Source organism: Nothobranchius furzeri, chromosome 10 (genome assembly GCF_043380555.1).
Source record: "Nothobranchius furzeri strain GRZ-AD chromosome 10, NfurGRZ-RIMD1, whole genome shotgun sequence".
In the NCBI taxonomy this organism is placed as follows: Eukaryota; Metazoa; Chordata; class Actinopteri; order Cyprinodontiformes; family Nothobranchiidae; genus Nothobranchius; species Nothobranchius furzeri.
The window spans coordinates 798,540-867,243 of record NC_091750.1 but is presented as its reverse complement, the minus strand read 5'-3'; positions in this window follow the sequence as shown (position 1 = coordinate 867,243).

Sequence of the window (68,704 nt, the reverse complement as noted above, 5' to 3'; positions counted from 1 at the left end):
CGTCTTGCTGGGGCTTCTCTCATGGAGGCACTCAGTCAGACCCAGTGTTGACATGTGGCAAGACGCTCCTCGGGGCTCATCTTGCTTGGGCCTCTCTCCTGGAGGCGCTCAGACATACCCAGTGTTGACATGTGACAAGACGCTCCTCGGGGCACGTCTTGCTTGGGCCTCTCTCCTGGAGGAGCTCAGTCAGACCGAGTGCTGACATAAGGCAAGACGCTCCTCGGGGCGCGTCTTGCTGGGGACTCTCTCCTGGAGGCGCTCAATCAGACCCAGTGCTGACATGTGGCAAGACGCTCCTCGGGGCGCGTCTTGCTTGGGCCTCTCTCCTGGAGGCGCTCAGTCAGACCCAGTGTTGACATGTGGCAAGACGCTCCTCGGGGCGCGTCTTGCTTGGGCTTCTCTCCTGGAGGCCCTCAGTCAGACCCATTGTTGACATGTGGCAAGACGCTCCTCGGGGTGTGTCTTGCTTGGGCCTGTCTCCTGGAGGCGCTCAGTCAGACCGAGTAGTGACATGTGGCAAGATGCTCCTCGGGGCGCCTCTTGCTGGGGCTTCTCTCAAGGAGGCACTCAGTCAGACCCAGTGTTGACATGTGGCAAGACGCTCCTCGGGGCTCGTCTTGCTTGGGCCTCTCTCCTGGAGGCGCTCAGTCAGACCCGGTGGTGACACGTGGCAAGACGCTCCTCGGGGCGCGTCTTGCTTGGGCCTCTCTCCTGGAGGCGCTCAGTCAGACCCAGTGGTGACATGTGGCAAGACGCTCCTCTTTGGCACGTCTTGCTTGGGCCTCTCTCCTGGAGGCGCTCAGTCAGACGCAGTGTTGACACGTGGCAAGACACTCCTCGGGGTGCGTCTTGCTTGGACCTCTCTCCTGGAGGCGCTCAATCAGACCCAGTGTTGACATGTGGAGAGACGCTCCTCGGGGCGCGTCTTGCTTGGGCCTCTCTCATGGAGGCCCTCTGTCAGACCCAGTGTTGACATGTGTCAAGACGCTCCTCGGGGCGCGTCTTGCTTTGGCCTCTCTCCTGGAGGCCCTCAGTAAGACCCATTGTTGACATGTGGCAAGACGCTCCTCGGGGCGCGTCTTGCTTGGGCTTCTCTCCTGGAGGCCCTCAGTCAGACCCATTGTTGACATGTGGCAAGACGCTCCTCGGGGCGCGTCTTGCTTGGGCCTCTCTCCAGAAGGCCCTCAATCAGACCCGGTGTTGACACGTGGCAAGACGCTCCTCGGGGCGCGTCTTGCTTGGGCCTCTCTCCTGGAGGCGCTCAGTCAGACTGAGTAGTGACATGTGGCCTGACGCTCCTCAGGGCACGTCTTGCTTGGGCCTCTCTCCTGGAGGCGCTCAGTCAGACCCAGTGGTGACATGTGGCAAGACACTCCTCGGGGCGCGTCTTGCTTGGGCCTCTCTCCTGGAGGCCCTCAGTCAGACCCATTGTTGACATGTGTCAAGACGCTCCTCGGGGCGCGTCTTGCTTGGGCTTCTCTCCTGGAGGCCCTCAGTAAGACCCATTGTTGACATGTGTCAAGACGCTCCTTGGGGCGCGTCTTGCTTGGGCCTCTCTCCTGGAGGCGCTCAGACAGACCCAGTGTTGACATGTGACAAGACTTTCCTCAGGGCGCGTCTTGCTTGGGCCTCTCTCCTGGAGGCGCTCAGTCAGAACCAGAGGTGACATGTGGCAAGACGCTCCTCGGGGCGCGTCTTGCTTGGGCCTCTCTCCTGGAGGCCCTCTTTCAGACCCAGTGTTAACATGTGGCAAGACTTTCCTCCGAGCGCATCTTGCTTTGGCCTCTCTCCTGGAGGCGCTCAGTCAGACCGAGTGCTGACATGTGGCAAGAAGCTCCTTGGGGTGCGTCTTGCTTGGGCTTCTCTCCTGGAGGCCCTCAGTAAGACCCATTGTTGACATGTGGCAAGACGCTCCTCGGGGCGCGTCTTGCTTGGACTTCTCTCCTCGAGGCCCTCAGTCAGACCCATTGTTGACATGTGGCAAGACGCTCCTCGGGGCGCGTCTTAATTGGGCCTCTCTCCAGAAGGCCCTCCATCAGACCCAGTGTTTACACGTGACAAGACGCTCCTCGGGGCACGTCTTGCTTGGGCCTATCTCCTGGAGGCGCTCAGTCAGACCGAGTGCTGACATAAAGCAAGACGCTCCTTGGGGCGCGTCTTGCTGGGGACTCTCTTCTGGAGGCGCTCAGTCAGAACCAGTGCTGACATGTGGCAAGACGCTCCTCGGGGCGCGTCTTGCTTGGGCATCTCTCCTGGAGGCGCTCAGTCAGACCCAGTGTTGACATGTGGCAAGACGCTCCTCGGGGCGCGTCTTGCTTGGGCCTCTCTCCTGGAGGCGCTCAGTCAGACCCATTGTTGACATGTGTCAAGACGCTCCTCGGGGTGCGTCTTGCTTGGGCCTCTCTCCTGGAGGCGCTCAGTCAGACCGAGTAGTGACATGTGGCAAGATGCTCCTCGGGGCGCGTCTTGCTTGGGCCTCTCTCCTGGAGGTGCTCAGTCAGACCAAGTGCTGACATGTGGCAAGACGGTCCTCGGGGCGCGTCTTGCTGGGGCTTCTCTCATGGAGGCACTCAGTCAGACCCAGTGTTGACATGTGGCAAGACGCTCCTCGGGGCTCGTCTTGCTTGGGCCTCTCTCCTGGAGGCGCTCAGTCAGACCCAGTGGTGACATGTGGCAAGACGCTCCTCGGGGCGCGTCTTGCTTGGGCCTCTCACCTTGAGGCCCTCAGTAAGACCCATTGTTGACATGTGGCAAGACGCTCCTCGGGGCGCATCTTGCTTGGGCTTCTCTCCTGGAGGCCCTCAGTCAGACCCATTGTTGACATGTGGCAAGACGCTCCTCGGGGCGCATCTTGCTTGGGCCTCTCTCCAGAAGGCCCTCAATCAGACCCAGTGTTGACACGTGGCAAGACACTCCTCGGGGCGCGTCTTGCTTGGGCCTCTCTCCTGGAGGCGCCCAGTCAGACTGAGTAGTGACATGTGGCCTGACGCTCCTCGGGGCGCGTCTTGCTTGGGCCTCTCTCCTGGAGGCCCTCTGTCAGACCCAGTGTTGACATGTGTCAAGACGCTCCTCGGGGCGCGTCTTGCTTAGGCTTCTCTCCTGGAGGCCCTCAGTCAGACCCATTGTTGACATGTGTCAAGACGCTCCTCGGGGCGCGTCTTGCTTGGGCTTCTCTCCTGGAGGCCCTCAGTAAGACCCATTGTTGACATGTGACAAGACGCTCCTCGGGGCGCGTCTTGCTTGGGCCTCTCTCCTGGAGGCGCTCAGACAGACCCAGTGTTGACATGTGACAAGACTTTCCTCAGGGCGCGTCTTGCTTGGGCCTCTCTCCTGGAGGCGCTCAGTCAGAACCAGAGGTGACATGTGGCAAGACGCTCCTCGGGGCGCGTCTTGCTTGGGCCTCTCTCCTGGAGGCCCTCTTTCAGACCCAGTGTTAACATGTGGCAAGACTTTCCTCCGAGCGCATCTTGCTTTGGCCTCTCTCCTGGAGGCGCTCAGTCAGACCGAGTGCTGACATGTGGCAAGAAGCTCCTTGGGGTGCGTCTTGCTTGGGCTTCTCTCCTGGAGGCCCTCAGTAAGACCCATTGTTGACATGTGGCAAGACGCTCCTCGGGGCGCGTCTTGCTTGGACTTCTCTCCTCGAGGCCCTCAGTCAGACCCATTGTTGACATGTGGCAAGACGCTCCTCGGGGCGCGTCTTAATTGGGCCTCTCTCCAGAAGGCCCTCCATCAGACCCAGTGTTTACACGTGACAAGACGCTCCTCGGGGCACGTCTTGCTTGGGCCTATCTCCTGGAGGCGCTCAGTCAGACCGAGTGCTGACATAAGGCAAGACGCTCCTTGGGGCGCGTCTTGCTGGGGACTCTCTTCTGGAGGCGCTCAGTCAGACCCAGTGCTGACATGTGGCAAGACGCTCCTCGGGGCGCGTCTTGCTTGGGCATCTCTCCTGGAGGCGCTCAGTCAGACCCAGTGTTGACATGTGGCAAGACGCTCCTCGGGGCGCGTCTTGCTTGGGCCTCTCTCCTGGAGGCGCTCAGTCAGACCCATTGTTGACATGTGTCAAGACGCTCCTCGGGGTGCGTCTTGCTTGGGCCTCTCTCCTGGAGGTGCTCAGTCAGACCGAGTAGTGACATGTGGCAAGATGCTCCTCGGGGCGCGTCTTGCTTGGGCCTCTCTCCTGGAGGTGCTCAGTCAGACCAAGTGCTGACATGTGGCAAGACGGTCCTCGGGGCGCGTCTTGCTCGGGCTTCTCTCATGGAGGCGCTCAGTCAGACCCAGTGTTGACATGTGGCAAGACGCTCCTCGGGGCTCGTCTTGCTTGGGCCTCTCTCCTGGAGGCGCTCAGTCAGACCCAGTGGTGACATGTGGCAAGACGCTCCTCGGGGCGCGTCTTGCTTGGGCCTCTCTCCTGGAGGCCCTCAGTAAGACCCATTGTTGACATGTGGCAAGACGCTCCTCGGGGCGCATCTTGCTTGGGCTTCTCTCCTGGAGGCCCTCAGTCAGACCCATTGTTGACATGTGGCAAGACGCTCCTCGGGGCGCATCTTGCTTGGGCCTCTCTCCAGAAGGCCCTCAATCAGACCCAGTGTTGACACGTGGCAAGACGCTCCTCGGGGCGCGTCTTGCCTGGGCCTCTCTCCTGGAGGCGCTCAGTCAGACCCAGTGGTGACACGTGGCAAGACGCTCCTCGGGGCGTGTCTTGCTTGGGCCTCTCTCCTGGAGGCGCTCAGTCAGACCGAGTGCTGACAAGTGTCAATACGCTCCTCGGGGCGCGTCTTGCTTGGGCCTCTCTCCTGGAGGCCCTCAATCAGACCCAGTGTTGACACGTGGCAAGATGCTCCTCGGGGCGCGTCTTGCTCTGGCCTCTCTCCTGGAGACGCTCAGTCAGACCCAGTGTTGACATGTGGCAAGACGCTCCTCGGGGCGCATCTTGCTTGGGCCTCTCTCCTGGAGGCGCTCAGTCAGACCCAGTGTTGACATGTGGCAAGACGCTCCTCGGGGCGCGTCTTTCTTGGGCTTCTCTCCTGGAGGCCCTCAGTCAGACCGAGTAGTGACATGTGGCATGATGCTCCTCGGGGCGAGTCTTGTTTTGGCCTCTCTCCTGGAGGCGCTCAGTCAGACCCAGTGGTGACATGTGGCAAGACGCTCCTCGGGGCGCGTCTTGCTTGGGCCTCTCTCCTGGAGGCGCTCAGTCAGACCCAGTGGTGACATATGGCAAGACGCTCCTCGGGGCGCGTATTGCTTGGGCCTCTCTCCTGGAGGCCCTCTGTCAGACCCAGTGTTGACATGTGCCAAGACACTCCTCGGGGCGCGTCTTGCTTGGGCTTCTCTCATGGAGGCCCTCAGTCAGTCCCAGTGTTGACAAGTGTCAGGACGCTCCTCGGGGCGCGTCTTGCTTGGGCCTCTCTCCTGGAGGCGCTCAGTCAGACCCATTGTTGACATGTGTCAAGACGCTCCTCGGGGTGCGTCTTGCTTGGGCCTCTCTCCTGGAGGCGCTCAGTCAGACCGAGTAGTGACATGTGGCAAGATGCTCCTCGGGGCGCGTCTTGCTTGGGCCTCTCTCCTGGAGGTGCTCAGTCAGACCAAGTGCTGACATGTGGCAAGACGGTCCTCGGGGCGCGTCTTGCTGGGGCTTCTCTCATGGAGGCACTCAGTCAGACCCAGTGTTGACATGTGGCAAGACGCTCCTCGGGGCTCGTCTTGCTTGGGCCTCTCTCCTGGAGGCGCTCAGTCAGACCCAGTGGTGACATGTGGCAAGACGCTCCTCGGGGCGCGTCTTGCTTGGGCCTCTCTCCTGGAGGCCCTCAGTAAGACCCATTGTTGACATGTGGCAAGACGCTCCTCGGGGCGCATCTTGCTTGGGCCTCTCTCCAGAAGGCCCTCAATCAGACCCAGTGTTGACACGTGGCAAGACGCTCCTCGGGGCGCGTCTTGCTTGGGCCTCTCTCCTGGAGGCGCCCAGTCAGACTGAGTAGTGACTTGTGGCCTGACGCTCCTCGGGGCGCGTCTTGCTTGGGCCTCTCTCCTGGAGGCGCTCAGTCAGACCCAGTGGTGACATGTGGCAAGACGCTGCTCGGGGCGCGTCTTGCCTGGGCCTCTCTCCTGGAGGCGCTCAGTCAGACCCAGTGGTGACACGTGGCAAGACGCTCCTCGGGGCGTGTCTTGCTTGGGCCTCTCTCCTGGAGGCGCTCAGTCAGACCGAGTGCTGACAAGTGTCAATACGCTCCTCGGGGCGCGTCTTGCTTGGGCCTCTCTCCTGGAGGCCCTCAATCAGACCCAGTGTTGACACGTGGCAAGATGCTCCTCGGGGCGCGTCTTGCTCTGGCCTCTCTCCTGGAGGCGCTCAGTCAGACCCAGTGTTGACATGTGGCAAGACGCTCCTCGGGGCGCGTCTTTCTTGGGCTTCTCTCCTGGAGGCCCTCAGTCAGACCGAGTAGTGACATGTGGCATGATGCTCCTCGGGGCGAGTCTTGTTTGGGCCTCTCTCCTGGAGGCGCTCAGTCAGACCCAGTGGTGACATGTGGCAAGACGCTCCTCGGGGCGCGTCTTGCTTGGGCCTCTCTCCTGGAGGCGCTCAGTCAGACCCAGTGGTGACATATGGCAAGACGCTCCTCGGGGCGCGTATTGCTTGGGCCTCTCTCCTGGAGGCCCTCTGTCAGACCCAGTGTTGACATGTGCCAAGACACTCCTCGGGGCGCGTCTTGCTTGGGCTTCTCTCATGGAGGCCCTCAGTCAGTCCCAGTGTTGACAAGTGTCAGGACGCTCCTCGGGGCGCGTCTTGCTTGGGCCTCTCTCCTGGAGGCGCTCAGTCAGACCCATTGTTGACATGTGGCAAGACGCTCCTCGGGGCGCTCTTGCTTGGGCTTCTCTCCTGGAGGCCCTCAGTCAGATTCATTGTTGACATGTGGCAAGACGCTCCTCGGGGCACGTCTTGCTTGGGCCTCTCTCCTGGAGGCGCTCAGTCAGACCCAGTGGTGACATGTGGCAAGACGCTCCTCGGGGCGCGTCTTGCTTGGGCCTCTCTCCTGGAGGCGCTCAGTCAGACCCAGTGTTGACATGTTGCAAGACGCTCCTCGGGGCACGTCTTGCTTGGGCCTCTCTCCTGAAGGCGCTCAGTCAGACCCAGTGGTGACGTGTGGCAAGACGCTCCTCGGGGCGCGTATTGCTTGGGCCTCTCTCCTGGAGGCCCTCTGTCAGACCCAGTGTTGACAAGTTGCAAGACGCTCCTCGGGGCGCGTCTTGCTTGGGCTTCTCTTATGGAGGCCCTCAGTCAGACCCAGTGTTGAAATGAGTCAAGACGCTCCTCGGGGCGCGTCTTGCTTGGGCCTCTCTCCTGGAGGCGCTCAGTCAGACCCAGTGTTGACATGTGGCAAGACGCTCCTCGTGGCGCGTCTTGCTTGGGCTTCTCTCCTGGAGGCCCTCAGTCAGACCCATTGTTGACATGTGGCAAGACGCTCCTCGGGGTGTGTCTTGCTTGGGCCTGTCTCCTTGAGGCGCTCAGTCAGACCGAGTAGTGACATGTGGCAAGATGCTCCTCGGGGCGCCTCTTGCTGGGGCTTCTCTCAAGGAGGCACTCAGTCAGACCCAGTGTTGACATGTGGCAAGACGCTCCTCGGGGCTCGTCTTGCTTGGGCCTCTCTCCTGGAGGCGCTCAGTCAGACCCAGTGGTGACATGTGGCCTGACGCTCCTCGGGGCGCGTCTTGCTTGGGCCTCTCTCCTGGAGGCGCTCAGTCAGACCCAGTGGTGACATGTGGCAAGACACCGCTCGGGGCGCGTCTTGCTTGGGCTTCTCTCCTGGAGGCGCTCAGTCAGAGCAAGTGCTGACATGTGGCAAGACGCTCCTCGGGGCGCGTCTTGCTGGGGCTTCTCTCATGGAGGCACTCAGTCAGACCCAGTGTTGACATGTGGCAAGACGCTCCTCGGGGCTCATCTTGCTTGGGCCTCTCTCCTGGAGGCGCTCAGACATACCCAGTGTTGACATGTGACAAGACGCTCCTCGGGGCACGTCTTGCTTGGGCCTCTCTCCTGGAGGAGCTCAGTCAGACCGAGTGCTGACATAAGGCAAGACGCTCCTCGGGGCGCGTCTTGCTGGGGACTCTCTCCTGGAGGCGCTCAATCAGACCCAGTGCTGACATGTGGCAAGACGCTCCTCGGGGCGCGTCTTGCTTGGGCCTCTCTCCTGGAGGCGCTCAGTCAGACCCAGTGTTGACATGTGGCAAGACGCTCCTCGGGGCGCGTCTTGCTTGGGCTTCTCTCCTGGAGGCCCTCAGTCAGACCCATTGTTGACATGTGGCAAGACGCTCCTCGGGGTGTGTCTTGCTTGGGCCTGTCTCCTGGAGGCGCTCAGTCAGACCGAGTAGTGACATGTGGCAAGACGCTCCTCGGGGCTCGTCTTGCTTGGGCCTCTCTCCTGGAGGCGCTCAGTCAGACCCGGTGGTGACACGTGGCAAGACGCTCCTCGGGGCGCGTCTTGCTTGGGCCTCTCTCCTGGAGGCGCTCAGTCAGACCCAGTGGTGACATGTGGCAAGACGTTCCTCTTTGGCACGTCTTGCTTGGGCCTCTCTCCTGGAGGCGCTCAGTCAGACGCAGTGTTGACACGTGGCAAGACACTCCTCGGGGCGCGTCTTGCTTGGACCTCTCTCCTGGAGGCGCTCAATCAGACCCAGTGTTGACATGTGGAGAGACGCTCCTCGGGGCGCGTCTTGCTTGGGCCTCTCTCATGGAGGCCCTCTGTCAGACCCAGTGTTGACATGTGTCAAGACGCTCCTCGGGGCGCGTCTTGCTTTGGCCTCTCTCCTGGAGGCCCTCAGTAAGACCCATTGTTGACATGTGGCAAGACGCTCCTCGGGGCGCGTCTTGCTTGGGCTTCTCTCCTGGAGGCCCTCAGTCAGACCCATTGTTGACATGTGGCAAGACGCTCCTCGGGGCGCGTCTTGCTTGGGCCTCTCTCCAGAAGGCCCTCAATCAGACCCGGTGTTGACACGTGGCAAGACGCTCCTCGGGGCGCGTCTTGCTTGGGCCTCTCTCCTGGAGGCGCTCAGTCAGACTGAGTAGTGACATGTGGCAAGACGCTCCTCAGGGCACGTCTTGCTTGGGCCTCTCTCCTGGAGGCGCTCAGTCAGACCCAGTGGTGAGATGTGGCAAGACACTCCTCGGGGCGCGTCTTGCTTGGGCCTCTCTCCTGGAGGCCCTCTGTCAGACCCAGTGTTGACATGTGTCAAGACGCTCCTCGGGGCGCGTCTTGCTTGGGCTTCTCTCCTGGAGGCCCTCAGTCAGACCCATTGTTGACATGTGTCAAGACGCTCCTCGGGGCGCGTCTTGCTTGGGCTTCTCTCCTGGAGGCCCTCAGTAAGACCCATTGTTGACATGTGACAAGACGCTCCTCGGGGCGCGTCTTGCTTGGGCCTCTCTCCTGGAGGCGCTCAGACAGACCCAGTGTTGACATGTGACAAGACTTTCCTCAGGGCGCGTCTTGCTTGGGCCTCTCTCCTGGAGGCGCTCAGTCAGAACCAGAGGTGACATGTGGCAAGACGCTCCTCGGGGCGCGTCTTGCTTGGGCCTCTCTCCTGGAGGCCCTCTTTCAGACCCAGTGTTAACATGTGGCAAGACATTCCTCCGAGCGCATCTTGCTTTGGCCTCTCTCCTGGAGGCGCTCAGTCAGACCGAGTGCTGACATGTGGCAAGAAGCTCCTTGGGGTGCGTCTTGCTTGGGCTTCTCTCCTGGAGGCCCTCAGTAAGACCCATTGTTGACATGTGGCAAGACGCTCCTCGGGGCGCGTCTTGCTTGGACTTCTCTCCTCGAGGCCCTCAGTCAGACCCATTGTTGACATGTGGCAAGACGCTCCTCGGGGCGCGTCTTAATTGGGCCTCTCTCCAGAAGGCCCTCCATCAGACCCAGTGTTGACACGTGACAAGACGCTCCTCGGGGCACGTCTTGCTTGGGCCTATCTCCTGGAGGCGCTCAGTCAGACCGAGTGCTGACATAAGGCAAGACGCTCCTTGGGGCGCGTCTTGCTGGGGACTCTCTTCTGGAGGCGCTCAGTCAGACCCAGTGCTGACATGTGGCAAGACGCTCCTCGGGGCGCGTCTTGCTTGGGCATCTCTCCAGGAGGCGCTCAGTCAGACCCAGTGTTGACATGTGGCAAGACGCTCCTCGGGGCGCGTCTTGCTTGGGCCTCTCTCCTGGAGGCGCTCAGTCTGACCCAGTGTTGACATGTGGCAAGACGCTCCTCGGGGCGCGTCTTGCTTGGGCTTCTCTCCTGGAGGCCCTCAGTCAGACCCATTGTTGACATGTGTCAAGACGCTCCTCGGGGTGCGTCTTGCTTGGGCCTCTCTCCTGGAGGCGCTCAGTCAGACCGAGTAGTGACATGTGGCAAGATGCTCCTCGGGGCGCGTCTTGCTTGGGCCTCTCTCCTGGAGGTGCTCAGTCAGACCAAGTGCTGACATGTGGCAAGACGGTCCTCGGGGCGCGTCTTGCTGGGGCTTCTCTCATGGAGGCCCTCAGTAAGACCCATTGTTGACATGTGACAAGACGCTCCTCGGGGCGCATCTTGCTTGGGCCTCTCTCCAGAAGGCCCTCAATCAGACCCAGTGTTGACACGTGGCAAGACGCTCCTCGGGGCGCATCTTGCTTGGGCCTCTCTCCTGGAGGCGCCCAGTCAGACTGAGTAGTGACATGTGGCCTGACGCTCCTCGGGGCGCGTCTTGCTTGGGCCTCTCTCCTGGAGGCGCTCAGTCAGACCCAGTGGTGACATGTGGCAAGACGCTGCTCGGGGCGCGTCTTGCCTGGGCCTCTCTCCTGGAGGCGCTCAGTCAGACCCAGTGGTGACACGTGGCAAGACGCTCCTCGGGGCGTGTCTTGCTTGGGCCTCTCTCCTGGAGGCGCTCAGTCAGACCGAGTGCTGACAAGTGTCAATACGCTCCTCGGGGCGCGTCTTGCTTGGGCCTCTCTCCTGGAGGCCCTCAATCAGACCCAGTGTTGACACGTGGCAAGATGCTCCTCGGGGCGCGTCTTGCTCTGGCCTCTCTCCTGGAGGCGCTCAGTCAGACCCAGTGTTGACATGTGGCAAGACGCTCCTCGGGGCGCATCTTGCTTGGGCCTCTCTCCTGGAGGCGCTCAGTCAGACCCAGTGTTGACATGTGGCAAGACGCTCCTCGGGGCGCGTCTTTCTTGGGCTTCTCTCCTGGAGGCCCTCAGTCAGACCGAGTAGTGACATGTGGCATGATGCTCCTCGGGGCGAGTCTTGTTTGGGCCTCTCTCCTGGAGGCGCTCAGTCAGACCCAGTGGTGACATGTGGCAAGACGCTCCTCGGGGCGCGTCTTGCTTGGGCCTCTCTCCTGGAGGCGCTCAGTCAGACCCAGTGGTGACATATGGCAAGACGCTCCTCGGGGCGCGTATTGCTTGGGCCTCTCTCCTGGAGGCCCTCTGTCAGACCCAGTGTTGACATGTGCCAAGACACTCCTCGGGGCGCGTCTTGCTTGGGCTTCTCTCATGGAGGCCCTCAGTCAGTCCCAGTGTTGACAAGTGTCAGGACGCTCCTCGGGGCGCGTCTTGCTTGGGCCTCTCTCCTGGAGGCGCTCAGTCAGACCCATTGTTGACATGTGGCAAGACGCTCCTCGGGGCGCTCTTGCTTGGGCTTCTCTCCTGGAGGCCCTCAGTCAGATTCATTGTTGACATGTGGCAAGACGCTCCTCGGGGCACGTCTTGCTTGGGCCTCTCTCCTGGAGGCGCTCAGTCAGACCCAGTGGTGACATGTGGCAAGACGCTCCTCGGGGCGCGTCTTGCTTGGGCCTCTCTCCTGGAGGCGCTCAGTCAGACCCAGTGTTGACATGTTGCAAGACGCTCCTCGGGGCACGTCTTGCTTGGGCCTCTCTCCTGAAGGCGCTCAGTCAGACCCAGTGGTGACGTGTGGCAAGACGCTCCTCGGGGCGCGTATTGCTTGGGCCTCTCTCCTGGTGGCCCTCTGTCAGACCCAGTGTTGACAAGTTGCAAGACGCTCCTCGGGGCGCGTCTTGCTTGGGCTTCTCTTATGGAGGCCCTCAGTCAGACCCAGTGTTGAAATGAGTCAAGACGCTCCTCGGGGCGCATCTTGCTTGGGCCTCTCTCCTGGAGGCGCTCAGTCAGACCCAGTGTTGACATGTGGCAAGACGCTCCTCGTGGCGCGTCTTGCTTGGGCTTCTCTCCTTGAGGCCCTCAGTCAGACCCATTGTTGACATGTGGCAAGACGCTCCTCGGGGTGTGTCTTGCTTGGGCCTGTCTCCTGGAGGCGCTCAGTCAGACCGAGTAGTGACATGTGGCAAGACGCTCCTCGGGGCGCGTCTTGCTTGGGCCTCTCTCCTGGAGGCGCTCAGTCAGACCCAGTGGTGACATGTGGCAAGACGCTCCTCTTTGGCACGTCTTGCTTGGGCCTCTCTCCTGGAGGCGCTCAGTCAGACGCAGTGTTGACACGTGGCAAGACACTCCTCGGGGCGCGTCTTGCTTGGACCTCTCTCCTGGAGGCGCTCAATCAGACCCAGTGTTGACATGTGGAGAGACGCTCCTCGGGGCACATCTTGCTTGGGCCTCTCTCATGGAGGCCCTCTGTCAGACCCAGTGTTGACATGTGTCAAGACGCTCCTCGGGGCGCGTCTTGCTTTGGCCTCTCTCCTGGAGGCCCTCAGTAAGACCCATTGTTGACATGTGGCAAGACGCTCCTCGGGGCGCGTCTTGCTTGGGCTTCTCTCCTGGAGGCCCTCAGTCAGACCCATTGTTGACATGTGGCAAGACGCTCCTCGGGGCGCGTCTTGCTTGGGCTTCTCTCCTGGAGGCCCTCAGTCAGACCCATTGTTGACATGTGGCAAGACGCTCCTCGGGGCGCGTCTTGCTTGGGCCTCTCTCCTGGAGGCGCTCAGTCAGACTGAGTAGTGACATGTGGCCTGACGCTCCTCGGGGCACGTCTTGCTTGGGCCTCTCTCCTGGAGGCGCTCAGTCAGACCCAGTGGTGACATGTGGCAAGACACTCCTCGGGGCGCGTCTTGCTTGGGCCTCTCTCCTGGAGGCCCTCTGTCAGACCCAGTGTTGACATGTGTCAAGACGCTCCTCGGGGCGCGTCTTGCTTGGGCTTCTCTCCTGGAGGCCCTCAGTCAGACCCATTGTTGACATGTGTCAAGACGCTCCTCGGGGCGCGTCTTGCTTGGGCTTCTCTCCTGGAGGACCTCAGTAAGACCCATTGTTGACATGTGACAAGACGCTCCTCGGGGCGCGTCTTGCTTGGGCCTCTCTCCTGGAGGCGCTCAGACAGACCCAGTGTTGACATGTGACAAGACGCTCCTCAGGGCGCGTCTTGCTTGGGCCTCTCTCCTGGAGGCGCTCAGTCAGAACCAGAGGTGACATGTGGCAAGACGCTCCTCGGGGCGCGTCTTGCTTGGGCCTCTCTCCTGGAGGCCCTCTTTCAGACCCAGTGTTAACATGTGGCAAGACTTTCCTCCGAGCGCATCTTGCTGTGGCCTCTCTCCTGGAGGCGCTCAGTCAGACCGAGTGCTGACATGTGGCAAGAAGCTCCTTGGGGTGCGTCTTGCTTGGGCTTCTCTCCTGGAGGCCCTCAGTAAGACGCATTGTTGACATGTGGCAAGACGCTCCTCGGGGCGCGTCTTGCTTGGACTTCTCTCCTCGAGGCCCTCAGTCAGACCCATTGTTGACATGTGGCAAGACGCTCCTCGGGGCGCGTCTTAATTGGGCCTCTCTCCAGAAGGCCCTCCATCAGACCCAGTGTTGACACGTGACAAGACGCTCCTCGGGGCACGTCTTGCTTGGGCCTCTCTCCTGGAGGCGCTCAGTCAGACCGAGTGCTGACATAAGGCAAGACGCTCCTTGGGGCGCGTCTTGCTGGGGACTCTCTTCTGGAGGCGCTCAGTCAGACCCAGTGCTGACATGTGGCAAGACGCTCCTCGGGGCGCGTCTTGCTTGGGCATCTCTCCTGGAGGCGCTCAGTCAGACCCAGTGTTGACATGTGGCAAGACGCTCCTCGGGGCGCGTCTTGCTTGGGCCTCTCTCCTGGAGGCGCTCAGTCTGACCCAGTGTTGACATGTGGCAAGACGCTCCTCGGGGCGCGTCTTGCTTGGGCTTCTCTCCTGGAGGCCCTCAGTCAGACCCATTGTTGACATGTGGCAAGACGCTCCTCGGGGTGCGTCTTGCTTGGGCCTCTCTCCTGGAGGCGCTCAGTCAGACCGAGTAGTGACATGTGGCAAGATGCTCCTCGGGGCGCGTCTTGCTTGGGCCTCTCTCCTGGAGGTGCTCAGTCAGACCAAGTGCTGACATGTGGCAAGACGGTCCTCGGGGCGCGTCTTGCTGGGGCTTCTCTCATGGAGGCACTCAGTCAGACCCATTGTTGACATGTGTCAAGACGCTCCTCGGGGCGCGTCTTGCTTGGGCTTCTCTCCTGGAGGACCTCAGTAAGACCCATTGTTGACATGTGACAAGACGCTCCTCGGGGCGCGTCTTGCTTGGGCCTCTCTCCTGGAGGCGCTCAGACAGACCCAGTGTTGACATGTGACAAGACGCTCCTCAGGGCGCGTCTTGCTTGGGCCTCTCTCCTGGAGGCGCTCAGTCAGAACCAGAGGTGACATGTGGCAAGACGCTCCTCGGGGCGCGTCTTGCTTGGGCCTCTCTCCTGGAGGCCCTCTTTCAGACCCAGTGTTAACATGTGGCAAGACTTTCCTCCGAGCGCATCTTGCTGTGGCCTCTCTCCTGGAGGCGCTCAGTCAGACCGAGTGCTGACATGTGGCAAGAAGCTCCTTGGGGTGCGTCTTGCTTGGGCTTCTCTCCTGGAGGCCCTCAGTAAGACGCATTGTTGACATGTGGCAAGACGCTCCTCGGGGCGCGTCTTGCTTGGACTTCTCTCCTCGAGGCCCTCAGTCAGACCCATTGTTGACATGTGGCAAGACGCTCCTCGGGGCGCGTCTTAATTGGGCCTCTCTCCAGAAGGCCCTCCATCAGACCCAGTGTTGACACGTGACAAGACGCTCCTCGGGGCACGTCTTGCTTGGGCCTCTCTCCTGGAGGCGCTCAGTCAGACCGAGTGCTGACATAAGGCAAGACGCTCCTTGGGGCGCGTCTTGCTGGGGACTCTCTTCTGGAGGCGCTCAGTCAGACCCAGTGCTGACATGTGGCAAGACGCTCCTCGGGGCGCGTCTTGCTTGGGCATCTCTCCTGGAGGCGCTCAGTCAGACCCAGTGTTGACATGTGGCAAGACGCTCCTCGGGGCGCGTCTTGCTTGGGCCTCTCTCCTGGAGGCGCTCAGTCTGACCCAGTGTTGACATGTGGCAAGACGCTCCTCGGGGCGCGTCTTGCTTGGGCTTCTCTCCTGGAGGCCCTCAGTCAGACCCATTGTTGACATGTGGCAAGACGCTCCTCGGGGTGCGTCTTGCTTGGGCCTCTCTCCTGGAGGCGCTCAGTCAGACCGAGTAGTGACATGTGGCAAGATGCTCCTCGGGGCGCGTCTTGCTTGGGCCTCTCTCCTGGAGGTGCTCAGTCAGACCAAGTGCTGACATGTGGCAAGACGGTCCTCGGGGCGCGTCTTGCTGGGGCTTCTCTCATGGAGGCACTCAGTCAGACCCAGTGTTGACATGTGGCAAGACGCTCCTCGGGGCTCGTCTTGCTTGGGCCTCTCTCCTGGAGGCGCTCAGTCAGACCCAGTGGTGACATGTGGCAAGACGCTCCTCGGGGCGCGTCTTGCTTGGGCCTCTCTCCTGGAGGCCCTCAGTAAGACCCATTGTTGACATGTGGCAAGACGCTCCTCGGGGCGCATCTTGCTTGGGCTTCTCTCCTGGAGGCCCTCAGTCAGACCCATTGTTGACATGTGGCAAGACGCTCCTCGGGGCGCATCTTGCTTGGGCCTCTCTCCAGAAGGCCCTCAATCAGACCCAGTGTTGACACGTGGCAAGACGCTCCTCGGGGCGCGTCTTGCTTGGGCCTCTCTCCTGGAGGTGCCCAGTCAGACTGAGTAGTGACATGTGGCCTGACGCTCCTCGGGGCGCGTCTTGCTTGGGCCTCTCTCCTGGAGGCGCTCAGTCAGACCCAGTGGTGACATGTGGCAAGACGCTGCTCGGGGCGCGTCTTGCCTGGGCCTCTCTCCTGGAGGCGCTCAGTCAGACCCAGTGGTGACACGTGGCAAGACGCTCCTCGGGGCGTGTCTTGCTTGGGCCTCTCTCCTGGAGGCGCTCAGTCAGACCGAGTGCTGACAAGTGTCAATACGCTCCTCGGGGCGCGTCTTGCTTGGGCCTCTCTCCTGGAGGCCCTCAATCAGACCCAGTGTTGACACGTGGCAAGATGCTCCTCGGGGCGCGTCTTGCTCTGGCCTCTCTCCTGGAGGCGCTCAGTCAGACCCAGTGTTGACATGTGGCAAGACGCTCCTCGGGGCGCATCTTGCTTGGGCCTCTCTCCTGGAGGCGCTCAGTCAGACCCAGTGTTGACATGTGGCAAGACGCTCCTCGGGGCGCGTCTTTCTTGGGCTTCTCTCCTGGAGGCCCTCAGTCAGACCGAGTAGTGACATGTGGCATGATGCTCCTCGGGGCGAGTCTTGTTTGGGCCTCTCTCCTGGAGGCGCTCAGTCAGACCCAGTGGTGACATGTGGCAAGACGCTCCTCGGGGCGCGTCTTGCTTGGGCCTCTCTCCTGGAGGCGCTCAGTCAGACCCAGTGGTGACATATGGCAAGACGCTCCTCGGGGCGCGTATTGCTTGGGCCTCTCTCCTGGAGGCCCTCTGTCAGACCCAGTGTTGACATGTGCCAAGACACTCCTCGGGGCGCGTCTTGCTTGGGCTTCTCTCATGGAGGCCCTCAGTCAGACCCAGTGTTGACAAGTGTCAGGACGCTCCTCGGGGCGCGTCTTGCTTGGGCCTCTCTCCTGGAGGCGCTCAGTCAGACCCATTGTTGACATGTGGCAAGACGCTCCTCGGGGCGCGTCTTGCTTGGGCTTCTCTCCTGGAGGCCCTCAGTCAGATTCATTGTTGACATGTGGCAAGACGCTCCTCGGGGCACGTCTTGCTTGGGCCTCTCTCCTGGAGGCGCTCAGTCGGACCCAGTGGTGACATGTGGCAAGACGCTCCTCGGGGCGCGTCTTGCTTGGGCCTCTCTCCTGGAGGCGCTCAGTCAGACCCAGTGTTGACATGTTGCAAGACGCTCCTCGGGGCACGTCTTGCTTGGGCCTCTCTCCTGGAGGCGCTCAGTCAGACCCAGTGGTGACGTGTGGCAAGACGCTCCTCGGGGCGCGTATTGCTTGGGCCTCTCTCCTGGAGGCCCTCTGTCAGACCCAGTGTTGACAAGTTGCAAGACGCTCCTCGGGGCGCGTCTTGCTTGGGCTTCTCTCATGGAGGCCCTCAGTCCGACCCAGTGTTGAAATGAGTCAAGACGCTCCTCGGGGCGCGTCTTGCTTGGGCCTCTCTCCTGGAGGCGCTCAGTCAGACCCAGTGTTGACATGTGGCAAGACGCTCCTCGTGGCGCGTCTTGCTGGGGCTTCTCTCATGGAGGCACTCAGTCAGACCCAGTGTTGACATGTGGCAAGACACTCCTCGGGGCGCGTCTTGCTTGGGCTTCTCTCCTGGAGGCCCTCAGTCAGACCCAGTGTTGACAAGTGTCAATGCGCTCCTTGGGGCACGTCTTGCTTGGGCCCCTCTCCTGGAGGCGCTCAGTCAGACCCAGTGTTGACATGTGGCAAGACGCTCCTCGGGGCACGTCTTGCTTGGGTCTCTCTCCTGGAGGCGCTCAGTCAGACCGAGTGCTGACATGTGGCAAGACGCTCCTCGGGCCACGTATTGCTTGGGCGTCTCTCCTGGAGGCCCTCTGTCAGACCCAGTGTTGACATGTGACAATACGCTCCTCGGGGCGCATCTTGCTTGGGCTTCTCTCATTGAGGCCCTCAGTCAGACCCAGTGTTGACATGAGGCAAGACGCTCCTCGGGGCGCGTCTTGCTTGGGCCTCTCTCCTGGAGGCGCTCAGTCAGACCCAGTGTTGACATGTGGCAAGACGCTCCTCGGGGCCCGTCTTGCTTGGGCTTCTCTCCTGGAGGCCCTCAGTCAGACCGAGTGCTGACATGTGGCAAGACGCTCCTCGGGCCACGTATTGCTTGGGCGTCTCTCCTGGACGCCCTCTGTCAGACCCCGTGTTGACATGTGGCAAGACGCTCCTCGGGGCGCGTCTTGCTTGGGCTTCTCTCATTGAGGCCCTCAGTCAGACCCAGTGTTGACATGTGGCAAGACGCTCCTCGGGGCCCGTCTTGCTTGGGCTTCTCTCCTGGAGGCCCTCAGTCAGACCCATTGTTGACATGTGGCAAGACGCTCCTCGGGGCGCGTCTTGCTTGGGCCTCTCTCCTGGAGGCCCTCTGTCAGACACAGTGTTGACAAGTTGCAAGATGCTCCTCGGGGCGCGTCTTGCTTGGGCTTCTCTCCTGGAGGCCCTCAGTCAGACCCAGTGGTGACGTGTGGCAAGACGCTCCTCGGGGCGCGTATTGCTTGGGCCTCTCTCCTGGAGGCGCTCAGTCAGACCGAGTGCTGACATGTGGCAAGAAGCTCCTCGGGGTGCGTCTTACTTGGACTTCTCTCCTGGAGGCCCTCAGTAAGACCCATTTTTGACATGTGGCAAGACGCTCCTCGGGGCGCGTCTTGCTTGGGCTTCTCTCCTGGAGGCCCTCTGTCAGACCCATTGTTGACATGTGGCAAGACGCTCCTCGGGGCGCGTCTTGCTTGGGCTTCTCTCCTGGAGGCCCTCAGTCAGATTTATTGTTGACATATGGCAAGATGCTCCTCGGGGCGTGTCTTGCTTGGGCCTCTCTCCTGGAGGCGCTCAGTCAGACCCAGTGTTGACATGTGACAAGACGCTCCTCGGGGCGCGTCTTGCTTGGGCTTCTCTCATTGAGGCCCTCAGTCAGACCCAGTGTTGACATGTGGCAAGACGCTCCTCGGGGCGCGTCTTGCTTGGGCCTCTCTCCTGGAGGCCCTCTGTCAGACTCAGTGTTGACAAGTTGCAAGACGCTCCTCGGGGCGCGTCTTTCTTGGGCTTCTCTCCTGGAGGCCCTCAGTCAGACCGAGTAGTGACATGTGGCATGATGATCCTCGGGGCGCGTCTTGTTTGGGCCTCTCTACTGGAGGCGCTCAGTCAGACCCAGTGGTGACATGTGGCAAGACGCTCCTCGGTGCGCGTCTTGCTTGGGCCTCTCTCCTGGAGGCGCTCAGTCAGACCCAGTGGTGACATATGGCAAGACGCTCCTCGGGGCGCGTATTGCTTGGGCCTCTCTCCTGGAGGCCCTCTGTCAGACCCAGTGTTGACATGTGCCAAGACACTCCTCGGGGCGCGTCTTGCTTGGGCTTCTCTCATGGAGGCCCTCAGTCAGACCCAGTGTTGACAAGTGTCAAGACGCTCCTCGGGGCGCGTCTTGCTTGGGCCTCTCTCCTGGAGGCGCTCAGTCAGACCCATTGTTGACATGTGGCAAGACGCTCCTCGGGGCGCGTCTTGCTTGGGCTTCTCTCCTGGAGGCCCTCAGTCAGATTCATTGTTGACATGTGGCAAGACGCTCCTCGGGGCACGTCTTGCTGGGGCTTCTCTCCTGGAGGCCCTCAGTCAGACCCATTGTTGACATGTGGCAAGACGCTCCTCGGGGCGCGTCTTGCTTGGGCCTCTCTCCTGGAGGCGCTCAGTCAGACCCAGTGTTGACACGTGGCAAGACACTCCTCGGGGCGCGTCTTGCTTGGACCTCTCTCCTGGAGGCGCTCAGTCAGACCCAGTGTTGACATGTGGCAAGACGCTCCTCGGGGCGCGTCTTGCTTGGGCCTCTCTCATGGAGGCCCTCTGTCAGACCCAGTGTTGACATGTGTCAAGACGCTCCTCGGGGCGCGTCTTGCTTTGGCCTCTCTCCTGGAGGCCCTCAGTAAGATCCATTGTTGACATGTGGCAAGACGCTCCTCGGGGCGCGTCTTGCTTGGGCTTCTCTCCTGGAGGCCCTCAGTCAGACCCATTGTTGACATGTGGCAAGACGCTCCTCGGGGCGCGTCTTGCTTGGGCCTCTCTCCAGAAGGCCCTCAATCAGACCCAGTGTTGACACGTGGCAAGACGCTCCTCGGGGCGCGTCTTGCTTGGGCCTCTCTCCTGGAGGCGCTCAGTCAGACCCAGTGGTGACATGTGGCCTGACGCTCCTCGGGGCGCGTCTTGCTTGGGCCTCTCTCCTGGAGGCGCTCAGTCAGACCCAGTGGTGACATGTGGCAAGAAACCGCTCTGGGCGCGTCTTGCTTGGGCTTCTCTCCTGGAGGCGCTCAGTGAGAGCAAGTGCTGACATGTGGCAAGACGCTCCTCGGGGCTCGTCTTGCTTGGGCCTCTCTCCTGGAGGCGCTCAGACATACCCAGTGTTGACATGTGACAAGACGCTCCTCGGGGCACGTCTTGCTTGGGCCTCTCTCCTGGAGGAGCTCAGTCAGACCGAGTGCTGACATAAGGCAAGACGCTCCTCGGGGCGCGTCTTGCTGGGGACTCTCTCCTGGAGGCGCTCAATCAGACCCAGTGCTGACATGTGGCAAGACGCTCCTCGGGGCGCGTCTTGCTTGGGCCTCTCTCCTGGAGGCGCTCAGTCAGACCCAGTGTTGACATGTGGCAAGACGCTCCTCGGGGCGCGTCTTGCTTGGGCTTCTCTCCTGGAGGCCCTCAGTCAGACCCATTGTTGACATGTGGCAAGACACTCCTCGGGGTGTGTCTTGCTTGGGCCTGTCTCCTGGAGGCGCTCAGTCAGACCGAGTAGTGACATGTGGCAAGATGCTCCTCGGGGCGCCTCTTGCTGGGGCTTCTCTCAAGGAGGCACTCAGTCAGACCCATTGTTGACATGTGTCAAGACGCTCCTCGGGGCGCGTCTTGCTTGGGCTTCTCTCCTGGAGGCCCTCAGTAAGACCCATTGTTGACATGTGACAAGACGCTCCTCGGGGCGCGTCTTGCTTGGGCCTCTCTCCTGGAGGCGCTCAGACAGACCCAGTGTTGACATGTGACAAGACGCTCCTCAGGGCGCGTCTTGCTTGGGCCTCTCTCCTGGAGGCGCTCAGTCAGAACCAGAGGTGACATGTGGCAAGACGCTCCTCGGGGCGCGTCTTGCTTGGGCCTCTCTCCTGGAGGCCCTCTTTCAGACCCAGTGTTAACATGTGGCAAGACTTTCCTCCGAGCGCATCTTGCTTTGGCCTCTCTCCTGGAGGCGCTCAGTCAGACCGAGTGCTGACATGTGGCAAGAAGCTCCTTGGGGTGCGTCTTGCTTGGGCTTCTCTCCTGGAGGCCCTCAGTAAGACCCATTGTTGACATGTGGCAAGACGCTACTCGGGGCGCGTCTTGCTTGGACTTCTCTCCTCGAGGCCCTCAGTCAGACCCATTGTTGACATGTGGCAAGACGCTCCTCGGGGCGCGTCTTAATTGGGCATCTCTCCAGAAGGCCCTCCATCAGACCCAGTGTTGACACGTGACAAGACGCTCCTCGGGGCATGTCTTGCTTGGGCCTCTCTCCTGGAGGCGCTCAGTCAGACCGAGTGCTGACATAAGGCAAGACGGTCCTTGGGGCGCGTCTTGCTGGGGACTCTCTTCTGGAGGCGCTCAGTCAGACCCAGTGCTGACATGTGGCAAGACGCTCCTCGGGGCGCGTCTTGCTTGGGCATCTCTCCTGGAGGCGCTTAGTCAGACACAGTGCTGACATGTGGCAAGACGCTCCTCGGGGCGCGTCTTGCTTGGGCCTCTCTCCTGGAGGCCCTCTGTCAGACCCAGTGTTGACATGTGTCAAGACGCTCCTCGGGGCGCGTCTTGCTTGGGCTTCTCTCCTGGAGGCCCTCAGTCAGACCCATTGTTGACATGTGTCAAGACGCTCCTCGGGGCGCGTCTTGCTTGGGCTTCTCTCCTGGAGGCCCTCAGTCAGACCCATTGTTGACATGTGGCAAGACGCTCCTCGGGGTGCGTCTTGCTTGGGCCTCTCTCCTGGAGGCGCTCAGTCAAACCGAGTAGTGACATGTGGCAAGATGCTCCTCGGGGCGCGTCTTGCTTGGGCCTCTCTCCTGGAGGTGCTCAGTCAGACCCAGTGTTGACATGTGGCAAGACGCTCCTCTGGGCACGTCTTGCTTGGGTCTCTCTCCTGGAGGCGCTCAGTCAGACCGAGTGATGACATGTGGCAAGACGCTCCTCGGGCCACGTATTGCTTGGGCGTCTCTCCTGGAGGCCCTCTGTCAGACCCAGTGTTGACATGTGACAAGACGCTCCTCGGGGCGCGTCTTGTTTGGGCTTCTCTCATTGAGGCCCTCAGTCAGACCCAGTGTTGACATGAGGCAAGACGCTCCTCGGGGCACGTCTTGCTTGGGCCTCTCTCCTGGAGGCGCTCAGTCAGACCCAGTGTTGACATGTGGCAAGACGCTCCTCGGGGCCCGTCTTGCTTGGGCTTCTCTCCTGGAGGCCCTCAGTCAGACCGAGTGCTGACATGTGGCAAGACGCTCCTCGGGCCACGTATTGCTTGGGCGTCTCTCCTGGAGGCCCTCTGTCAGACCCAGTGTTGACATGTGGCAAGACGCTCCTCGGGGCGCGTCTTGCTTGGGCTTCTCTCATTGAGGCCCTCAGTCAGACCCAGTGTTGACATGTGGCAAGACGCTCCTCGGGGCCCGTCTTGCTTGGGCTTCTCTCCTGGAGGCCCTCAGTCAGACCCATTGTTGACATGTGGCAAGACGCTCCTCGGGGCGCGTCTTGCTTGGGCCTCTCTCCTGGAGGCCCTCTGTCAGACCCAGTTTTGACAAGTTGCAAGATGCTCCTCGGGGCGCGTCTTGCTTGGGCTTCTCTCCTGGAGGCCCTCAGTCAGACCCAGTGGTGACGTGTGGCAAGACGCTCCTCGGGGCGCGTATTGCTTGGGCCTCTCTCCTGGAGGCGCTCAGTCAGACCGAGTGCTGACATGTGGCAAGAAGCTCCTCGGGGTGCGTCTTGCTTGGACTTCTCTCCTGGAGGCCCTCAGTAAGACCCATTTTTGACATGTTGCAAGACGCTCCTCGGGGCGCGTCTTGCTTGGGCTTCTCTCCTGGAGGCCCTCAGTCAGACCCATTGTTGACATGTGGCAAGATGCTCCTCGGGGCGTGTCTTGCTTGGGCCTCTCTCCTGGAGGCGCTCAGTCAGACCGAGTGCTGACATGTGGCAAGACGCTCCTCGGGGCGCGTCTTGCTGGGGCTTCTCTCCTGGAGGCCCTCAGTCAGACCCATTGTTGACATGTGGCAAGACGCTCCTCGGGGCGCGTCTTGCTTGGGCCTCTCTCCTGGAGGCGCTCAGTCAGACCCAGTGTTGACATGTGGCAAGACACTCCTCGGGGCGGGTCTTGCTTGGACCTCTCTCCTGGAGGCGCTCAGTCAGACCCAGTGTTGACATGTGGCAAGACGCTCCTCGGGGCGCGTCTTGCTTGGGCCTCTCTCATGGAGGCCCTCTGTCAGACCCAGTGTTGACATGTGTCAAGACGCTCCTCGGGGCGCGTCTTGCTTTGGCCTCTCTCCTGGAGGCCCTCAGTAAGATCCATTGTTGACATGTGGCAAGACGCTCCTCGGGGCGCGTCTTGCTTGGGCTTCTCTCCTGGAGGCCCTCAGTCAGACCCATTGTTGACATGTGGCAAGACGCTCCTCGGGGCGCGTCTTGCTTGGGCCTCTCTCCAGAAGGCCCTCAATCAGACCCAGTGTTGACACGTGGCAAGACGCTCCTCGGGGCGCGTCTTGCTTGGGCCTCTCTCCTGGAGGCGCTCAGTCAGACCCAGTGGTGACATGTGGCCGGACGCTCCTCGGGGCGCGTCTTGCTTGGGCCTCTCTCCTGGAGGCGCTCAGTCAGACCCAGTGGTGACATGTGGCAAGACACCGCTCGGGGCGCGTCTTGCTTGGGCTTCTCTCCTGGAGGCGCTCAGTCAGAGCAAGTGCTGACATGTGGCAAGACGCTCCTCGGGGCGCGTCTTGCTGGGGCTTCTCTCATGGAGGCACTCAGTCAGACCCAGTGTTGACATGTGGCAAGACGCTCCTCGGGGCTCGTCTTGCTTGGGCATCTCTCCTGGAGGCGCTCAGTCAGACACAGTGCTGACATGTGGCAAGACGCTCCTCGGGGCGCGTCTTGCTTGGGCATCTCTCCTGGAGGCGCTCAGTCAGACCCAGTGTTGACATGTGGCAAGACGCTCCTCGGGGCGCGTCTTGCTTGGGCCTCTCTCCTGGAGGCCCTCTGTCAGACCCAGTGCTGACATGTGGCAAGACGCTCCTCGGGGCGCGTCTTGCTTGGGCCTCTCTCCTGGAGGCGCTCAGTCAGACCCAGTGTTGACATGTGGCAAGACGCTCCTCGGGGCGCGTCTTGCTTGGGCTTCTCTCCTGGAGGCCCTCAGTCAGACCCATTGTTGACATGTGGCAAGACACTCCTCGGGGTGTGTCTTGCTTGGGCCTGTCTCCTGGAGGGTCTCAGTCAGACCGAGTAGTGACATGTGGCAAGATGCTCCTCGGGGCGCCTCTTGCTGGGGCTTCTCTCAAGGAGGCACTCAGTCAGACCCAGTGTTGACATGTGGCAAGACGCTCCTCGGGGCTCGTCTTGCTTGGGCCTCTCTCCTGGAGGTGCTCAGTCAGACCCGGTGGTGACACGTGGCAAGACGCTCCTCTTTGGCACGTCTTGCTTGGGCCTCTCTCCTGGAGGCGCTCAGTCAGACGCAGTGTTGACACGTGGCAAGACACTCCTCGGGGCGCGTCTTGCTTGGACCTCTCTCCTGGAGGCGCTCAATCAGACCCAGTGTTGACATGTGGAGAGACGCTCCTCGGGGCGCGTCTTGCTTGGGCCTCTCTCATGGAGGCCCTCTGTCAGACCCAGTGTTGACATGTGTCAAGACGCTCCTCGGGGCGCGTCTTGCTTGGGCTTCTCTCCTGGAGGCCCTCAGTCAGACCCATTGTTGACATGTGGCAAGACGCTCCTCGGGGCGCGTCTTGCTTGGGCCTCTCTCCAGAAGGCCCTCAATCAGACCCGGTGTTGACACGTGGCAAGACGCTCCTCGGGGCGCGTCTTGCTTGGGCCTCTCTCCTGGAGGCGCTCAGTCAGAACCAGAGGTGACATGTGGGAAGACGCTCCTCGGGGCGCATCTTGCTTGGGCCTCTCTCCTGGAGGCCCTCTTTCAGACCCAGTGTTAACATGTGGCAAGAATTTCCTCCGAGCGCATCTTGCTTTGGCCTCTCTCCTGGAGGCGCTCAGTCAGACCGAGTGCTGACATGTGGCAAGAAGCTCCTTGGGGTGCGTCTTGCTTGGGCTTCTCTCCTGGAGGCCCTCAGTAAGACCCATTGTTGACATGTGGCAAGACGCTCCTCGGGGCGCGTCTTGCTTGGACTTCTCTCCTCGAGGCCCTCAGTCAGACCCATTGTTGACATGTGGCAAGACGCTCCTCGGGGCGCGTCTTAATTGGGCCTCTCTCCAGAAGGCCCTCCATCAGACCCAGTGTTGACACGTGACAAGACGCTCCTCGGGGCACGTCTTGCTTGGGCCTCTCTCCTGGAGGCGCTCAGTCAGACCGAGTGCTGACATAAGGCAAGACGCTCCTTGGGGCGCGTCTTGCTGGGGACTCTCTTCTGGAGGCGCTCAGTCAGACCCAGTGCTGACATGTGGCAAGACGCTCCTCGGGGCGCCTCTTGCTTGGGCATCTCTCCTGGAGGCGCTCAGTCAGACCCAGTGCTGACATGTGGCAAGACGCTCCTCGGGGCGCGTCTTGCTTGGGCATCTCTCCTGGAGGCGCTCAGTCAGACCCAGTGTTGACATGTGGCAAGACGCTCCTCGGGGTGCGTCTTGCTTGGGCCTCTCTCCTGGAGGCCCTCTGTCAGACCCAGTGTTGACATGTGTCAAGACGCTCCTCGGGGCGCATCTTGCTTGGGCTTCTCTCCTGGAGGCCCTCAGTTAGACCCATTGTTGACATGTGTCAAGACGCTCCTCGGGGCGCGTCTTGCTTGGGCTTCTCTCCTGGAGGCCCTCAGTCAGACCCATTGTTGACATGTGGCAAGACGCTCCTCGGGGTGCGTCTTGCTTGGGCCTCTCTCCTGGAGGCGCTCAGTCAGACCGAGTAGTGACATGTGGCAAGATGCTCCTCGGGGCGCGTCTTGCTTGGGCCTCTCTCCTGGAGGTGCTCAGTCAGACCAAGTGCTGACATGTGGCAAGACGGTCCTCGGGGCGCGTCTTGCTGGGGCTTCTCTCATGGAGGCACTCAGTCAGACCCAGTGTTGACATGTGGCAAGACGCTCCTCGGGGCTCGTCTTGCTTGGGCCTCTCTCCTGGAGGCGCTCAGTCAGACCCAGTGGTGACATGTGGCAAGACGCTCCTCGGGGCGCGTCTTGCTTGGGCTTCTCTCCTGGAGCCCCTCAGTAAGACCCATTGTTGACATGTGGCAAGACGCTCCTCGGGGCGCATCTTGCTTGGGCTTCTCTCCTGGAGGCCCTCAGTCAGACCCATTGTTGACATGTGGCAAGACGCTCCTCGGGGCGCATCTTGCTTGGGCCTCTCTCCAGAAGGCCCTCAATCAGACCCAGTGTTGACACGTGGCAAGACGCTCCTCGGGGCGCGTCTTGCTTGGGCCTCTCTCCTGGAGGCGCCCAGTCAGACTGAGTAGTGACATGTGGCCTGACGCTCTTTGGGGCGCGTCTTGCTTGGGCCTCTCTCCTGGAGGCGCTCAGTCAGACCCAGTGGTGACATGTGGCAAGACGCTGCTCGGGGCGCGTCTTGCCTGGGCCTCTCTCCTGGAGGCGCTCAGTCAGACCCAGTGGTGACACGTGGCAAGACGCTCCTCGGGGCGTGTCTTGCTTGGGCCTCTCTCCTGGAGGCGCTCAGTCAGACCGAGTGCTGACAAGTGTCAAGACGCTCCTCGGGGCGCGTCTTGCTTGGGCCTCTCTCCTGGAGGCCCTCAATCAGACCCAGTGTTGACACGTGGCAAGATGCTCCTCGGGGCGCGTCTTGCTCTGGCCTCTCTCCTGAAAGCGCTCAGTCAGACCCAGTGTTGACATGTGGCAAGACGCTCCTCGGGGCGCATCTTGCTTGGGCCTCTCTCCTGGAGGCGCTCAGTCAGACCCAGTGTTGACATGTGGCAAGACGCTCCTCGGGGAGCGTCTTTCTTGGGCTTCTCTCCTGGAGGCCCTCAGTCAGACCGAGTAGTGACATTTGGCATGATGCTCCTCGGGGCGAGTCTTGTTTGGGCCTCTCTCCTGGAGGCGCTCAGTCAGACCCAGTGGTGACATGTGGCAAGACGCTCCTCGGGGCACGTCTTGCTTGGGCCTCTCTCCTGGAGGCGCTCAGTCAGACCCAGTGGTGACATATGGCAAGACGCTCCTCGGGGCGCGTATTGCTTGGGCCTCTCTCCTGGAGGCCCTCTGTCAGACCCAGTGTTGACATGTGCCAAGACACTCCTCGGGGCGCGTCTTGCTTGGGCTTCTCTCATGGAGGCCCTCAGTCAGACCCAGTGTTGACAAGTGTCAAGACGCTCCTCGGGGCGCGTCTTGCTTGGGCCTCTCTCCTGGAGGCGCTCAGTCAGACCCATTGTTGACATGTGGCAAGACGCTCCTCGGGGCGCGTCTTGCTTGGGCTTCTCTCCTGGAGGCCCTCAGTCAGATTCATTGTTGACATGTGGCAAGACGCTCCTCGGGGCACGTCTTGCTTGGGCCTCTCTCCTGGAGGCGCTCAGTCAGACCCAGTGGTGACATGTGGCAAGACGTTTCTCAGGGCGCGTCTTGCTTGGGCCTCTCTCCTGGAGGCGCTCAGTCAGACCCAGTGTTGACATGTGGCAAGACGCTCCTCGGGGCACGTCTTGCTTGGGCCTCTCTCCTGGAGGCGCTCAGTCAGACCCAGTGGTGACGTGTGGCAAGACGCTCCTCGTGGCGCGTATTGCTTGGGCCTCTCTCCTGGAGGCCCTCTGTCAGACCCAGTGTTGACAAGTTGCAAGACGCTCCTCGGGGCACGTCTTGCTTGGGCTTCTCTCATGGAGGCCCTCAGTCAGACCCAGTGTTGACATGAGTCAAGACGCTCCTCGGGGCGCGTCTTGCTTGGGCCTCTCTCCTGGAGGCGCTCAGTCAGACCCAGTGTTGACATGTGGCAAGACGCTCCTCGTGGCGCGTCTTGCTGGGGCTTCTCTCATGGAGGCACTCAGTCAGACCCAGTGTTGACATGTGGCAAGACACTCCTCGGGGCGCGTCTTGCTTGGGCTTCTCTCCTGGAGGCCCTCAGTCAGACCCAGTGTTGACAAGTGTCAAGACGCTCCTTGGGGCACGTCTTGCTTGGGCCCCTCTCCTGGAGGCGCTCAGTCAGACCCAGTGTTGACATGTGGCAAGACGCTCCTCGGGGCACGTCTTGCTTGGGTCTCTCTCCTGGAGGCGCTCAGTCAGACCGAGTGCTGACATGTGGCAAGACGCTCCTCGGGCCACGTAATGCTTGGGCGTCTCTCCTGGAGGCCCTCTGTCAGACCCAGTGTTGACATGTGACAAGACGCTCCTCGGGGCGCGTCTTGCTTGGGCTTCTCTCATTGAGGCCCTCAGTCAGACCCAGTGTTGACATGAGGCAAGACGCTCCTCGGGGCGCGTCTTGCTTGGGCCTCTCTCCTGGAGGCGCTCAGTCAGACCCAGTGTTGACATGTGGCAAGACTTTCCTCGGGGCCCGTCTTGCTTGGGCTTCTCTCCTGGAGGCCCTCAGTCAGACCGAGTGCTGACATGTGGCAAGACGCTCCTCGGGCCACGTATTGCTTGGGCGTCTCTCCTGGAGGCCCTCTGTCAGACCCAGTGTTGACATGTTGCAAGACGCTCCTCGGGGCGCGTCTTGCTTGGGCTTCTCTCATTGAGGCCCTCAGTCAGACCCAGTGTTGACATGTGGCAAGACGCTCCTCGGGGCCCGTCTTGCTTGGGCTTCTCTCCTGGAGGCCCTCAGTCAGACCCATTGTTGACATGTGGCAAGACGCTCCTCGGGGCGCGTCTTGCTTGGGCCTCTCTCCTGGAGGCCCTCTGTCAGACCCAGTGTTGACAAGTTGCAAGATGCTCCTCGGGGCGCGTCTTGCTTGGGCTTCTCTCCTGGAGGCCCTCAGTCAGACCCAGTGGTGACGTGTGGCAAGACGCTCCTCGGGGAGCGTATTGCTTGGGCCTCTCTCCTGGAGGCCCTCAGTCAGACCGAGTGCTGACATGTGGCAAGACGCTCCTCGGGGCGCGTCTTGCTTGCGCTTCTCTCCTTGAGGCGCTCAGAAAGACCCAGTGTTGACATGTGACAAGACGCTCCTCGGGGCGCGTCTTGCTTGGGCCTCTCTCCTGGAGGCGCTCAGTCAGACCCAGTGGTGACATGTGGCAAGACACTCCTCGGGGCGCGTCTTGCTTGGGCCTCTCTCCTGGACGCCCTCTGTCAGACCCAGTGTTGGCATGTGGCAAGACGCTCCTCAGGGCGCGTCTTGCTTGGGCCTCTCTCCTGGAGGCGCTCAGTCAGACCGAGTAGTGACATGTGGCAAGACGCTCCTCGGGGCGCGTCTTGCTTGGGCCTCTCTCCTGGAGTCGCTCAGTCAGACCCAGTGGTGACACGTGGCAAGACGCTCCTCGGGGCCCATCTTGCTTGGGCCTCTCTCCTGGAGGCGCTAAGTCAGACCCAATGTTGACACGTGGCAAGACGCTCCTCGGGGCGCGTCTTGCTTGGGATTCTCTCCTGGAGGCCCTCAGTAAGACCCATTGTTGACATGTTGAAAGAAGCTCCTCGGGGCGCGTCTTGCTTGGGCTTCTCTCCTGGAGGCCCTCAGTCAGACCCATTGTTGACATGTGTCAAGACGCTCCTCGGGGCGTGTCTTGCTTGGGCCTCTCTCCTGGAGGCGCTCAGTCAGACCCAGTGTTGACATGTGGCAAGAGGCTCCTCGGGGCGCTTCTTGCTTGGGCTTCTCTCATGGAGGCCCTCAGTCAGACCGAGTAGTGACATGTGGCAAGATGCTCCTCGGGGCGCGTCTTTCTTGGGCCTCTCTCCTGGAGGTGCTCAGTCAGACCAAGTGCTGACATGTGGCAAGACGCTCCTCGGGGCGCGTCTTGCTTGGGCTTCTCTCCTGGAGGCCCTCAGTCAGACCCATTGTTGACATGTGGCAAGACGCTCCTCGGGGCGCGTCTTGCTTGGGCCTCTCTCCAGAAGGCCCTCAATCAGACCCAGTGTTGACACGTGGCAAGACGCTCCTCGGGGCGCGTCTTGCTTGGGCCTCTCTCCTGGAGGCGCTCAGTCAGACCCAGTGGTGACATGTGGCAAGACACTCCTCGGGGCGCGTCTTGCTTGGGCCTCTCTCCTGGAGGCCCTCAGTAAGACCCATTGTTGACATGTGGCAAGACGCTCCTTAGGGCGCGTCTTGCTTGGGCTTCTCTCCTGGAGGCCCTCAGTCAGACCCATTGTTGACATGTGGCAAGACGCTCCTCGGGGCGCATCTTGCTTGGGCCTCTCTCCAGAAGGCCCTCAATCAGACCCAGTGTTGACACGTGGCAAGACGCTCCTCGGGGTGCGTCTTGATTGGGCCTCTCTCCTGGAGGCGCTCAGTCAGACTGAGTAGTGACATGTGGCCTGACGCTCCTCGGGGCGCGTCTTGCTTGGGCCTCTCTCCCGGAGGCGCTCAGTCAGACCCAGTGGTGACATGTGGCAAGACACCCCTCGGGGCGCGTCTTGCTTGGACCTCTCTCCTGGAGGCGCTCAGTCAGACCGAGTGCTGACATAAGGCAAGACGCTCCTCAGGGCGCATCTTGCTTGGGCCTCTCTCCTGGAGGCGCTCAGTCAGACCCAGTGTTGACACTTGGCAAGACGCTCGTCGGGGCGCGACTTGCTTGGGCCTCTCTCCTGGAGTCGCTCAGTCAGACCCAGTGTTGACATGTGGCAAGACACTCCTCGGGGCGCGTCTTGCTTGGGCCTCTCTCATGGAGGCCCTCTGTCAGACCCAGTGTTGACATGTGTCAAGACGCTCCTCGGGGCGCGTCTTGCTCTGGCCTCTCTCCTGGAGGCGCTCAGTCAGACCGAGTGCTGACATGTGGCAAGACGCTCCTCGGGGTGCGTCTTGCTTGGGCCTCTCTCCTGGAGGCGCTCAGTCAGACCGAGTAGTGACATGTGGCAAGATGCTCCTCGGGGCGCCTCTTGCTTGGGCCTCTCTCCTGGAGGTGCTCAGTCAGACCCAGTGTTGACATGTGTCAAGACGCTCCTCGGGGCGCGTCTTGCTTTGGCCTCTCTCCTGGAGGCCCTCAGTAAGATCCATTGTTGACATGTGGCAAGACGCTCCTCGGGGCGCGTCTTGCTTGGGCTTCTCTCCTGGAGGCCCTCAGTCAGACCCATTGTTGACATGTGGCAAGACTCTCCTCGGGGCGCGTCTTGCTTGGGCCTCTCTGGAGAAGGCCCTCAATCAGACCCAGTGTTGACACGTGGCAAGATGCTCCTCGGGGCGCGTCTTGCTTGGGCCTCTCTCCTGGAGGCCCTCTTTCAGACCCAGTGTTAACATGTGGCAAGAATTTCCTCCGAGCGCATCTTGCTTTGGCCTCTCTCCTGGAGGCGCTCAGTCAGACCGAGTGCTGACATGTGGCAAGAAGCTCCTTGGGGTGAGTCTTGCTTGGGCTTCTCTCCTGGAGGCCCTCAGTAAGACCCATTGTTGACATGTGGCAAGACACTCCTCGGGGCGCGTCTTGCTTGGACTTCTCTCATCGAGGCCCTCAGTCAGACCCATTGTTGACATGTGGCAAGACGCTCCTCGGGGCGCGTCTTAATTGGGCCTCTCTCCAGAAGGCCCTCCATCAGACCCAGTGTTGACACGTGACAAGACGCTCCTCGGGGCACGTCTTGCTTGGGCCTCTCTCCTGGAGGCGCTCAGTCAGACCGAGTGCTGACATAAGGCAAGACGCTCCTTGGGGCGCGTCTTGCTGGGGACTCTCTTCTGGAGGCGCTCAGTCAGACCCAGTGCTGACATGTGGCAAGACGCTCCTCGGGGCGCGTCTTGCTTGGGCATCTCTCCTGGAGGCGCTCTGTCAGACCCAGTGCTGACATGTGGCAAGACGCTCCTCGGGGCGCGTCTTGCTTGGGCATCTCTCCTGGAGGCGCTCAGTCAGACCCAGTGTTGACATGTGGCAAGACGCTCCTCGGGGTGCGTCTTGCTTGGGCCTCTCTCCTGGAGGCCCTCTGTCAGACCCAGTGTTGACATGTGTCAAGACGCTCCTCGGGGCGCATCTTGCTTGGGCTTCTCTCCTGGAGGCCCTCAGTCAGACCCATTGTTGACATGTGTCAAGACGCTCCTCGGGGCGCGTCTTGCTTGGGCTTCTCTCCTGGAGGCCCTCAGTCAGACCCATTGTTGACATGTGGCAAGACGCTCCTCGGGGTGCGTCTTGCTTGGGCCTCTCTCCTGGAGGCGCTCAGTCAGACCGAGTAGTGACATGTGGCAAGATGCTCCTCGGGGCGCGTCTTGCTTGGGCCTCTCTCCTGGAGGTGCTCAGTCAGACCAAGTGCTGACATGTGGCAAGAAGGTCCTCGGGGCGCGTCTTGCTGGGGCTTCTCTCATGGAGGCACTCAGTCAGACCCAGTGTTGACATGTGGCAAGACGCTCCTCGGGGCTCGTCTTGCTTCGGCCTCTCTCCTGGAGGCGCTCAGTCAGACCCAGTGGTGACATGTGGCAAGACGCTCCTCGGGGCGCGTCTTGCTTGGGCCTCTCTCCTGGAGCCCCTCAGTAAGACCCATTGTTGACATGTGGCAAGACGCTCCTCGGGGCGCATCTTGCTTGGGCTTCTCTCCTGGAGGCCCTCAGTCAGACCCATTGTTGACATGTGGCAAGACGCTCCTCGGGGCGCATCTTGCTTGGGCCTCTCTCCAGAAGGCCCTCAATCAGACCCAGTGTTGACACGTGGCAAGACGCTCCTCGGGGCGCGTCTTGCTTGGGCCTCTCTCCTGGAGGCGCCCAGTCAGACTGAGTAGTGACATGTGGCCTGACGCTCCTCGGGGCACGTCTTGCTTGGGCCTCTCTCCTGGAGGCGCTCAGTCAGACCCAGTGGTGACATGTGGCAAGACGCTGCTCGGGGCGCGTCTTGCCTGGGCCTCTCTCCTGGAGGCGCTCAGTCAGACCCAGTGGTGACACGTGGCAAGACGCTCCTCGGGGCGTGTCTTGCTTGGGCCTCTCTCCTGGAGGCGCTCAGTCAGACCGAGTGCTGACAAGTGTCAAGACGCTCCTCGGGGCGCGTCTTGCTTGGGCCTCTCTCCTGGAGGCCCTCAATCAGACCCAGTGTTGACACGTGGCAAGATGCTCCTCGGGGCGCGTCTTGCTCTGGCCTCTCTCCTGAAAGCGCTCAGTCAGACCCAGGGTTGACATGTGGCAAGACGCTCCTCGGGGCGCATCTTGCTTGGGCCTCTCTCCTGGAGGCGCTCAGTCAGACCCAGTGTTGACATGTGGCAAGACGCTCCTCGGGGCGCGTCTTTCTTGGGCTTCTCTCCTGGAGGCCCTCAGTCAGACCGAGTAGTGACATGTGGCATGATGCTCCTCGGGGCGAGTCTTGTTTGGGCCTCTCTCCTGGAGGCGCTCAGTCAGACCCAGTGGTGACATGTGGCAAGACGCTCCTCGGGGCACGTCTTGCTTGGGCCTCTCTCCTGAAGGCGCTCAGTCAGACCCAGTGGTGACATATGGCAAGACGCTCCTCGGGGCGCGTATTGCTTGGGCCTCTCTCCTGGAGGCCCTCTGTCAGACCCAGTGTTGACATGTGCCAAGACACTCCTCGGGGCGCGTCTTGCTTGGGCTTCTCTCATGGAGGCCCTCAGTCAGACCCAGTGTTGACAAGTGTCAAGACGCTCCTCGGGGCGCGTCTTGCTTGGGCCTCTCTCCTGGAGGCGCTCAGTCAGACCCATTGTTGACATGTGGCAAGACGCTCCTCGGGGCGCGTCTTGCTTGGGCTTCTCTCCTGGAGGCCCTCAGTCAGATTCATTGTTGACATGTGGCAAGACGCTCCTCGGGGCACGTCTTGCTTGGGCCTCTCTCCTGGAGGCGCTCAGTCAGACCCAGTGGTGACATGTGGCAAGACGTTTCTCAGGGCGCGTCTTGCTTGGGCCTCTCTCCTGGAGGCGCTCAGTCAGACCCAGTGTTGACATGTGGCAAGACGCTCCTCGGGGCACGTCTTGCTTGGGCCTCTCTCCTGGAGGCGCTCAGTCAGACCCAGTGGTGACGTGTGGCAAGACGCTCCTCGTGGCGCGTATTGCTTGGGCCTCTCTCCTGGAGGCCCTCTGTCAGACCCAGTGTTGACAAGTTGCAAGACGCTCCTCGGGGCGCGTCTTGCTTGGGCTTCTCTCATGGAGGCCCTCAGTCAGACCCAGTGTTGACATGAGTCAAGACGCTCCTCGGGGCGCGTCTTGCTTGGGCCTCTCTCCTGGAGGCGCTCAGTCAGACCCAGTGTTGACATGTGGCAAGACGCTCCTCGTGGCGCGTCTTGCTGGGGCTTCTCTCATGGAGGCACTCAGTCAGACCCAGTGTTGACATGTGGCAAGACACTCCTCGGGGCGCGTCTTGCTTGGGCTTCTCTCCTGGAGGCCCTCAGTCAGACCCAGTGTTGACAAGTGTCAAGACGCTCCTTGGGGCACGTCTTGCTTGGGCCCCTCTCCTGGAGGCGCTCAGTCAGACCCAGTGTTGACATGTGGCAAGACGCTCCTCGGGGCACGTCTTGCTTGGGTCTCTCTCCTGGAGGCGCTCAGTCAGACCGAGTCCTGACATGTGGCAAGACGCTCCTCGGGGCGCGTCTTGCTTGGGCTTCTCTCCTGGAGGCCCTCAGTCAGACCGAGTGCTGACATGTGGCAAGACGCTCCTCGGGCCACGTATTGCTTGGGCGTCTCTCCTGGAGGCCCTCTGTCAGACCCAGTGTTGACATGTGGCAAGACGCTCCTCGGGGCGCGTCTTGCTTGGGCTTCTCTCCTGGAGGCCCTCAGTCAGACCGAGTGCTGACATGTGGCAAGACGCTCCTCGGGCCACGTATTGCTTGGGCGTCTCTCCTGGAGGCCCTCTGTCAGACCCAGTGTTGACATGTGGCAAGACGCTCCTCGGGGCGCGTCTTGCTTGGGCTTCTCTCCTGGAGGCCCTCAGTCAGACCCATTGTTGACATGTGGCAAGACGCTCCTCGGGGCGCGTCTTGCTTGGGCCTCTCTCCTGGAGGCCCTCTGTCAGACCCAGTGTTGACAAGTTGCAAGATGCTCCTCGGGGCGCGTCTTGCTTGGGCTTCTCTCCTGGAGGCCCTCAGTCAGACCGAGTGCTGACATGTGGCAAGACGCTCCTCGGGGCGCGTCTTGCTTGCGCTTCTCTCCTTGAGGCGCTCAGAAAGACCCAGTGTTGACATGTGACAAGACGCTCCTCGGGGCGCGTCTTGCTTGGGCCTCTCTCCTGGAGGCGCTCAGTCAGACCCAGTGGTGACATGTGGCAAGACACTCCTCGGGGCGCGTCTTGCTTGGGCCTCTCTCCTGGACGCCCTCTGTCAGACCCAGTGTTGGCATGTGGCAAGACGCTCCTCAGGGCGCGTCTTGCTTGGGCCTCTCTCCTGGAGGCGCTCAGTCAGACCGAGTAGTGACATGTGGCAAGACGCTCCTCGGGGCGCGTCTTGCTTGGGCCTCTCTCCTGGAGTCGCTCAGTCAGACCCAGTGGTGACACGTGGCAAGACGCTCCTCGGGGCCCATCTTGCTTGGGCCTCTCTCCTGGAGGCGCTAAGTCAGACCCAATGTTGACACGTGGCAAGACGCTCCTCGGGGCGCGTCTTGCTTGGGATTCTCTCCTGGAGGCCCTCAGTAAGACCCATTGTTGACATGTTGAAAGAAGCTCCTCGGGGCGCGTCTTGCTTGGGCTTCTCTCCTGGAGGCCCTCAGTCAGACCCATTGTTGACATGTGTCAAGACTCTCCTCGGGGCGTGTCTTGCTTGGGCCTCTCTCCTGGAGGCGCTCAGTCAGACCCAGTGTTGACATGTGGCAAGACGCTCCTCGGGGCGCTTCTTGCTTGGGCTTCTCTCCTGGAGGCCCTCAGTCAGACCGAGTAGTGACATGTGGCAAGATGCTCCTCGGGGCGCGTCTTGCTTGGGCCTCTCTCCTGGAGGTGCTCAGTCAGACCAAGTGCGGACATGTGGCAAGACGCTCCTCGGGGCGCGTCTTGCTTGGGCTTCTCTCCTGGAGGCCCTCAGTCAGACCCATTGTTGACATGTGGCAAGACGCTCCTCGGGGCGCGTCTTGCTTGGGCCTCTCTCCAGAAGGCCCTCAATCAGACCCAGTGTTGACACGTGGCAAGACGCTCCTCGGGGCGCGTCTTGCTTGGGCCTCTCTCCTGGAGGCGCTCAGTCAGACCCAGTGGTGACATGTGGCAAGACACTCCTCGGGGCGCGTCTTGCTTGGGCCTCTCTCCTGGAGGCCCTCAGTAAGACCCATTGTTGACATGTGGCAAGACGCTCCTCGGGGCGCGTCTTGCTTGGGCTTCTCTCCTGGAGGCCCTCAGTCAGACCCATTGTTGACATGTGGCAAGACGCTCCTCGGGGCGCATCTTGCTTGGGCCTCTCTCCAGAAGGCCCTCAATCAGACCCAGTGTTGACACGTGGCAAGACGCTCCTCGGGGTGCGTCTTGATTGGGCCTCTCTCCTGGAGGCGCTCAGTCAGACTGAGTAGTGACATGTGGCCTGACGCTCCTCGGGGCGCGTCTTGCTTGGGCCTCTCTCCCGGAGGCGCTCAGTCAGACCCAGTGGTGACATGTGGCAAGACACCCCTCGGGGCGCGTCTTGCTTGGACCTCTCTCCTGGAGGCGCTCAGTCAGACCGAGTGCTGACATAAGGCAAGACGCTCCTCAGGGCGCATCTTGCTTGGGCCTCTCTCCTGGAGGCGCTCAGTCAGACCCAGTGTTGACACTTGGCAAGACGCTCGTCGGGGCGCGACTTGCTTGGGCCTCTCTCCTGGAGTCGCTCAGTCAGACCCAGTGTTGACATGTGGCAAGACACTCCTCGGGGCGCGTCTTGCTTGGGCCTCTCTCATGGAGGCCCTCTGTCAGACCCAGTGTTGACATGTGTCAAGATGCTCCTCGGGGCGCGTCTTGCTTTGGCCTCTCTCCTGGAGGCGCTCAGTCAGACCGAGTGCTGACATGTGGCAAGACGCTCCTCGGGGTGCGTCTTGCTTGGGCCTCTCTCCTGGAGGCGCTCAGTCAGACCGAGTAGTGACATGTGGCAAGATGCTCCTCGGGGCGCGTCTTGCTTGGGCCTCTCTCCTGGAGGTGCTCAGTCAGACCCAGTGTTGACATGTGTCAAGACGCTCCTCGGGGCGCGTCTTGCTTGGGCCTCTCTCCTGGAGGCGCTCAGTCAGACCCAGTGGTGACATGTGGCAAGACACTCCTCGGGGCGCGTCTTGCTTGGGCCTCTCTCCTGGAGGCCCTCAGTAAGACCCATTGTTGACATGTGGCACGACGCTCCTCGGGGCGCGTCTTGCTTGGGCTTCTCTCCTGGAGGCCCTCAGTCAGACCCATTGTTGACATGTGGCAAGACGCTCCTCGGGGCGCATCTTGCTTGGGCCTCTCTCCAGAAGGCCCTCAATCAGACCCAGTGTTGACACGTGGCAAGACGCTCCTTGGGGCGCGTCTTGATTGGGTCTCTCTCCTGGAGGCGCTCAGTCAGACTGAGTAGTGACATGTGGCCTGACGCTCCTCGGGGCGCGTCTTGCTTGGGCCTCTCTCCCGGAGGCGCTCAGTCAGACCCAGTGGTGACATGTGGCAAGACACCCCTCGGGGCGCGTCTTGCTTGGGCCTCTCTCCTGGAGGCCCTCTGTCAGACCCAGTGTTGACATGTGTCAAGACGCTCCTCGGGGCGCGTCTTGCTCGGGCTTCTCTCCTGGAGGCCCTCAGTCAGACCCATTGTTGACATGTGGCAAGACGCTCCTCGGGGCGCGTCTTGCTTGGGCTTCTCTCCTGGAGGCGCTCAGACAGACCCAGTGTTGACATGTGACAAGACGCTCCTCGGGGCGCGTCTTGCTTGGGCCTCTCTCCTGGAGGCGCTAAGTCAGAACCAGAGGTGACATGTGGCAAGACGCTCCTCGGCGCGCGTCTTGCTTTGGCCTCTCTCCTGGAGGCGCTCAGTAAGACCCAGTGTTGACACGTGGCAAGACGCTCCTCGGGGCGCGTCTTGCTTGGGCCTCTCTCCAGGAGGCGCTCAGTCAGACCCAGTGTTGGCATGTGGCAAGACGCTCCTCAGGGCGCGTCTTGGTTGGGCCTCTCTCCTGGAGGCGCTCAGTCAGACCCAGTGGTGACATGTGTCAAGACGCTCCTCGGGGCGCGTATTGCTTGGGCCTCTCTCCTGGATGCCCTCTGTCAGACCGAGTGTTGACATGTGGCAAGACTCTCCTCGGGGCGCGTCTTGCTTGGGCTTCTCTCATGGAGGCCCTCAGTCAGACCCAGTGTTGACATGTGTCAAGACGCTCCTCGGGGCGTGTCTTGCTTGGGCCTCTTTCCTGGAGGCGCTCAGTCAGACCCAGTGTTGACATGTGGCAAGACGCTCCTTGGGGCGCGTCTTGCTTGGGCTTCTCTCCTGGAGGCCCTCAGTCAGACCCATTGTTGACATGTGGCAAGACGCTCCTCGGGGCACGTCTTGCTTGGGCCTCTCTCCTGGAGGTGCTCAGTCAGACCGAGTAGTGACATGTGGCAAGACGCTCCTCGGGGTGCGTCTTGCTGGAGCTTCTTTCATGGAGGCACTCAGTCAGACCCAGTGCTGACATGTGGCAAGAAGCTCCTCAGGGCGCGTCTTGCTTGGGCTTCTATCCTGGAGGCGCTCAGAAAGACCCAGTGTTGACATGTGGCAAGACACTCCTCCGGGCGCATCTTGCTTGGGCCTCTCTCCTGGAGGCCCTCAGTCAGAACCAGAGGTGACATGTGGCAAGACGCTCCTCGGGGCGCGTCTTGCTTGGGCCTCTCTCCTGGAGGCCCCCTGACAGACCCAGTGTTGACATGTGGCAAGACACTCCTCAGGGGCGCATCTTGCTTGGGCCTCTCTCCTGGAGGCCCTCAGTAAGACCCATCGTTGATATGTGGCAAGACGCTCCTCAGGGCGCGTCTTGCTTGGGCCTCTCTCCAGAAGGCCCTCAATCAGACCAAGTGTTGACACGTGGCAAGACGCTCCTCGGGGCGCGTCTTGCTTGGGCCTCTCTCCTGGAGGCCCTCAGTCAGACCCAGTGTTGACAAGTGTCAAGACGCTCCTTGGGGCACGTCTTGCTTGGGCCCCTCTCCTGGAGGCGCTCAGTCAGACCCAGTGTTGACATGTGGCAAGACGCTCCTCGGGGCACGTCTTGCTTGGGTCTCTCTCCTGGAGGCGCTCAGTCAGACCGAGTGCTGACATGTGGCAAGACGCTCCTCGGGCCACGTATTGCTTGGGCGTCTCTCCTGGAGGCCCTCTGTCAGACCCAGTGTTGACATGTGACAAGACGCTCCTCGGGGCGCGTCTTGCTTGGGCTTCTCTCATTGAGGCCCTCAGTCAGACCCAGTGTTGACATGTGGCAAGACGCTCCTCGGGGCCCGTCTTGCTTGGGCTTCTCTCCTGGAGGCCCTCAGTCAGACCCATTGTTGACATGTGGCAAGACGCTCCTCGGGGCGCGTCTTGCTTGGGCCTCTCTCCTGGAGGCCCTCTGTCAGACCCAGTGTTGACAAGTTGCTAGATGCTCCTCGGGGCGCGTCTTGCTTGGGCTTCTCTCCTGGAGGCCCTCAGTCAGACCCAGTGGTGACGTGTGGCAAGACGCTCCACGGGGCGCGTATTGCTTGGGCCTCTCTCCTGGAGGCCCTCAGTCAGACCGAGTGCTGACATGTGGCAAGACGCTCCTCGGGGCGCGTCTTGCTTGCGCTTCTCTCCTTGAGGCGCTCAGAAAGACCCAGTGTTGACATGTGACAAGACGCTCCTCGGGGCGCGTCTTGCTTGGGCCTCTCTCCTGGAGGCGCTCAGTCAGACCCAGTGGTGACATGTGGCAAGACACTCCTCGGGGCACGTCTTGCTTGGGCCTCTCTCCTGGACGCCCTCTGTCAGACCCAGTGTTGGCATGTGGCAAGACGCTCCTCAGGGCGCGTCTTGGTTGGGCCTCGCTCCAGGAGGCGCTCAGTCAGACCCAGTGGTGACATGTAGCAAGACGCTCCTCGGGGCGCGCATTGCTTGGGCCTCTCTCCTGGATGCCCTCTGTCAGACCGAGTGTTGACATGTGGCAAGACTCTCCTCGGGGCGCGTCTTGCTTGGGCTTCTCTCATGGAGGCCCTCAGTCAGACCCAGTGTTGACATTTGTCAAGACGCTCCTCGGGGCGTGTCTTGCTTGGGCCTCTCTCCTGGAGGCGCTCAGTCAGACCCAGTGTTGACATGTGGCAAGACGCTCCTCGGGGCGCGTCTTGCTTGGGCTTCTCTCCTGGAGGCCCTCAGTCAGACCCATTGTTGACATGTGGCAAGACGCTCCTCGGGGCACGTCTTGCTTGGGCCTCTCTCCTGGAGGCGCTCAGTCAGACCGAGTAGTGACATGTGGCAAGACGCTCCTCGGGGCGCGTCTTGCTTGGACCTCTCTCCTGGAGGCGCTCAGTTAGACCGAGTAGTGACATGTGGCAAGACGCTCCTCGGGGCGCGTCTTGCTTGGGCCTCTCTCCTGGAGTCGCTCAGTCAGACCCAGTGGTGACACGTGGCAAGACGCTCCTCGGGGCCCATCTTGCTTGGGCCTCTCTCCTGGAGGTGCTAAGTCAGACCCAATGTTGACACGTGGCAAGACGCTCCTCGGGGCGCGTCTTGCTTGGGATTCTCTCCTGGAGGCCCTCAGTAAGACCCATTGTTGACATGTTGAAAGAAGCTCCTCGGGGCGCGTCTTGCTTGGGCTTCTCTCCTGGAGGCCCTCAGTCAGACCCATTGTTGACATGTGTCAAGACGCTCCTCGGGGCGTGTCTTGCTTGGGCCTCTCTCCTGGAGGCGCTCAGTCAGACCCAGTGTTGACATGTGGCAAGACGCTCCTCGGGGCGCTTCTTGCTTGGGCTTCTCTCCTGGAGGCCCTCAGTCAGACCGAGTAGTGACATGTGGCAAGATGCTCCTCGGGGCGCGTCTTGCTTGGGCCTCTCTCCTGGAGGTGCTCAGTCAGACCAAGTGCTGACATGTGGCAAGACGCTCCTCGGGGCGCGTCTTGCTTGGGCCTCTCTGGAGAAGGCCCTCAATCAGACCCAGTGTTGACACGTGGCAAGACGCTCCTCGGGGTGCGTCTTGCTTGGGCCTCTCTCCTGGAGGCGCTCAGTCAGACCCAGTGGTGACATGTGGCAAGACACTCCTCGGGGCGCGTCTTGCTTGGGCCTCTCTCCTGGAGGCCCTCAGTAAGACCCATTGTTGACATGTGGCAAGACGCTCCTCGGGGCGCGTCTTGCTTGGGCTTCTCTCCTGGAGGCCCTCAGTCAGACCCATTGTTGACATGTGGCAAGAGGCTCCTCGGGGCACATCTTGCTTGGGCCTCTCTCCAGAAGGCCCTCAATCAGACCCAGTGTTGACACGTGGCAAGACACCCCTCGGGGCGCGTCTTGCTTGGGCCTCTCTCCCGGAGGCGCTCAGTCAGACCCAGTGGTGACATGTGGCAAGACACCCCTCGGGGCGCGTCTTGCTTGGGCCTCTCTCCTGGAGGCCCTCTGTCAGACCCAGTGTTGACATGTGTCAAGACGCTCCTCGGGGCGCGTCTTACTTGGGCTTCTCTCCTGGAGGCCCTAAGTCAGACCCATTGTTGACATGTGGCAAGACGCTCCTCGGGGCGCGTCTTGCTTGGGCTTCTCTCCTGGAGGCGCTCAGACAGACCCAGTGTTGACATGTGACAAGACGCTCCTCGGGGCGCGTCTTGCTTGGGCCTCTCTCCTGGAGGTGCTAAGTCAGAACCAGAGGTGACATGTGGCAAGACGCTCCTCGGCGCGCGTCTTGCTTGGGCCTCTCTCCTGGAGGCGCTCAGTAAGACCCAGTGTTGACACGTGGCAAGACGCTCCTCGGGGCGCGTCTTGCTTGGGCCTCTCTCCAGGAGGCGCTCAGTCAGACCCAGTGTTGGCATGTGGCAAGACGCTCCTCAGGGCGCGTCTTGGTTGGGCCTCTCTCCTGGAGGCGCTCAGTCAGACCCAGTGGTGACATGTGGCAAGACGCTCCTCGGGGCGCGTATTGCTTGGGCCTCTCTCCTGGATGCCCTCTGTCAGACCGAGTGTTGACATGTGGCAAGACTCTCCTCGGGGCGCGTCTTGCTTGGGCTTCTCTCATGGAGGCCCTCAGTCAGACCCAGTGTTGACATGTGTCAAGACGCTCCTCGGGGCGTGTCTTGCTTGGGCCTCTCTCCTGGAGGCGCTCAGTCAGACCCAGTGATGACATGTGGCAAGACGCTCCTTGGGGCACGTCTTGCTTGGGCTTCTCTCCTGGAGGCCCTCAGTCAGACCCATTGTTGACATGTGGCAAGACGCTCCTCGGGGCACGTCTTGCTTGGTCCTCTCTCCTGGAGGCGCTCAGTCAGACCGAGTAGTGACATGTGGCAAGACGCTCCTCGGGGTGCGTCTTGCTGGAGCTTCTTTCATGGAGGCACTCAGTCAGACCCAGTGTTGACATGTGGCAAGACGCTCCTCGGGGCGCGTCTTGCTTGGACCTCTCTCCTGGATTCGCTCAGTCAGACCGAGTGCTGACATAAGGCAAGACGCTCCTCAGGGCGCATCTTGCTTGGGCCTCTCTCCTGGAGGCGCTCAGTCAGACCCAGTGTTGACACTTGGCAAGACGCTCGTCGGGGCGCGACTTGCTTGGGCCTCTCTCCTGGAGTCGCTCAGTCAGACCCAGTGTTGACATGTGGCAAGACACTCCTCGGGGCGCGTCTTGCTTGGGCCTCTCTCATGGAGGCCCTCTGTCAGACCCAGTGTTGACATGTGTCAAGACGCTCCTCGGGGCGCGTCTTGCTTTGGCCTCTCTCCTGGAGGCGCTCAGTCAGACCGAGTGCTGACATGTGGCAAGAAGCTCCTCGGGGCGCGTCTTGCTTGGGCTTCTCTCCTATAGGCCCTCAGTAAGACCCATTGTTGACATGTGGCAAGACGCTCCTCGAAGTGCGTCTTGCTTGGGCTTCTCTCCTGGAGGCGCTCAGAAAGACCCAGTGTTGACATGTGGCCAGACACTCCTCCGGGCGCATCTTGCTTGGGCCTCTCTCCTAGAGGCCCTCAGTCAGAACCAGAGGTGACATGTGGCAAGACGCTCCTCGGGGCGCGTCTTGCTTGGGCCTCTCTCCTGGAGGCCCCCTGACAGACCCAGTGTTGACATGTGGCAAGACACTCCTCAGGGGCGCATCTTGCTTGGGCCTCTCTCCTGGAGGCCCTCAGTAAGACCCATCGTTGACATGTGGCAAGACGCTCCTCAGGGCGCGTCTTGCTTGGGCCTCTCTCCAGAAGGCCCTCAATCAGACCAAGTGTTGACACGTGGCAAGACGCTCCTCGGGGCGCGTCTTGCTTGGGCCTCTCTCCTGGAGGCGCTCAGTCAGACTGAGTAGTGACATGTGGCCTGACGCTCCTCGGGGCGCGTCTTGCTTGGGCCTCTCTCCTGGAGGCGCTCAGTCAGACCCAGTGGTGACATGTTGCAAGACACTCCTCGGGGCGCGTCTTGCTTGGGCTTCTCTCCTGGATGCCCTCAGTCAGACCCATTGTTGACATGTGGCAAGACGCTCCTCGGGGCGCGTCTTGCTTGGGCCTCTCTCCTGGAGGCGCTCAGTCAGACCGAGTGCTGATATGTGGCAAGACGCTCCTCGGGCTGCGTGTTGCTTGGGCTTCTCTCCTGGAGGCCCTCAGTCAGACCCATTGTTGACATGTGGCAAGACGCTCCTCAGGGCGCGTCTTGCTTGGGCCTCTCTCCTGGAGGCGCTCAGTCAGACCGAGTGCTGACATGTGGCAAGACGCTCCTCGGGGCGCGTCTTGCTTGGGCTTCTCTCCTGGAGGCGCTCAGAAAGACCCAGTGATGACATGTGACAAGACCCTCCTCGGGGCGCGTCTTGCTTGGGCCTCTCTCCTGGAGGCGCTCAGTCAGAACCAGAGGTGACATGTGGCAAGACGCTCCTCGGGGCGCGTCTTGCTTGGGCCTCTCTCCTGGAGGCGCTCAGTCAGACCCATTGTTGACATGTGGCAAGACGCTCCTCAGGACGCGTCTTGCTTGGGCCTCTCTCCTGGAGGCGCTCAGTCAGACCGAGTGCTGACATGTGGCAAGACGCTCCTCGGGGCGCGTCTTGCTTGGGCTTCTCTCCTGGAGGCGCTCAGAAAGACCCAGTGTTGACACTTGGCAAGACGCTCGTCGGGGCGCGACTTGCTTGGGCCTCTCTCCTGGAGGCCCTCAGTCAGAACCAGAGGTGACATGTGGCAAGACGCTCCTCGGGGCGCGTCTTGCTTGGGCCTCTCTCCTGGAGGCGCTCAGTCAGACCCAGTGGTGACATGTGTCAAGACGCTCCTCGGGGCCTGTCTTGCTTGGGCCTCTCTCCTGGAGACCCTCTGTCAGACCCAGTGTTGACATGTTGCAAGACGCTCCTCGGGGCGCGTCTTGCTTGGGCCTCTCTCCTGGAGGCGCTCAGTCAGACCGAGTGCTGATATGTGGCAAGACGCTCCTCGGGCTGCGTGTTGCTTGGGCTTCTCTCCTGGAGGCCCTCAGTCAGACCCATTGTTGACATGTGGCAAGACGCTCCTCAGGGCGCATCTTGCTTGGGCCTCTCTCCTGGAGGCGCTCAGTCAGACCGAGTGCTGACATGTGGCAAGACGCTCCTTGGGGCGCGTCTTGCTTGGGCTTCTCTCCTGGAGGCGCTCAGAAAGACCCAGTGTTGACATGTGACAAGACCCTCCTCGGGGCGCGTCTTGCTTGGGCCTCTCTCCTGGAGGCGCTCATTCAGAACCAGAGGTGACATGTGGCAAGACGCTCCTCGGGGTGCGTATTGCTTGGGCCTCTCTCCTGGAGGCGCTCAGTCAGACCCATTGTTGACATGTGGCAAGACGCTCCTCAGGGCGCGTCTTGCTTGGGCCTCTCTCCTGGAGGCGCTCAGTCAGACCCATTGTTGACATGTGGCAAGACGCTCGTCGGGGCGCGACTTGCCTGGGCCTCTCTCCTGGAGGCCCTCAGTCAGAACCAGAGGTGACATGTGGCAAGACGCTCCTCGGGGCGCGTCTTGCTTGGGCCTCTCTCCTGGAGGCGCTCAGTCAGACCCAGTGGTGACATGTGTCAAGACGCTCCTCGGGGCGCGTCTTGCTTGGGCTTCTCTCCTGGAGGCCCTCAGTCAGACCCATTGTTGACATGCGGCAAGACGCTCCTCGGGGCGCGTCTTGCTTGGGCTTCTCTTCTGGAGGCGCTCAGACAGACCCAGTGTTGACATGTGACAAGACGCTCCTCGGGGCGCGTCTTGCTTGGGCCTCTCTCCTGGAGGCGCTCAGTCAGAACCAGAGGTGACATGTGGCAAGACGCTCCTCGGGGCGTGTCTTGCTTGGGCCTCTCTCCTGGAGGCCCTCTGTCAGACCCAGTGTTGACATGTGGCAAGACGCTCCTCGGGGCGCGTCTTGCTTGGGCCTCTCTCCTGGAGGCGCTCAGTCAGACCGAGTGCTGACATAAGGCAAGAGACTCCTCGGGGCGCGTCTTGCATGGGCCTCTCTCATGGAGGCCCTCTGTCAGACCCAGTGTTGACATGTGTCAAGACGCTCCTCGGGGCGCGTCTTGCTTTGGCCTCTCTCCTGGAGGCGCTCAGTCAGACCGAGTGCTGACATGTGGCAAGAAGCTCCTCGGGGCGCGTCTTGCTTGGGCTTCTCTCCTGGAGGCCCTCAGTAAGACCCATTGTTGACATGTGGCAAGATGCTCCTCGGGGCGCGTCTTGCTTGGGCCTCTCTCCAGAAGGCCCTCAATCAGACCCAGTGTTGACACGTGGCAAGACGCTCCTCGGGGCGCGTCTTGCATGGGCCTCTCTCCTGGAGGCGCTCAGTCAGACTGAGTAGTGCCATGTGGCCTGACGCTCCTCGGGGCGCGTGTTGCTTGGGCCTCTCTCCTTGAGGCGCTCAGTCAGACCAAGTGGTGACATGTGGCAAGACACTCCTCGGGGCGCGTCTTGCTTTGGCCTCTCTCCTGGAGGCCCTCTGTCAGACCCAGTGTTGACATGTGTCAAGACGCTCCTCGGGGCACGTCTTGCTTGGGCTTCTCTCCTGGAGGCCCTCAGTCAGACCCATTGTTGACATAAGGCAAGATGCTCCTCGGGGCGCGTCTTTCTTGGGCCTCTCTCCTGGAGGCGCTCAGTCAGACCGAGTGCTGACATGTGGCAAGACGCTCCTCGGGGCGCGTCTTGCTTGCGCTTCTCTCCTGGAGGCGCTCAGAAAGACCCAGTGTTGACATGTGACAAGACGCTCCTCAGGGCGCGTCTTGGTTGGGCCTCTCTCCAGGAGGCGCTCAGTCAGACCCAGTGGTGACATGTGGCAAGACGCTCCTCGGGGCGCGTATTGCTTGGGCCTCTCTCCTGGATGCCCTCTGTCAGACCGAGTGTTGACATGTGGCAAGACTCTCCTCGGGGCGCGTCTTGCTTGGGCTTCTCTCATGGAGGCCCACAGTCTGACCCAGTGTTGACATTTGTCAAGACGCTCCTCGGGGCGTGTCTTTCTTGGGCCTCTCTCCTGGAGGCGCTCAGTCAGACCCAGTGTTGACATGTGGCAAGACGCTCCTCGGGGCGCGTCTTGCTTGGGCTTCTCTCCTGGAGGCCCTCAGTCAGACCCATTGTTGACATGTGGCAAGACGCTCCTCGGGGCACGTCTTGCTTGGGCCTCTCTCCTGGAGGCGCTCAGTCAGACCGAGTAGTGACATGTGGCAAGACGCTCCTCGGGGCGCGTAATGCTTGGACCTCCCTCCTGGAGGCGCACAGTCAGACCGAGTAGTGACATGTGGCAAGACGCTCCTCGGGGCGCGTCTTGCTTGGACCTCTCTCCTGGAGGCGCTCAGTTAGACCGAGTAGTGACATGTGGCAAGACGCTCCTCGGGGCGCGTCTTGCTTGGGCCTCTCTCCTGGAGGCGCTCAGTCAGACCCAGTGGTGACACGTGGCAAGACGCTCCTCGGGGCGCATCTTGCTTGGGCCTCTCTCCTGGAGGCGCTAAGTCAGACCCAATGTTGACACGTGGCAAGACGCTCCTCGGGGCGCGTCTTGCTTGGGCCTCTCTCCTAAAGGCGCTCAGTCAGACCCAGTGTTGACATGTGGCAAGACACTCCTCGGGGCGCGTCTTGCTCGGGCCTCTCTCATGGAGGCCCTCTGTCAGACCCAGTGTTGAAATGTGTCAAGACGCTCCTCGGGGCGCGTCTTGCTTTGGCCTCTCTCCTGGAGGCGCTCAGTCAGACCGAGTGCTGACATGTGGCAAGAAGCTCCTCGGGGCGCGTCTTGTTTGGGCTTCTCTCCTGGAGGCCCTCAGTAAGACCCATTGTTGACATGTGGAAAGAAGCTCCTCGGGGCGCGTCTTTCTTGGGCTTCTCTCCTGGAGGCCCTCAGTCAGACCCATTGTTGACATGTGTCAAGACGCTCCTCGGGGCGTGTCTTGCTTGGGCCTCTCTCCTGGAGGTGCTCAGTCAGACCCAGTGTTGACATGTGGCAAGACGCTCCTCGGGGCGCTTCTTGCTTGGGCTTCTCTCCTGGAGGCCCTCAGTCAGACCCATTGTTGACATGTGGCAAGACGCTCCTCGGGGCACGTCTTGCTTGGGCCTCTCTCCTGGAGGCGCTCAGTCAGACCGAGTAGTGACATGTGGCAAGACGCTCCTCGAGGCGCGTCTTGCTGGGGCTTCTCTCATGGAGGCACTCAGTCAGACCCAGTGTTGACATGTGGCAAGACGCTCCTCGGGGCGCGTGTTGCTTGGACCTCTCTCCTGGAGGCGCTCAGTCAGACCGAGTAGTGACATGTGGCAAGACGCTCCTCGGGGCGCGTCTTGCTTGGGCCTCTCTCCTGGAGGCGCTCAGTCAGACCCAGTGTTGACATGTGGCAAGACGCTCCTCGGGGCGCGTCTTGCTTGGGCCTCTCTCCTGGAGGCACTCAGTCAGACCCAGTGTTGACATGTGTCAAGACGCTCCTCGGGGCGCGTCTTGCTTTGGCCTCTCTCCTGGAGGCGCTCAGTCAGACCGAGTGCTGACATGTGGCAAGAAGCTCCTCGGGGCGCGTCTTGCTTGGGCTTCTCTCCTGGAGGCCCTCATTAAGACCCATTGTTGACATGTGGCAAGACGCTCTTCGGGGCGCGTCATGCTTGGGCCTCTCTCCAGAAGGCCCTCAATCAGACCCAGTGTTGACACGTGGCAAGACGCTCCTCGGGGCGCGTCTTGCATGGGCCTCTCTCCTGGAGGCGCTCAGTCAGACTGAGTAGTGCCATGTGGCCTGACGCTCCTCGGGGCGCGTGTTGCTTGGGCCTCTCTCCTTGAGGCGCTCAGTCAGACCAAGTGGTGACATGTGGCAAGACACTCCTCGGGGCGCGTCTTGCTTTGGCCTCTCTCCTGGAGGCCCTCTGTCAGACCCAGTGTTGACATGTGTCAAGACGCTCCTCGGGGCACGTCTTGCTTGGGCTTCTCTCCTGGAGGCCCTCAGTCAGACCCATTGTTGACATAAGGCAAGATGCTCCTCGGGGCGCGTCTTTCTTGGGCCTCTCTCCTGGAGGCGCTCAGTCAGACCGAGTGCTGACATGTGGCAAGACGCTCCTCGGGGCGCGTCTTGCTTGCGCTTCTCTCCTGGAGGCGCTCAGAAAGACCCAGTGTTGACATGTGACAAGACGCTCCTCAGGGCGCGTCTTGGTTGGGCCTCTCTCCAGGAGGCGCTCAGTCAGACCCAGTGGTGACATGTGGCAAGACGCTCCTCGGGGCGCGTATTGCTTGGGCCTCTCTCCTGGATGCCCTCTGTCAGACCGAGTGTTGACATGTGGCAAGACTCTCCCCGGGGCGCGTCTTGCTTGGGCTTCTCTCATGGAGGCCCTCAGTCTGACCTAGTGTTGACATTTGTCAAGACGCTCCTCGGGGCGTGTCTTTCTTGGGCCTCTCTCCTGGAGGCGCTCAGTCAGACCCAGTGTTGACATGTGGCAAGACGCTCCTCGGGGCGCGTCTTGCTTGGGCTTCTCTCCTGGAGGCCCTCAGTCAGACCCATTGTTGACATGTGGCAAGACGCTCCTCGGGGCACGTCTTGCTTGGGCCTCTCTCCTGGAGGCGCTCAGTCAGACCGAGTAGTGACATGTGGCAAGACGCTCCTCGGGGCGCGTAATGCTTGGACCTCCCTCCTGGAGGCGCACAGTCAGACCGAGTGTTGACATGTGGCAAGACTCTCCCCGGGGCGCGTCTTGCTTGGGCTTCTCTCATGGAGGCCCTCAGTCTGACCCAGTGTTGACATTTGTCAAGACGCTCCTCGGGGCGTGTCTTTCTTGGGCCTCTCTCCTGGAGGCGCTCAGTCAGACCCAGTGTTGACATGTGGCAAGACGCTCCTCGGGGCGCGTCTGGCTTGGGCTTCTCTCCTGGAGGCCCTCAGTCAGACCCATTGTTGACATGTGGCAAGACGCTCCTCGGGGCACGTCTTGCTTGGGCCTCTCTCCTGGAGGCGCTCAGTCAGACCGAGTAGTGACATGTGGCAAGACGCTCCTCGGGGCGCGTAATGCTTGGACCTCCCTCCTGGAGGCGCACAGTCAGACCGAGTAGTGACATGTGGCAAGACGCTCCTCGGGGCGCGTCTTGCTTGGACCTCTATCCTGGAGGCGCTCAGTTAGACCGAGTAGTGACATGTGGCAAGACGCTCCTCGGGGCGCTTCTTGCTTGGGCCTCTCTCCTGGAGGCGCTCAGTCAGACCCAGTGGTGACACGTGGCAAGACGCTCCTCGGTGCGCATCTTGCTTGGGCCTCTCTCCTGGAGGCGCTAAGTCAGACCCAATGTTGACACGTGGCAAGACGCTCCTCGGGGCGCGTCTTGCTTGGGCCTCTCTCCTGAAGGCGCTCAGTCAGACCCAGTGTTGACATGTGGCAAGACACTCCTCGGGGCGCGTCTTGCTCGGGCCTCTCTCATGGAGGCCCTCTGTCAGACCCAGTGTTGACATGTGTCAAGACGCTCCTCGGGGCGCGTCTTGCTTTGGCCTCTCTCCTGGAGGCGCTCAGTCAGACCGAGTGCTGACATGTGGCAAGAAGCTCCTCGGGGCGCCTCTTGCTTGGGCTTCTCTCCTGGAGGCCCTCAGTAAGACCCATTGTTGACATGTGGAAAGAAGCTCCTCGGGGCGCGTCTTGCTTGGGCTTCTCTCCTGGAGGCCCTCAGTCAGACCCATTGTTGACATGTGTCAAGACGCTCCTCGGGGCGTGTCTTGCTTGGGCCTCTCTCCTGGAGGTGCTCTTTCAGACCCAGTGTTGACATGTGGCAAGACGCTCCTCGGGGCGCTTCTTGCTTGGGCTTCTCTCCTGGAGGCCCTCAGTCAGACCCATTGTTGACATGTGGCAAGACGCTCCTCGGGGCACGTCTTGCTTGGGCCTCTCTCCTGGAGGCGCTCAGTCAGACCGAGTAGTGACATGTGGCAAGACGCTCCTCGAGGCGCGTCTTGCTGAGGCTTCTCTCATGGAGGCACTCAGTCAGACCCAGTGTTGACATGTGGCAAGACCCTCCTCGGGGCGCGTGTTGCTTGGACCTCTCTCCTGGAGGCGCTCAGTCAGACCGAGTAGTGACATGTGGCAAGACGCTCCTCGGGGCGCGTCTTGCTTGGGCCTCTCTCCTGGAGGCGCTCAGTCAGACCCAGTGTTGACATGTGGCAAGACGCTCCTCGGGGCGCGTCTTGCTTGGGCCTCTCTCCTGGAGGCACTCAGTCAGACCCAGTGGTGACACGTGGCAAGACGCTCCTCGGGGCGCATCTTGCTTGGGCCTCTCTCCTGGAGGCGCTAAGTCAGACCCAATGTTGACACGTGGCAAGATGCTCCTCGGGGCGCGTCTTGCTTGGGCCTCTCTCCTGGAGGCGCTCAGTCAGACCCAGTGTTGACATGTGGCAAGACACTCCTCGGGGCGCGTCTTGCTCGGGCCTCTCTCATGGAGGCCCTCTGTCAGACCCAGTGTTGACATGTGTCAAGACGCTCCTCGGGGCGCGTCTTGCTTTGGCCTCTCTCCTGGAGGCGCTCAGTCAGACCGAGTGCTGACATTTGGCAAGAAGCTCCTCGGGGCGCGTCTTGCTTGGGCTTCTCTCCTGGAGGCCCTCAGTAAGACCCATTGTTGACATGTGGAAAGAAGCTACTCGGGGCGCGTCTTGCTTGGGCTTCTCTCCTGGAGGCCCTCAGTCAGACCCATTGTTGACATGTGTCAAGACGCTCCTCGGGGCGTGTCTTGCTTGGGCCTCTCTCCTGGAGGCGCTCAGTCAGACCCAGTGTTGACATGTGGCAAGACGCTCCTCGGGGCGCTTCTTGCTGGGGCTTCTCTCATGGAGGCACTCAGTCAGACCCAGTGTTGACATGTGGCAAGACGCTCCTCGGGGCGCGTGTTGCTTCGACCTCTCTCCTGGAGGCGCTCAGTCAGACCGAGTAGTGACATGTGGCAAGACTCTCCTTGCGGCGCGTCTTGCTTCGGCCTCTCTCCTGGAGGCGCTCAGTCAGACCCAGGGTTGACAAGTGGCAAGACGCTCCTCGGGGCGCGTCTTGCTTGGGCTTCTCTCCTGGAGGCCCTCAGTCAGACCCATTGTTGACATGTGGCAAGACGCTCCTCGGGGCTCTTCTTGCTTGGGCCTCTCTCCTGGAGGCGCTCAGTCAGACCGAGTGCTGACATGTGGCAAGACGCTCCTCGGGGCGTTTCTTGCTTGGGCCTCTCTCCTGGAGGCGCTCAGTCAGACCATGTGTTGACATGTGACAAGACGCTCCTCGGGGCGCGTCTTGCTTGGGCCTCCCTCCTGGAGGCACTCAGTCAGACCCAGAGGTGACATGTGGCAAGACGCTCCTCGGGCCTCTCTCCTGGAGGCGCTCAGTCAGACCCAGTGTTGACATGTGGCAAGACGCTCCTCGGGGCGCGTCTTGCTTGGGCCTCTCTCCTGGAGGTGCTCAGTCAGACCCAGTGTTCACATGTGGCAAGACGCTCCTCGGGGCGCGTCTTGCTGGGGCTTCTCTCATGGAGCCACTCAGTCAGACCCAGTGTTGACATGTGGCAAGATGCTCCTCGGGGCACGTCTTGCTTGGGCCTCTCTCCTGGAGGCGCTCAGTCAGACCCAGAGGAGACATGTGGCAAGACGCTCCTCCGGGCGCGTCTTGCTTGGGCCTCTCTCCTGGAGGCGCTCAGTCAGACCCAGTGTTCACATGTGGCAAGACGCTCCTCGGGGCGCGTCTTGCTTGGGCCTCTCTCCTGGAGGCGCTCAGTCAGACCCAGTGTTGACATGTGGCAAGACGCTCCTCGGGGCGCGTCTTGCTTGGGCCTCTCTCCTGGAGGCGCTCAGTCAGACCGAGTGCTGACATGTGGCAAGACGCTCCTCGGGGCGCGTCTTGCTTGGGCTTCTCTCCTGGAGGCCCTCAGTCAGACCCATTGTTGACATGTGGCAAGACGCTCCTCGGGGCGCGTCTTATTTGGCCTTCTCTACTGGAGGCCCTCAGTCAGACCCATTGTTGACATGTGGCACGACGCTCCTCGGGGCACGTCTTGCTTGGGCCTCTCTCCTGGAGGCGCTCAGTCAGACCTAGTGAAATGTGGCAAGACGCTCCTCGGGGCGCGTCTTGCTTGGACCTCCCTCCTGGAGGCGCTCAGTCAGACCGAGTAGTGACATGTGGCAAGACGCTCCTCGGGGCGCGTCTTGCTTGGACCTCCCTCCTGGAGCCGCTCAGTCAGACCGAGTAGTGACATGTGGCAAGACGCTCCTCGGGGCGCGTCTTGCTTGGGCCTCTCTCCTGGAGGCGCTCAGTCAGACCGAATGCTGACATAAGGCAAGATGCTCCTCGGGGCGCATCTTGCTGGGGCCTCTCTCCTGGAGGTGCTCAATCAGACCCAGTGGTGACACGTGGCAAGACGCTCCTCGGGGCGCGTCCTGCTTGGGCCTCTCTCCTGGAGGAGCTCAGTCAGACCCAGTGGTGACACGTGGCAAGACGCTCCTCGGGGCGGATCTTGCTTGGGCCTCTCTCCTGGAGGCGCTAAGTCAGACCCAGTGTTGACACGTGGCAAGACGCTCCTCAGGGCGCGTCTTGCTTGGGCCTCTCTCCTGTAGGCGTTCAGTCAGACCCAGTGTTGACATGTGGCAAGACGCTCCTCGGGGCGCTTCTAGCTTGGGCTTCTCTCCTGGAGGCCCTCAGTCAGACCCATTGTTGACATGTGGCAAGACGCTCCTCGGGGCACGTCTTGCTTGGGCCTCTCTCCTGGAGGCGCTCAGTCAGACCGAGTAGTGACATGTGACAAGACACTCCTTGGGGCGCGTCTTGCTGGGGCTTCTCTTATGGAGGCACTCAGTCAGACCCAGTGTCGACATGTGGCAAGACGCTCCTCGGGGCACGTGTTGCTTGGACCTCTCTCCTGGAGGCGCTCAGTCAGAGCGAGTAGTGACATGTGGCAAGACACTCCTCCGGGCGCGTCTTGCTTGGGCCTCTCTCCTGGAGGCGCTCAGTCAGACCCAGTGTTGACATGTGGCAAGACGCTCCTCGGGGCGCGTCTTGCTTGGGCTTCTCTCCTGGAGGCCCTCAGTCAGACCCATTGTTGACATGTGGCAAGACTCTCCTCGGGGCGCTTCTTGCTTGGGCCTCTCTCCTGCAGGCGCTCAGTCAGACCGAGTAGTGACATGTGACAAAACACTCCTCGGGGCGCGTCTTGCTGGGGCTTCTCTCATGGAAGCACTCAGTCAGACCCAGTGTCGACATGTGGCAAGACGCTCCTCGGGGCGCGTGTTGCTTGGACCTCTCTCCTGGAGGCGCTCAGTCAGACTGAGTAGTGACATGTGGCAAGACACTCCTCGGGGCGCGTCTTGCTTGGGCCTCTCTCCTGGAGGCGCTCAGTCAGACCCAGTGTTGACATGTGGCAAGACGCTCCTCGGGGCGCGTCTTGCATGGGCTTCTCTCCTGGAGGCCCTCAGTCAGACCCATTGTTGACATGTGGCAAGACGCTCCTCGGGGCGCTTCTTGCTTGGGCCTCTCTCCTGGAGGCGCTCAGTCAGACCTAGTGCTGACATGTGGCAAGACGCACCTCGGGGCGCGTCTTGCTGGGGCCTCTCTCCTGGAGGTGCTCAGTCAGACCCAGTGGTGACATGTGGCAAGACACTCCTTGGGGCGCGTCTTTCTTGGGCCTCTCTCCTGGAGGCCCTCTGTCAGACCCAGTGTTGACATGTGTCAAGACGCTCCTCGGGGCAAGTCTTGCTTGGGCTTCTCTCCTGGAGGCCCTCAGTCAGACCCATTGTTGACATGTGGCAAGACGCTCCTCGGGGCGCGTCTTGCTTGGGCCTCTCTCCTGGAGACCCTCAGTCAAACCCATTGTTGACATGTGGCAAGACGCTCCTCGTGGCGCGTCTTGCTTGGGCCTCTCTCCTGGAGGCGCTCAGTCAGACCCAGTGCTGACATGTGGCAAGACGCTCCTCGGGGCGCGTCTTGCTTGGGCCTCTCTCCTGGAGGTGCTCAGTCAGACCCAGTGTTGACATGTGGCAAGACGCTCCTCGGGGCGCGTCATGCTTGGGCCTCTCTCCTGGGGGCGCTCAGTCAGACCCAGTGGTGACACGTGGAAAGACGCTCCTCGGGGCGCGTCTTGCTTGGGCCTCTCGCCTGGAGGCGCTCAGTCAGACCCAGTGTTGACACGTGGCAAGACGCTACTCGGGGCGCGTCTTGCTTGGGCCTCTCTCCTCGAGGCGCTCAGTCAGACCCAGTGGTGACACGTGGCAAGACGCTCCTCGGGGCGCGTATTGCTTGGGCCTCTCTCCTGGATGCCCTCTGTCAGACCGAGTGTTGACACGTGGCAAGACGCTCCTCGGGGCGCGTATTGCTTGGGCCTCTCTCCTGGATGCCCTCTGTCAGACCGAGTGTTGACATGTGGCAAGACGCTCCTCGGGGCGCGTATTGCTTGGGCCTCTCTCCTGGATGCCCTCTGTCAGACCGAGTGTTGACATGTGGCAAGACTCTCCTCGGTGCGTGTCTTGCTTGGGCTTCTCTCATGGAGGCCCTCAGTCAGACCCAGTGTTGACATGTGGCAAGACGCTCCTCGTGGCGCGTCTTGCTTGGGCCTCTCTCCTGGAGGCGCTCAGTCAGACCCAGTGCTGACATGTGGCAAGACGCTCCTCGGGGCGCGTCTTGCTTGGGCCTCTCTCCTGGAGGCGCTCAGTCAGACCGAGTAGTGACATGCGGCAAGTAGCTCCTCGGGGCGCGTCTTGCTTGGACCTCCCTCCTGGAGGCCCTCTGTCAGACCCAGTGGTGACACGTGGCATGACGCTCCTCGGGGCGCGTCGTGCTTGGGCCTCTCTCCTGGGGGCGCTCAGTCAGACCCAATGGTGACACGTGGCAAGACGCTCCTCGGGGCGCGTCTTGCTTGGGCCTCTCTCCTGGAGGCGCTCAGTCAGACCCAGTGGTGACACGTGGCACGACGCTCCTCGGGGCGCGTATTGCTTGGGCCTCTCTCCTGGATGCCCTCTGTCAGACCGAGTGTTGACATGTGGCAAGACTCTCCTCGGTGCGCTTCTTGCTTGGGCTTCTCTCATGGAGGCCCTCAGTCAGACCCAGTGTTGACGTGTGTCAAGACGCTCCTCGGGGCGTGTCTTGCTTGGGCCTCTCTCCTGGAGGCGCTCAGTCAGACCCAGTGTTGACATGTGGCAAGACGCTCCTCTGGGCGCGTCTTGCTTGGGCTTCTCTCCTGGAGGCCCTCAGTCAGACCCATTGTTCACATGTGGCAAGACGCTCCTCGGCGCACGTCTTACTTGGGCCTCTCTCCTGGAGGCGCTCAGTCAGACCGAGTAGTGACATGTGGCAAGACGCTCCTCGAGGCGCGTCTTGCTGGGGCTTCTCTCATGGAGGCACTCAGTCAGACCCAGTGTTGACATGTGGCAAGACGCTCCTCGGGGCGCGTGTTGCTTGGACCTCTCTCCTGGAGGCGCTCAGTCAGACCGAGTAGTGACATGTGGCAAGACGCTCCTCGGGGCGCGTCTTGCTTGGGCCTCTCTCCTGGAGGCGCTCAGTCAGACCCAGTGTTGACATGTGGCAAGACGCTCCTCGGGGCGCGTCTTGCTTGGGCCTCTCTCCTGGAGGCACTCAGTCAGACCCATTGTTGACATGTGTCAAGACGCTCCTCGGGGCGCGTCTTGCTTTGGCCTCTCTCCTGGAGGCGCTCAGTCAGACCGAAAGCTGACATGTGGCAAGAAGCTCCTCGGGGCGCGTCTTGCTTGGGCTTCTCTCCTGGAGGCCCTCAGTAAGACCCATTGTTGACATGTGGCAAGACGCTCTTCGGGGCGCGTCATGCTTGGGCCTCTCTCCAGAAGGCCCTCAATCAGACCCAGTGTTGACACGTGGCAAGACGCTCCTCGGGGCGCGTCTTGCATGGGCCTCTCTCCTGGAGGCGCTCAGTCAGACTGAGTAGTGCCATGTGGCCTGACGCTCCTCGGGGCGCGTGTTGCTTGGGCCTCTCTCCTTGAGGCGCTCAGTCAGACCAAGTGGTGACATGTGGCAAGACACTCCTCGGGGCGCGTCTTGCTTTGGCCTCTCTCCTGGAGGCCCTCTGTCAGACCCAGTGTTGACATGTGTCAAGACGCTCCTCGGGGCACGTCTTGCTTGGGCTTCTCTCCTGGAGGCCCTCAGTCAGACCCATTGTTGACATAAGGCAAGATGCTCCTCGGGGCGCGTCTTTCTTGGGCCTCTCTCCTGGAGAAGCTCAGTCAGACAGAGTGCTGACATGTGGCAAGACGCTCCTCGGGGCGCGTCTTGCTTGCGCTTCTCTCCTGGAGGCGCTCAGAAAGACCCAGTGTTGACATGTGACAAGACGCTCCTCAGGGCGCGTCTTGGTTGGGCCTCTCTCCAGGAGGCGCTCAGTCAGACCCAGTGGTGACATGTGGCAAGACACTCCTCGGGGCGCGTATTGCTTGGGCCTCTCTCCTGGAGGCCCTCAGTCTGACCCAGTGTTGACATTTGTCAAGACGCTCCTCGGGGCGTGTCTTTCTCTGGCCTCTCTCCTGGAGGCGCTCAGTCAGACCCAGTGTTGACATGTGGCAAGACGCTCCTCGGGGTGCGTCTTGCTTGGGCCTCTCTCCTGGAGGCGCTCAGTCAGACCGAGTAGTGACATGTGGCAAGATGCTCCTCGGGGCGCGTCTTGCTTGGGCCTCTCTCCTGGAGGTGCTCAGTCAGACCCAGTGTTGACATGTGTCAAGACGCTCCTCGGGGCGCGTCTTGCTTTGGCCTCTCTCCTGGAGGCCCTCAGTAAGATCCATTGTTGACATGTGGCAAGACGCTCCTCGGGGCGCGTCTTGCTTGGGCTTCTCTCCTGGAGGCCCTCAGTAAGACCCAGTGTTGACACGTGGCAAGACGCTCCTCGGGGCGCGTCTTGCTTGGGCATCTCTCCAGGAGGCGCTCAGTCAGACCCAGTGTTGGCATGTGGCAAGACGCTCCTCAGGGCGCGTCTTGGTTGGGCCTCTCTCCTGGAGGCGCTCAGTCAGACCCAGTGGTGACATGTGGCAAGACGCTCCTCGGGGCGCGTCTTGGTTGGGCCTCTCTCCTGGAGGCGCTCAGTCAGACCCAGTGGTGACATGTGGCAAGACGCTCCTCGGGGCGCGTATTGCTTGGGCCTCTCTCCTGGATGCCCTCTGTCAGACCGAGTGTTGACATGTGGCAAGACTCTCCTCGGGGCGCGTCTTGCTTGGGCTTCTCTCATGGAGGCCCTCAGTCAGACCCAGTGTTGACATGTGTCAAGACGCTCCTCGGGGCTTGTCTTGCTTGGGCCTCTCTCCTGGAGGCGCTCAGTCAGACCCAGTGTTGACATGTGGCAAGACGCTCCTTGGGGCGCGTCTTGCTTGGGCTTCTCTCCTGGAGGCCCTCAGTCAGACCCATTGTTGACATGTGGCAAGACGCTCCTCGGGGCACGTCTTGCTTGGGCCTCTCTCCTGGAGGTGCTCAGTCAGACCGAGTAGTGACATGTGGCAAGACGCTCCTCGGGGTGCGTCTTGCTGGAGCTTCTTTCATGGAGGCACTCAGTCAGACCCAGTGCTGACATGTGGCAAGAAGCTCCTCAGGGCGCGTCTTGCTTGGGCTTCTATCCTGGAGGCGCTCAGAAAGACCCAGTGTTGACATGTGGCAAGACACTCCTCCGGGCGCATCTTGCTTGGGCCTCTCTCCTGGAGGCCCTCAGTCAGAACCAGAGGTGACATGTGGCAAGACGCTCCTCGGGGCGCGTCTTGCTTGGGCCTCTCTCCTGGAGGCCCCCTGACAGACCCAGTGTTGACATGTGGCAAGACACTCCTCAGGGGCGCATCTTGCTTGGGCCTCTCTCCTGGAGGCCCTCAGTAAGACCCATCGTTGATATGTGGCAAGACGCTCCTCAGGGCGCGTCTTGCTTGGGCCTCTCTCCAGAAGGCCCTCAATCAGACCAAGTGTTGACACGTGGCAAGACGCTCCTCGGGGCGCGTCTTGCTTGGGCCTCTCTCCTGGAGGCCCTCAGTCAGACCCAGTGTTGACAAGTGTCAAGACGCTCCTTGGGGCACGTCTTGCTTGGGCCCCTCTCCTGGAGGCGCTCAGTCAGACCCAGTGTTGACATGTGGCAAGACGCTCCTCGGGGCACGTCTTGCTTGGGTCTCTCTCCTGGAGGCGCTCAGTCAGACCGAGTGCTGACATGTGGCAAGACGCTCCTCGGGCCACGTATTGCTTGGGCGTCTCTCCTGGAGGCCCTCTGTCAGACCCAGTGTTGACATGTGACAAGACGCTCCTCGGGGCGCGTCTTGCTTGGCCTTTTCTCATTGAGGCCCTCAGTCAGACCCAGTGTTGACATGAGGCAAGACGCTCCTCGGGGCGCGTCTTGCTTGGGCCTCTCTCCTGGAGGCGCTCAGTCAGACCCAGTGTTGACATGTGGCAAGACGCTCCTCGGGGCCCGTCTTGCTTGGGCTTCTCTCCTGGAGGCCCTCAGTCAGACCGAGTGCTGACATGTGGCAAGACGCTCCTCGGGCCACGTATTGCTTGGGCGTCTCTCATGGAGGCCCTCTGTCAGACCCAGTGTTGACATGTGGCAAGACGCTCCTCGGGGCGCGTCTTGCTTGGGCTTCTCTCATTGAGGCCCTCAGTCAGACCCAGTGTTGACATGTGGCAAGACGCTCCTCGGGGCCCGTCTTGCTTGGGCTTCTCTCCTGGAGGCCCTCAGTCAGACCCATTGTTGACATGTGGCAAGACGCTCCTCGGGGCGCGTCTTGCTTGGGCCTCTCTCCTGGAGGCCCTCTGTCAGACCCAGTGTTGACAAGTTGCAAGATGCTCCTCGGGGCGCGTCTTGCTTGGGCTTCTCTCCTGGAGGCCCTCAGTCAGACCCAGTGGTGACGTGTGGCAAGACGCTCCTCGGGGCGCGTATTGCTTGGGCCTCTCTCCTGGAGGCCCTCAGTCAGACCGAGTGCTGACATGTGGCAAGACGCTCCTCGGGGCGCGTCTTGCTTGCGCTTCTCTCCTTGAGGCGCTCAGAAAGACCCAGTGTTGACATGTGACAAGACGCTCCTCGGGGCGCGTCTTGCTTGGGCCTCTCTCCTGGAGGCGCTCAGTCAGACCCAGTGGTGACATGTGGCAAGACACTCCTCGGGGCGCGTCTTGCTTGGGCCTCTCTCCTGGACGCCCTCTGTCAGACCCAGTGTTGGCATGTGGCAAGACGCTCCTCAGGGCGCGTCTTGGTTGGGCCTCGCTCCAGGAGGTGCTCAGTCAGACCCAGTGGTGACATGTAGCAAGACGCTCCTCGGGGCGCGCATTGCTTGGGCCTCTCTCCTGGATGCCCTCTGTCAGACCGAGTGTTGACATGTGGCAAGACTCTCCTCGGGGCGCGTCTTGCTTGGGCTTCTCTCATGGAGGCCCTCAGTCAGACCCAGTGTTGACATTTGTCAAGACGCTCCTCGGGGCGTGTCTTGCTTGGGCCTCTCTCCTGGAGGCGCTCAGTCAGACCCAGTGTTGACATGTGGCAAGACGCTCCTCGGGGCGCGTCTTGCTTGGGCTTCTCTCCTGGAGGCCCTCAGTCAGACCCATTGTTGACATGTGGCAAGACGCTCCTCGGGGCACGTCTTGCTTGGGCCTCTCTCCTGGAGGCGCTCAGTCAGACCGAGTAGTGACATGTGGCAAGACGCTCCTCGGGGCGCGTCTTGCTTGGACCTCTCTCCTGGAGGCGCTCAGTTAGACCGAGTAGTGACATGTGGCAAGACGCTCCTCGGGGCGCGTCTTGCTTGGGCCTCTCTCCTGGAGTCGCTCAGTCAGACCCAGTGGTGACACGTGGCAAGACGCTCCTCGGGGCCCATCTTGCTTGGGCCTCTCTCCTGGAGGCGCTAAGTCAGACCCAATGTTGACACGTGGCAAGACGCTCCTCGGGGCGCGTCTTGCTTGGGATTCTCTCCTGGAGGCCCTCAGTAAGACCCATTGTTGACATGTTGAAAGAAGCTCCTCGGGGCGCGTCTTGCTTGGGCTTCTCTCCTGGAGGCCCTCAGTCAGACCCATTGTTGACATGTGTCAAGACGCTCCTCGGGGCGTGTCTTGCTTGGGCCTCTCTCCTGGAGGCGCTCAGTCAGACCCAGTGTTGACATGTGGCAAGATGCTCCTCGGGTCGCTTCTTGCTTGGGCTTCTCTCCTGGAGGCCCTCAGTCAGACCGAGTAGTGACATGTGGCAAGATGCTCCTCGGGGCGCGTCTTGCTTGGGCCTCTCTCCTGGAGGTGCTCAGTCAGACCAAGTGCTGACATGTGGCAAGACGCTCCTCGGGGCGCGTCTTGCTTGGGCCTCTCTGGAGAAGGCCCTCAATCAGACCCAGTGTTGACACGTGGCAAGACGCTCCTCGGGGCGCGTCTTGCTTGGGCCTCTCTCCTGGAGGCGCTCAGTCAGACCCAGTGGTGACATGTGGCAAGACACTCCTCGGGGCGCGTCTTGCTTGGGCCTCTCTCCTGGAGGCCCTCAGTAAGACCCATTGTTGACATGTGGCAAGACGCTCCTCGGGGCGCGTCTTGCTTGGGCTTCTCTCCTGGAGGCCCTCAGTCAGACCCATTGTTGACATGTGGCAAGAGGCTCCTCGGGGCACATCTTGCTTGGGCCTCTCTCCAGAAGGCCCTCAATCAGACCCAGTGTTGACACGTGGCAAGACGCTCCTCGGGGCGCGTCTTGCTTGGGCCTCTCTCCCGGAGGCGCTCAGTCAGACCCAGTGGTGACATGTGGCAAGACACCCCTCGGGGCGCGTCTTGCTTGGGCCTCTCTCCTGGAGGCCCTCTGTCAGACCCAGTGTTGACATGTGTCAAGACGCTCCTCGGGGCGCGTCTTGCTTGGGCTTCTCTCCTGGAGGCCCTAAGTCAGACCCATTGTTGACATGTGGCAAGACGCTCCTCGGGGCGCGTCTTGCTTGGGCTTCTCTCCTGGAGGCGCTCAGACAGACCCAGTGTTGACATGTGACAAGACGCTCCTCGGGGCGCGTCTTGCTTGGGCCTCTCTCCTGGAGGCGCTAAGTCAGAACCAGAGGTGACATGTGGCAAGACGCTCCTCGGCGCGCGTCTTGCTTGGGCCTCTCTCCTGGAGGCGCTCAGTAAGACCCAGTGTTGACACGTGGCAAGACGCTTCCCGGGGCGCGTCTTGCTTGGGCCTCTCTCCAGGAGGCGCTCAGTCAGACCCAGTGTTGGCATGTGGCAAGACGCTCCTCAGGGCGCGTCTTGGTTGGGCCTCTCTCCTGGAGGCGCTCAGTCAGACCCAGTGGTGACATGTGGCAAGACGCTCCTCGGGGAGCGTATTGTTTGGGCCTCTCTCCTGGATGCCCTCTGTCAGACCGAGTGTTGACATGTGGCAAGACTCTCCTCGGGGCGCGTCTTGCTTGGGCTTCTCTCATGGAGGCCCTCAGTCAGACCCAGTGTTGACATGTGTCAAGACGCTCCTCGGGGCGTGTCTTGCTTGGGCCTCTCTCCTGGAGGCGCTCAGTCAGACCCAGTGATGACATGTGGCAAGACGCTCCTTGGGGCGCGTCTTGCTTGGGCTTCTCTCCTGGAGGCCCTCAGTCAGACCCATTGTTGACATGTGGCAAGACGCTCCTCGGGGCACGTCTTGCTTGGTCCTCTCTCCTGGAGGCGCTCAGTCAGACCGAGTAGTGACATGTGGCAAGACGCTCCTCGGGGTGCGTCTTGCTGGAGCTTCTTTCATGGAGGCACTCAGTCAGACCCAGTGTTGACATGTGGCAAGACGCTCCTCGGGGCGCGTCTTGCTTGGACCTCTCTCCTGGATTCGCTCAGTCAGACCGAGTGCTGACATAAGGCAAGACGCTCCTCAGGGCGCATCTTGCTTGGGCCTCTCTCCTGGAGGCGCTCAGTCAGACCCAGTGTTGACACTTGGCAAGACGCTCGTCGGGGCGCGACTTGCTTGGGCCTCTCTCCTGGAGTCGCTCAGTCACACCCAGTGTTGACATGTGGCAAGACACTCCTCGGGGCGCGTCTTGCTTGGGCCTCTCTCATGGAGGCCCTCTGTCAGACCCAGTGTTGACATGTGTCAAGACGCTCCTCGGGGCGCGTCTTGCTTTGGCCTCTCTCCTGGAGGCGCTCAGTCAGACCGAGTGCTGACATGTGGCAAGAAGCTCCTCGGGGCGCGTCTTGCTTGGGCTTCTCTCCTATAGGCCCTCAGTAAGACCCATTGTTGACATGTGGCAAGACGCTCCTCGGGGCGCGTCTTGCTTGGGCTTCTCTCCTGGAGGCGCTCAGAAAGACCCAGTGTTGACATGTGGCAAGACACTCCTCCGGGCGCATCTTGCTTGGGCCTCTCTCCTAGAGGCCCTCAGTCAGAACCAGAGGTGACATGTGGCAAGACGCTCCTCGGGGCGCGTCTTGCTTGGGCCTCTCTCCTGGAGGCCCCCTGACAGACCCAGTGTTGACATGTGGCAAGACACTCCTCAGGGGCGCATCTTGCTTGGGCCTCTCTCCTGGAGGCCCTCAGTAAGACCCATCGTTGACATGTGGCAAGACGCTCCTCAGGGCGCGTCTTGCTTGGGCCTCTCTCCAGAAGGCCCTCAATCAGACCAAGTGTTGACACGTGGCAAGACGCTCCTCGGGGCGCGTCTTGCTTGGGCCTCTCTCCTGGAGGCGCTCAGTCAGACTGAGTAGTGACATGTGGCCTGACGCTCCTCGGGGCGCGTCTTGCTTGGGCCTCTCTCCTGGAGGCGCTCAGTCAGACCCAGTGGTGACATGTTGCAAGACACTCCTCGGGGCGCGTCTTGCTTGGGCTTCTCTCCTGGATGCCCTCAGTCAGACCCATTGTTTACATGTGGCAAGACGCTCCTCGGGGCGCGTCTTGCTTGGGCCTCTCTCCTGGAGGCGCTCAGTCAGACCGAGTGCTGATATGTGGCAAGACGCTCCTCGGGCTGCGTGTTGCTTGGGCTTCTCTCCTGGAGGCCCTCAGTCAGACCCATTGTTGACATGTGGCAAGACGCTCCTCAGGGCGCGTCTTGCTTGGGCCTCTCTCCTGGAGGCGCTCAGTCAGACCGAGTGCTGACATGTGGCAAGACGCTCCTCGGGGCGCGTCTTGCTTGGGCTTCTCTCCTGGAGGCGCTCAGAAAGACCCAGTGTTGACATGTGACAAGACCCTCCTCGGGGCGCGTCTTGCTTGGGCCTCTCTCCTGGAGGCGCTCAGTCAGAACCAGAGGTGACATGTGGCAAGACGCTCCTCGGGGCGCGTCTTGCTTGGGCCTCTCTCCTGGAGGCGCTCAGTCAGACCCATTGTTGACATGTGGCAAGACGCTCCTCAGGGCGCGTCTTGCTTGGGCCTCTCTCCTGGAGGCGCTCAGTCAGACCGAGTGCTGACATGTGGCAAGACGCTCCTCGGGGCGCGTCTTGCTTGGGCTTCTCTCCTGGAGGCGCTCAGAAAGACCCAGTGTTGACACTTGGCAAGACGCTCGTCGGGGCGCGACTTGCTTGGGCCTCTCTCCTGGAGGCCCTCAGTCAGAACCAGAGGTGACATGTGGCAAGACGCTCCTCGGGGCGCGTCTTGCTTGGGCCTCTCTCCTGGAGGCGCTCAGTCAGACCCAGTGGTGACATGTGTCAAGACGCTCCTCGGGGCCTGTCTTGCTTGGGCCTCTCTCCTGGAGACCCTCTGTCAGACCCAGTGTTGACATGTTGCAAGACGCTCCTCGGGGCGCGTCTTGCTTGGGCCTCTCTCCTGGAGGCGCTCAGTCAGACCGAGTGCTGATATGTGGCAAGACGCTCCTCGGGCTGCGTGTTGCTTGGGCTTCTCTCCTGGAGGCCCTCAGTCAGACCCATTGTTGACATGTGGCAAGACGCTCCTCAGGGCGCATCTTGCTTGGGCCTCTCTCCTGGAGGCGCTCAGTCAGACCGAGTGCTGACATGTGGCAAGACGCTCCTCGGGGCGCGTCTTGCTTGGGCTTCTCTCCTGGAGGCGCTCAGAAAGACCCAGTGTTGACATGTGACAAGACCCTCCTCGGGGCACGTCTTGCTTGGGCCTCTCTCCTGGAGGCGCTCATTCAGAACCAGAGGTGACATGTGGCAAGACGCTCCTCGGGGCGCGTATTGCTTGGGCCTCTCTCCTGGAGGCGCTCAGTCAGACCCATTGTTGACATGTGGCAAGACGCTCCTCAGGGCGCGTCTTGCTTGGGCCTCTCTCCTGGAGGCGCTCAGTCAGACCCATTGTTGACATGTGGCAAGACGCTCGTCGGGGCGCGACTTGCTTGGGCCTCTCTCCTGGAGGCCCTCAGTCAGAACCAGAGGTGACATGTGGCAAGACGCTCCTCGGGGCGCGTCTTGCTTGGGCCTCTCTCCTGGAGGCGCTCAGTCAGACCCAGTGGTGACATGTGTCAAGACGCTCCTCGGGGCGCGTCTTGCTTGGGCTTCTCTCCTGGAGGCCCTCAGTCAGACCCATTGTTGACATGCGGCAAGACGCTCCTCGGGGCGCGTCTTGCTTGGGCTTCTCTTCTGGAGGCGCTCAGACAGTCCCAGTGTTGACATGTGACAAGACGCTCCTCGGGGCGCGTCTTGCTTGGGCCTCTCTCCTGGAGGCGCTCAGTCAGAACCAGAGGTGACATGTGGCAAGACGCTCCTCGGGGCGTGTCTTGCTTGGGCCTCTCTCCTGGAGGCGCTCAGTCAGACCGAGTGCTGACATAAGGCAAGAGACTCCTCGGGGCGCGTCTTGCATGGGCCTCTGTCATGGAGGCGCTCAGTAAGACCCATTGTTGACATGTGGCAAGATGCTCCTCGGGGCGCGTCTTGCTTGGGCCTCTCTCCAGAAGGCCCTCAATCAGACCCAGTGTTGACACGTGGCAAGACGCTCCTCGGGGCGCGTCTTGCATGGGCCTCTCTCCTGGAGGCGCTCAGTCAGACTGAGTAGTGCCATGTGGCCTGACGCTCCTCGGGGCGCGTGTTGCTTGGGCCTCTCTCCTTGAGGCGCTCAGTCAGACCAAGTGGTGACATGTGGCAAGACACTCCTCGGGGCGCGTCTTGCTTTGGCCTCTCTCCTGGAGGCCCTCTGTCAGACCCAGTGTTGACATGTGTCAAGACGCTCCTCGGGGCACGTCTTGCTTGGGCTTCTCTCCTGGAGGCCCTCAGTCAGACCCATTGTTGACATAAGGCAAGATGCTCCTCGGGGCCCGTCTTTCTTGGGCCTCTCTCCTGGAGGCGCTCAGTCAGACCGAGTGCTGACATGTGGCAAGACGCTCCTCGGGGCGCGTCTTGCTTGCGCTTCTCTCCTGGAGGCGCTCAGAAAGACCCAGTGTTGACATGTGACAAGACGCTCCTCAGGGCGCGTCTTGGTTGGGCCTCTCTCCAGGAGGCGCTCAGTCAGACCCAGTGGTGACATGTGGCAAGACGCTCCTCGGGGCGCGTATTGCTTGGGCCTCTCTCCTGAATGCCCTCTGTCAGACCGAGTGTTGACATGTGGCAAGACTCTCCTCGGGGCGCGTCTTTCTTGGGCTTCTCTCATGGAGGCCCTCAGTCTGACCCAGTGTTGACATTTGTCAAGACGCTCCTCGGGGCGTGTCTTTCTTGGGCCTCTCTCCTGGAGGCGCTCAGTCAGACCCAGTGTTGACATGTGGCAAGACGCTCCTCGGGGCGCGTCTTGCTTGGGCCTCTCTCCTGGAGGCGCTCAGTCAGACCGAGTAGTGACATGTGGCAAGACGCTCCTCGGGGCGCGTAATGCTTGGACCTCCCTCCTGGAGGCGCACAGTCAGACCGAGTAGTGACATGTGGCAAGACGCTCCTCGGGGCGCGTCTTGCTTGGACCTCTCTCCTGGAGGCGCTCAGTTAGACCGAGTAGTGACATGTGGCAAGACGCTCCTCGGGGCGCGTCTTGCTTGGGCCTCTCTCCTGGAGGCGCTCAGTCAGACCCAGTGGTGACACGTGGCAAGACGCTCCTCGGGGCGCATCTTGCTTGGGCCTCTCTCCTGGAGGCGCTAAGTCAGACCCAATGTTGACACGTGGCAAGACGCTCCTCGGGGCGCGTCTTGCTTGGGCCTCTCTCCTAAAGGCGCTCAGTCAGACCCAGTGTTGACATGTGGCAAGACACTCCTCGGGGCGCGTCTTGCTCGGGCCTCTCTCATGGAGGCGCTCAGTCAGACCGAGTGCTGACATGTGGCAAGAAGCTCCTCGGGGCGCGTCTTGTTTGGGCTTCTCTCCTGGAGGCCCTCAGTAAGACCCATTGTTGACATGTGGAAAGAAGCTCCTCGGGGCGCGTCTTTCTTGGGCTTCTCTCCTGGAGGCCCTCAGTCAGACCCATTGTTGACATGTGTCAAGACGCTCCTCGGGGCGTGTCTTGCTTGGGCCTCTCTCCTGGAGGTGCTCAGTCAGACCCAGTGTTGACATGTGGCAAGACGCTCCTCGGGGCGCTTCTTGCTTGGGCTTCTCTCCTGGAGGCCCTCAGTCAGACCCATTGTTGACCTGTGGCAAGACGCTCCTCGGGGCACGTCTTGCTTGGGCCTCTCTCCTGGAGGCGCTCAGTCAGACCGAGTAGTGACATGTGGCAAGACGCTCCTCGAGGCGCGTCTTGCTGGGGCTTCTCTCATGGAGGCACTCAGTCAGACCCAGTGTTGACATGTGGCAAGACGCTCCTCGGGGCGCGTGTTGCTTGGACCTCTCTCCTGGAGGCGCTCAGTCAGACCGAGTAGTGACATGTGGCAAGACGCTCCTCGGGGCGCGTCTTGCTTGGGCCTCTCTCCTGGAGGCGCTCAGTCAGACCCAGTGTTGACATGTGGCAAGACGCTCCTCGGGGCGCGTCTTGCTTGGGCCTCTCTCCTGGAGGCACTCAGTCAGACCCAGTGTTGACATGTGTCAAGACGCTCCTCGGGGTGCGTCTTGTTTTGGCCTCTCTCCTGGAGGCGCTCAGTCAGACCGAGTGCTGACATGTGGCAAGAAGCTCCTCGGGGCGCGTCTTGCTTGGGCTTCTCTCCTGGAGGCCCTCATTAAGACCCATTGTTGACATGTGGCAAGACGCTCTTCGGGGCGCGTCATGCTTGGGCCTCTCTCCAGAAGGCCCTCAATCAGACCCAGTGTTGACACGTGGCAAGACGCTCCTCGGGGCGCGTCTTGCATGGGCCTCTCTCCTGGAGGCACTCAGTCAGACTGAGTAGTGCCATGTGGCCTGACGCTCCTCGGGGCGCGTGTTGCTTGGGCCTCTCTCCTTGAGGCGCTCAGTCAGACCAAGTGGTGACATGTGGCAAGACACTCCTCGGGGCACGTCTTGCTTTGGCCTCTCTCCTGGAGGCCCTCTGTCAGACCCAGTGTTGACATGTGTCAAGACGCTCCTCGGGGCACGTCTTGCTTGGACTTCTCTCCTGGAGGCCCTCAGTCAGACCCATTGTTGACATAAGGCAAGATGCTCCTCGGGGCGCGTCTTTCTTGGGCCTCTCTCCTGGAGGCGCTCAGTCAGACCGAGTGCTGACATGTGGCAAGACGCTCCTCGGGGCGCGTCTTGCTTGCGCTTCTCTCCTGGAGGCGCTCAGAAAGACCCAGTGTTGACATGTGACAAGACGCTCCTCAGGGCGCGTCTTGGTTGGGCCTCTCTCCAGGAGGCGCTCAGTCAGACCCAGTGGTGACATGTGGCAAGACGCTCCTCGGGGCGCGTATTGCTTGGGCCTCTCTCCTGGATGCCCTCTGTCAGACCGAGTGTTGACATGTGGCAAGACTCTCCCCGGGGCGCGTCTTGCTTGGGCTTCTCTCATGGAGGCCCTCAGTCTGACCTAGTGTTGACATTTGTCAAGACGCTCCTCGGGGCGTGTCTTTCTTGGGCCTCTCTCCTGGAGGCGCTCAGTCAGGCCCAGTGTTGACATGTGGCAAGACGCTCCTCGGGGCGCATCTTGCTTGGGCTTCTCTCCTGGAGGCCCTCAGTCAGACCCATTGTTGACATGTGGCAAGACGCTCCTCGGGGCACGTCTTGCTTGGGCCTCTCTCCTGGAGGCGCTCAGTCAGACCGAGTAGTGACATGTGGCAAGACGCTCCTCGGGGCGCGTAATGCTTGGACCTCCCTCCTGGAGGCGCACAGTCAGACCGAGTGTTGACATGTGGCAAGACTCTCCCCGGGGCGCGTCTTGCTTGGGCTTCTCTCATGGAGGCCCTCAGTCTGACCCAGTGTTGACATTTGTCAAGACGCTCCTCGGGGCGTGTCTTTCTTGGGCCTCTCTCCTGGAGGCGCTC